Source organism: Solea solea, chromosome 20 (assembly GCF_958295425.1).
Source record: "Solea solea chromosome 20, fSolSol10.1, whole genome shotgun sequence".
NCBI lineage: Eukaryota > Metazoa > Chordata > Actinopteri > Pleuronectiformes > Soleidae > Solea > Solea solea.
The window spans coordinates 21,803,525-21,861,024 of NC_081153.1; the positions used below are offsets into that span (position 1 = coordinate 21,803,525).

The following is a 57,500-nucleotide window of genomic DNA, read 5'->3' on the forward strand; positions in this document are numbered from 1 at the left end:
GTGTTGTAAACAAAGTCAGCTACAGACTTTGCTCTCCTTCATCTTCCTCTTCCTCACATAAACTTCACACACTGGTACAGTGACATTAGATGAAGATGGAGCGAGAGATAAAGTGACTCTAATTATTATTATTGTTATTATTATAATAATAATAATAATAATAATAATAATAATAATAATAACAATAATAATAATAGATGTATTATTTATTTTTGTTATTTATTTATTTGTCTCATTTTCTACACTGTCTCATTTTCTCTGATCACATACATACCCTGGTATATACAGTATTATGTACAGTATCATATATTATTATATACAGTATTATATACAGATATGACATGATATAGTTTTACACTTTCAAAAACCAAGTATTATATTATATTTTATCATATCATATTATAATATACTGTATGTAGTGTCTGCTCTAGTGGTGTAACTACGCTACACAAGTCTGTATGTATGTAACAAACAATATAAGTGTTATTTTCCATGACACAACTTAACCGTACATCTGAAACACAAAGACACAAGACAAAGAAAAGAACACAAGTCATGCATGTCAGAAAAGGACATTGAAATAATAATATATATGATGATAGTTCACATAAATTCTAAATAAAAGTGCTCGTTTTGACGTGCAACCATAAATAGTTTCCAGTATAAATGTATTTATGATGCAAAAACCATACAGAAATAAATTGATTTGTGGCCCACAGGTTGCAAGTTTGAGACCTCTGCCCAAAACAAATGCTCTGTTTCAGTCAATAATAATAGTTAAAATTCTCAGTGTTCAATGTCAAGCAATTCTGGGTCACATAAAATGTAACAATATAGCTTTTATAAACCAATATATTGTCTGAATAAATTGTCATTATAAGCACCAGGGCTGTGTGTGGGTTTAACAAATGGTTTAGACACTACTGTATTATAATGAAGTTATTTTTTTTATTTAGTTATTGATTACAAATGAATATTCACAAAATGTGATGATTGGTGTAGTAGCACCACCTGCAGGACACCAGTGAGATGTGCACACTACACTGTATTATGGTGGAATTATTAGAAATAAATATTCACATTCACAAATGACATAAAAGCCTTTTCTCCAGCTCAGACGGCGGCTCTCTTTGATCAACATGACAACATCGTTTCTTTTAATGATGCCGGAAGTTGGAATCTGAACATCGTTCTAACTTTATAGTCACGTGACCAGCCCTCAGTCATATGACTTGAAGAAAGCTAGCGTGGAGTTAGCAACGGCGGCGCGAACGCTGCGCGAGGGCTTTACCGTCTTTATTTCTCTATTTTGGTGGATTTATTGCCGGGAGTGGTTTGTTTAGAAGTGTGTCGGAGTGAAGAAGAAGAAGAAGAAAAAGACGGAGGAGAAGAAGGAGAAGAAGGAGAAGACAACATGAAGACCGGAAGCTGCAGTTGTGGACTCTCCTGGTTTCTGTCCACTGTTTGGTTTGTCAGTGTTTGTGTGAGCAGAGCAGCAGAGGTACCAACTATTCTACATTTACTCTACATTTACTCTACATTTACACTTACAGGAGCTCTGGCTTTAATATTATACATTTATCCATTATAATAATAGATAATGAATAAAGAGCATGTTTGGAGGGTTAGGGTTCTAATGGTCACACATTTGCAAATTATTACGTGTATTTTAACACAAGTGAAATAAAAAAACAAAACTTAAACAGCTCTGTACTGTACATTCATACAACCAATCAGAAAATAGTGTTGTTGTTGCCTGGTAAAGTCTGAAAATAGGTTTTCACATTCCACGAAAGAGCATGAATGCTGTGAATGCATGAATGCTGTGAATGCATGAATGCTTTGAATGCATGAATGCTGTGAATGCACAGGTATCAGACGAGATGGAAGTGAAAGAGCAATGTCAGGAAATAATTATATCAATTTATTATAAAAGCTGCTTATTTTGGGCCAAATGTTTCTTTGATGCGTTTGTCTTTTTTCTTGTGAAAGGTGAAAATAATAATAATAATAATATTTATTTGGTGTATTGAAATGAGTTGTTTGGTTTGCAGATTGACCCTCTGGTGTATGATGAGCAGCTGCTGTGGGTAGGTGGAACCCAGGGGCAGGTCAACACCTACAGGATCCCTCTGCTCACCTTCACCCACAAGGGAAGCCTGCTGGCTTTCGCAGAGGCAAGGAAATTTTCTGCGGCGGACACGGGAGCAAAGTTCATCGCACTTCGGCGGTCCACGGACAAAGGCAGGTGGACCATCAGAACCAGTTAGATAGACGCACAAAACACACAGACATCACACGTTCACACTGCATCATTCTAATGACTGTGTGAATACAGGAGAGTTTACAGGTCTGTAGATAAATATTGTCACATGACCAAGTTTGAGGTTTTATAGAGCTTTCAGCACGTGTTGATCAGTGAGTAAACAAAGTGGAATTTGTGCAAGAGGTTTATATTTTGTATAGGTTCATATTAATATTTAAGATTATAAAAAGGTTGATCAGTGACTGTCACTGTTGGTGATATATTAAAAAAAGATATAAAACAAATGATTTATCAAAGATTGCATTTATGAACACAAACCTTTCTACTCCAGTGACCGCCTCCTTTGGGCTGCAAATATTATCACATGGTGGCAGCACTTGATGTGTGTTTGCAGAAGTGATGAAATTTACAAGGTTCTTGAATGCATCTCGTTAACTGTTCCACATTAGCTTAACACACTGTGAACCCTGCTTTACTTCCACTAGCTCTCATGTGCTGAGGTTTACAATATTTGAATATGTGACAAATAAAAACATTAAATATTTATATTTTTTCTAGAAATGACCATCTCACCGTTTTTCAGAGGATAAAAACACAAAGATCAACACACACTCATCAACATATATTAAACATAAAACAGGGATGAGGAAAGTTACATGGATCATGCTGATTCAAACACTGATGAAGGACAAACTCGGCAGGAATGAAAGAGAATAGATTTGTAAATATAACAAATAAAAATGAAATGGATAATATAAGTAAAGAATGGACAGGCAATAGTGATGCTGTAAGTATTAAGTGAGTGTTTGTGTACAAGAATATATTCAAAATAAATATTTAAGACTAAAAACAATTTAAAAACAACACAAAAGTCCAGAGAGGAAAATAAAGTCTTGTTGTTTGTCACGCCTCCAGGAGCCACCTGGTCCCCAACCTCATTTATTGTTGATGATGGAAAGAACCCGGACGGCCTGAATCTTGGCTCCGTGGTGGTGGACGAGGAGGAGGGCTTAGTGATTGTGATCTACAGCATCTGCTTCCACCTGTACCACTGCAGCCCGGCCAGCACCATGTTGGTGGAGAGCAGGGACGACGGCCTCAGCTGGAGTCTTCCTAGAAACCTTTCAGTCCAACTCGGAGCCAAGGCCTTCATGGCGGGGCCAGGTTTTGGCATTCAGGTGAGAGGATTATATACAGTATACATAATTATACATAAGTAGGGATACAAAATATCATCTTCACTATATCTGCGTCTGCCGATATTGGCTGTAAGAATGTATTATGGGATATGGGAAACACGCAAAGCTCCCCCAGTATGCTGAATAACCTGCTAACCTGTTAACAAAGCTAACATAATATGATGTTGTTAAACTGTTGTTGTAGAAATAATGTTTGATTGTACAAATTCAAGCTGTTGTTGAAATTATGAAATGATACTTGTCTCTCAGTCTGAGGCACATCACGCATCAGCATCATCTCCATTTCCTCCAATCACTAAACAAGGATGTTTGATTGTTTTGGCTGATTTAGATCTTTAAGCTTTGAGAGGCAGAAAAGCTGTGATTCAGGAGGCCAGCGTTTAACCTCTGGGTCTGGGTTAATGCTGCCTGTCAGCTGCTGCTGCCACCTTGTGATAGTAGATGCACCACATATTTGGAAGTTATTGGAGTAGAAAGATTTTTTTTATATAAATGTAATCACTGATGAAACATTTGTTTTGCATCTTTTCAATTTATGTTTAATAGTCACAGTAACTGATCGAGTGTTTATTATAAAACAAATAATGGAATGCCCATCCCTAAATATATCGGCATCTGTTATCAGCCAAAGCACTCCTGATATATCAGTAAAAACTCCATAATACTATGGCATGATAACTGTCTAAATATAATGCAGAGATCATCGTACGCATAGAGCATCTTTGTGTCTCTTTTTCTACAGAAGCGATACAGTCCAGCTAAAGGGCGGTTGGTTGTCTGTGGTCATGGAACGATCGAGGGGGACGGCGTTTTCTGCATCCTGAGTGACGACCATGGCCGCAACTGGTACAACGGTGCCGCCCTGAAGAGCATCCCCTACAACCAGAAGAAGAAACCGTTGGACTTCAACCCTGATGAACCCCAGGTACGGTTTCTCTTTGTAAAAATGCTTTGTATATGATGTGATGATAAAGATTACTAAAGACTTTACCTGCTCCATGGGTCCACATACATGTAAGTCCAGCTATGCATCTACAGCATTTAGTGGGACCACTGTCCTCGCCCCGGTTTATACAGTAGCACTAGTGGGGAATCGATTTAGTGACTGAGTGTGTCCACCTACACTACACTAGGTGGTGGTTAGATAGTTTTGTTTTAGCTTGCAGCTGGTTGTTAGTATGTTGAGCACCATTCTGTGTCTTTTCACTGTCCGTGAACTTTGAAATATTCAGTTCTTTAAGCTGACAGAGTATATAATTCAATTTGAGCATTTGTTAGCACATCATCAGACACAGATGAAGTTAGCTCCAGGTTTATAATAGCTTGTCTTCTTCTTCTTTCAGCCTCTCCCTTTAGGGGTCGCAACAGCTTATAATCTGTCCTCTCCTTTGTGTCCTCTTCTGTTACACCAACTGTCCTGTCCTGCATGTCCTCTTTCACCACATCCATGAACCTTCTCTGTGGTCTTCCTCTTTTCCTCCTGCAAAGCAGTTCCATCTTCAGCATCCGTCTTTATTACAGCTCATTTATTTGGTGCTAATCACTACAAACCTCTTCCTGCCCCTCTGCACCTCTGCAGCTGGTCGAGATGTTGGACGGCAGCATCATCGTCAATGCACGGAACCAGAACGACTACCACTGCAGGTGTCGTGTAGTGGTGCGTAGCCACGACGGAGGATTGACCCTGCCCATAGACGATCTGTTTTTTGACGATACTCTGGTGGATCCTGCAGTTGCAGCTGGAATTCTGCAGAAAGAAGGAGTGCTGTACTTCACCAACCCCTTTAACGCTACACACAGTAAGAACTGCGAGCCCTCTCGACCTCTTCCTCTCTCTCTTATCATGCTCAGACTTGAAAGAAGTTCATGTTTTAACTATAAAAATGGTTTGTTAGTAAAATTAAGTAAATGGTATTGAAAGCTTTTTTCACTGTTTTTCTTGAATCATAGAATTCTAGTTGGCTTATTATATTTTGTCAATACAATAAATGATAAATCAACTTATGGATCAGCTCTAATTTACACAAGGACCTCTTGTTTCGCTTCCCCCTGCAGGAGTCAACCTAACCTTAAAATGGTCCCTGACCAATGGCACCTCTTGGGAGAAGAAATCTGTCCAGATATGGGCGGGACCAAGCGGCTACTCCTCCATCACATCACTGGACAGCGGTTCTGTAGATGACAGGAAATACATATATGTCATCTATGAAAAGGGCCATAAAGACTATGACGAGACAATCTCGTTCGCCAAGATCCACCTCTATGGTGGCCGGTAGCACATAACACGAAAGGGAAGAGGAAAACGCTCTCTCAGGAAGAGGACAAGACTGTCCAACATTTAGTGTTTTGACTATTCATAATGCTGGTTTTTTTCCGTACCCTAAAATTCCGACACTTAATTTTCCACAGATTTCGGTGTTTTTTCTGAATTGTTTGCACAGCTGCATTATTTTTTAGGAGAAAATACACTGAAGGCAAAGCTTTCAAAACAAATAAGTGTTAAAGATTTTTCTACAGGCCAAATGCTCAACAATGGAGCAGTATCATCAGTTTTCCATGTAGCATGGGAGAAAATGACCATGTCCAAACTTCTCCATTGTTGACTGGGTGTGACATTATTCTGATTTAATGTTTTATACTAAAATGGTTTATTTGACATGTTTGTTTGTGAAACTGCACTTTCCATTTGAGCAACTGTAGAAAAACAGCTGGAATGATTAAAAATGAAACGTGCATGTGTGATTGAATGTGAGATCCGTAAGACGGCTTCTTTTGTGATCGCACAGGATATTTTCTGTTACTTCATCCTCGTGTTACTGGTGGTTTGGAGAGAGAAATCTCACCACACATTTTAATGAACAATGACGATAATAAAAAAACAAAAAAAACACCGCCTTTCTCATCAGAGATATGAGGAAATGTTTCTTGATGAAAAATATGTTTATGTATGTATGTATTACAATGGAAGGGAATTGTCTAATATAAACCAGTGGTGGTGATAAAAAAAATAACTGAATCTGCTGACGTTTGTATTAAAATGACATGATTTCACTAAAGCAGTGTCTTCATTCTTGTGTCTTGGAGTCCTGAAGCTTTAAGAGGATTTTACAGTCTGGGGGACCCCAAATACTTTTATGAGAATGTAACGTGCATTTAGTGGTCATTTGGGAACTTTTGGGAAGTCTGTCTGGGATTACATGAAGTGGTACTGAGACAAATCTAAATCCACAGGTGATGTTTGTGAGTACCCTTAGAAACTGTACGTTAGAACTATTGCTGTTTCAAATATTATCAATTATTGATTAAATTCAGGATTTTTCAAATCACTCTATGAAATTAATTGACCAATGAAAATAATAATTTATATTGAAAGCATCATCGCTTTAATTTCAGTAAACCATAACCTTCTGCTTCTAGAGGTGTGACACTGCCCTCCATAGTTCAAAGCTCTCACATCACATCCAAAGGTCTTTATTCACAGTTCAAAGTTGCCCTTCAACACAGTTCAAAGTCTCTCAACACAGTTAATAAAGTTCCTTCAACACAGCTCAAAGTTCCTGCGATGCAATTCAAAGTTCCTACAGTAGCCATAAGTCCCCCATCCCTCTTCCCAAATCTTTCTCATCTCCTCATTCTGTTAATCACAGTTCCAAGTTCCATGCAGCATCACTTGCCCGCCAAAATGCTGTGCATCCATCCTCTCCTTCTTCTCAGCAGGCTGTACACCAAACGGTGAAATGCTTACCTTGGTGAAATTCCCTTGACAGGAGAAAAGGTGTCTGACTGCAGTTCAAAGTTCTTCCCTTCTTCTCTTGTCCATTATCAGCACAGTCATACACGGTTCAAAGTTCCTCAACGCATTGCAGATCAAAGTCCTTCAACAAAAATGTGTCCCTTTATATTCTTACATATAGACCAGTTGCATGAAGCAATGCCAAAACTGCCTCCATAGCAAGGTGACACCTGCTCTTAAAATGTGACTGCAATGGGGAGCTTTGAACTGCAAACTACAGAACACAGAACTCAACATTCTCAACTTTGAAGAGAGCTTTGAGAGAGATCCAGAATCCAGAAGGATTAAGGAACAAGGATGAAGATAAAAGAATGAGGCGAATGAAGGAGAACTTCAAATTGTGACCAAGAACTTTGAACTGTGGAGGGCAGCATTACACCGCTCAGTGTACAGCCTGCAAGAAAGTATTATTAGAAGAAGAGGAATATTGAAAATTGACTTCAAGAAAAAGCACAGAATTCCCAGGTCAGCTAGTTTTTAAAATAACTGTTGCTGTTCTCTTTGGAATTGACCACATGAAAGTAAGCTATGTTTAATTGTCTCTGGATGTCCTCACTGGCACAGACCAGATCTGGGTGTTTTCCTATACTTTTCAGATAGCTCTCTGATCCACAATGCCCCAATGTCAGTCTAGTTAGGACAAACTTATCCCTTCTCTTTAACATTCTACAATTAGCAAGTCTGATGTCCTCAACCCATTGCATTGCCAACAAAATCACCAGAAAAAGCTCTCTGGCGACCAAACCAATCACTCTCACACCTACGGTCAATTTAGAGTGTCCAATTTACCTAATCCCCAAATATACATGTTTTTTCCCACACACGTGGAGAACAAACTCCATGCAGACTGGGAACCCAAGTCTTCTTGCAGCAAAGGCAAGAGTGCTAACCACTACACCAACGTGTGGCAGAATGGGATCATACCAAATTACAAGGTTCTGCTTCAGCCCAAGAGATTTTTCCATATATCCTTGAACTCCTAGCAATCTTCCAAGAGGCATTTTGCAGCAGATTTGCTGTCGAATAAGGCAGTAGAAGACTGATGGATGAAGGATTCTTACAATTACCTGGTAAATCATCCCTAGTCACTTCCAACAAAGATTCAAAGAATGTTATTCACCTTTTCACATTTACTGATTACTTCATCTACACATGTCATTTCATCATTCTGTAACCCAGTTATTTAATATTATTGTATTATGCATTTATTCATCAATCAAATCATCAAAAAAAATATCTTGCACATGGTTAAATTTTTTGGGATGTAGACAGATGGATAAAAACAATTAAACATTTTCCCCAATCATTGCATCTACAAGGAATCTTCATTTTTAAATGGCAGCAATTAACATTTTATTTTCATTATTGATTAATCAGTTTATTATGTTTAGGTTTCCGTTATTAGTTGTTTGGTCACATACAGACAAATATTTACATAATAGAAGTAGGGATGAGCCAACACGATAGTATCAGTATCGGTCTGATATTGGTCAAAATAAAATGACTGTATGACTGATATCGGCAGATACTCTTGTTTGAGATATCGGTATTGGACACGAACAAGTGGTATCAGGCCATCCCTAAATAGAAGGTGAAAAACCAGAGATTGTTTTTATAATATTCATATAATAATACTATTATACACAAAAATACTATGTTTTGGTTTTCTTTGGTGCAAAGAAACCTAAAAAAAAAAAATACAAATAAGAAGCTGAATATCAGAGTTTGTTTTGATTATATATGTATATAAAATAACACTGATTGAGTGATTTTTTAATTATTAAAATAATCGGTGATTCATTTTGGTATCAACCATCGAATAATTATTGCACCACTATTGAAATATGTTATTTATCATTAACCCAACGTCATTTTGTTCATGTTTATAATGTTATCTCCTTTAAAAAAAGAGAAATCTAAAGACTCTTTAGAAGAATCTTTGAACTCTTTCGTACAGTAGAGGTCCCCAGCGCTGCTCTCTCCAACTCCTCAGTAGCCGTTGACGGCTCGTTCGGCGTTAGACCGATTCAAGGATCACATTTTTCTTTTCCCCTTTTCATTTATTTTTTGTGAAAAAGGAAAAGAAGTGCAAGTAAGGCGAACACCCTCTTTGTCTAAACCACAGTCGTGTCCGTGTTGAAGTGAGTGTGTTTTACTGTAATGTCCATTTCTATGTGACCATGCAGGGGAGGGGGGGGAGAACGTTGCTTAGCTAGCTGGGTCATTTGCTAGAAAAGCTACGTTATAGCAACAGAGCTAAAGCTCAATCTGCGCTAGAACCTCGAGACAAGTCGGGACAAGACCAGGTCAGTGTCCAGGGATATGTTTACACACTCGTGTAAACGCCCAAGTGTCATTTAACATCTCGCCGAGTGTATAATCACTATTGTAGATGGACACGGAGTGGGCTGTTGGAGAGATGTTTAGTGGAGCACTCTTTATTTTCCCAGCTGTTGTTGCTATCCTACGTGAGGTGGCTACCCTAGCAGGCTAGGCTAGCCCGACTAATACTTCTCACATGCATTTGGTTGGATCGAATCTCATTGTGAACTATCCATGGATGTTATTTGGTGTTTTGCTACTAAGTTGCCGTGGTGTAAAGATATCACATCGTTTGGTTGTTGGTGATTTATTGCTATACGCACGTAGCTAGCGGTAGTGATAGAGCTTTAGCAAGGAAGCTAGGCCCGCAGCTTTACCGTCAGTCTGCGACACACAGACCGTGAATGACCTCGTATTTATTTGTGTAGTGTTTACATTGACCTTATACTACATTCGGCTCTTCTGTTTGACGCTTTAATAGAAGAGTTTGTTGTTTGATTCTTTGAATTGCTACACCACTGCCCTGTATTAACGTTACTATGCATCGGGCCTGCCTCCAGCGCCATTTTGTTTTGTTCTAATAAAATATTTTCCTGCGTTGTCCTGTGAGCAAAAAAAAATAAATCTAATGCACGATTTTGTTTTGATCTTTTTTATCGCAGTGTCATTATGCGTAATTGTTAACAAAGCGGCTCCCTGTAAACGGAGAGCTGTAACAGCAGCAAATGGCACTGCAAAGTATTGAAATTGAAAATGAAACATGAACGCAGTCCCCCTCCCAACGCCACCGCTGAGGCCCTGTGTTAGCCTGCGAGTCTGTTAGCCTCTCAGCACAGACGTTTGTTATTTAAAAACCTCAGCAGCAGCTTGTGCTTAGTCTGTGCTTCATGCCCTTGTTAGATTCGTTGCTTTCTTTCCACCTGGTTTTGCCACTGTATTATAATCCAGGTACAGGTAGTTATTGTTGATAGTGTTAGCTTTGGTGTTTAATAGGGCTGCACGACATTGGGAAAACACAAAATATCTTTAAATATTGCAATGACGATATCACTTGTGATGAATAAATACCATTATTATACACTATTATTGTTTGTCTGCTTTGGGTTCGCAGCTAACGTAGAACCAGACTAGACAGGGGACAATATGAACATTTTTGACACCATAATCCTAGAGTTATCACAATGCACAGTAATATTGTATTGTACATATGTTTTTAAACATGCAATACCTTCATTCAGTTCCATATGGGTACACTAATTGGGCCCAAATAACTGTGCTACAGAAGATAAATATTAATAATGTTACTAATTTTACCCCCCAAAAAACCCGCCAACATTACTGATGTTAACACAAATGCTGTAATGTTGGAAAAACATATTGTTAAGGAAACATTTCTGTGTACTTGTTGGCATTTTCTGAAAGCATATGGATACAGACGACAGCAATTAACTATAAAAATGTAACTATGTTAGTTCTTTGCCAAATAAAATGATATAATGACAGATCATATACATTTACTGCAGTTCAAGCTGCATCAGCAATGTGTATCTCTTTTGCAATATGAATGTCGCGTCTGTTGATATCACGGATGGTGGTGGCCAGGTTTCATTATACTGTGGAGCTGTAATTGGTAGACCTCTTTATGGTGTGTGTGTGTGTGTGTGTGTGTGTTGCTGCAGTCTATGGTTTGGCTGTGAAGCTGCTGGGCCCCTGTTAATCCCAATACAGCATGTAGTTGATCAACCATCCCATGACCTAATTTTCTAATCTCGTCTAGCTGTCGAGGCACTGCGCACTGCGCACTAGGTAGTCGTCCCTTCAAGCCGTTTCTTGTTGAGTTTCTGCAGGGACTTGTGTAGTTCAGGCATTGTGCGGTTGTTTTTATATTTGTCCCTTGGCAGTGATTTTAATTGTGGTCTCATATGTGATCTTGTCATTACTGCGTTTATTTGTTATTCCAATGTAGTGAAAATGAATGGAGTAGCTATCATTTGTTTTATGAAATAAACACACAATGATCAATTAATTTCAAGAAAATGTTGCATGAAATGTCTTTGTTTATTTCTAGTAATATTTCAAGCCAGTGATGAAAATGACTGGCTCACATCATTTACCCACTTCAACAATATGATTTCATTTTCATTTCTCTCCTCTCACTAATTGAGCCCAACGGGTGTTGGGTGGAGTTGGGGGCAGCAATTAAGTCTTCTAGATGCAGCCATTACCAAACTGAACTGAACAGATGTCAGTGCAGTGTGTTTTATTGATGTGAAGAGTTCAAGCTGAAGGCCTTGCTGTTTCCATGGAGCTAACACTGTCGCAAAGCATAGAAGAATATCATTTATAATGTGTTGCCATAGGAACCATGGGCCTGCTTTTCCCTATCTTTTGTACCATGTTTTTTTTTGTGTGTTTAGTCATGCACTGTATCGGGGCTCCTCACATTCAATGGTTTTTAATGTAGGTTTTACTGGCCTATTGCTAAATCTGCCCCAGCTGTAATTTGTGCAAAGGTTATGTGCTCTTTAAAAAGGATAAACAACTTCATCCCAGGTCAAAAAAACTCCCTCAATGACAACTTAAGCTTTTATTGCATTGGGCTGTACATTTTTGAATGCTAGTGTCAATTTTCATCAGTCAAAATACCAAGATTTACAAGTAGAGATGTCGAAAAAACCTTCCAAAAATATATTTCTTTGTGTAGTATGGACACTATTGAGCCAAGGTATGTCATACCCTCACTTCATCAGGTTATACCCAGGTTACCTGTGCAAGTTAATTTAGCTTGTGTTGAAGTTGCCTTTTTCCAGATATAAAAACTACCTCTTACTGAATCTTGCAAAACATTTGACTCTGATTTCATTATGACAGAACTTTTCTTAGCACAAAACAGCAGACCCTCAAATTAGCAGCTCTATGTACTGAATCAATTTTTAATCGATTTTTTTCAATTTAAAATGGCTTTGAATTGAAAATTATTTATAAATTGAATCCTAAATCCTGGAATCTAATTGTGAGATTCTAAAATATTCACACCTCCATATAAGTTACATCATTCAGCCAAAAGTTACAGGGATATTATTTTAGGTCCATCAGAATCGGTTTGAATTTAAACAACTTCAGGTTGTTTTGAATGTATGTCTTTAATTTGTGTCTGTCTCTTCCTCTCCAGTCTCAGGGCTCACCATACTCGATGAGCGGACAGCGCAATGTCAGAGCGCTCTGGGCAAACTGCAAAGGGGAAGGAAGGCAAAACCAAGTATGCGTCTCTCAACCTGTTTGATACATACAAAGGAAAGAGCCTTGAAACACAAAAGCCTGTTGGTAAGTAACTTGGTTAAGTCATGTCCAAGCTTCCATCGTGGTGACATGTATCCAGTGGAATGGATCAGGTTTTCTGACTGTTTGAATTCATGATATTAGTGTTATTTATGGGCTTGTGGCTCTGTTTAAATCTGCCTGATTGTTTTGTTTTGCCACCATGTAGCAGTAAGTTATCAGATGCATTTGAAGAAAACAGATCTCCTTTGTCAGTGCTGGATTTTCCCGTTGGTTTTGTGATTGTATTTTTCTGTCTGTGCTGGGTTGTGTCCTGCCGTGAGTACTGCAACTCAGATGCATTAGTCTACCGTCTCCGGGAGACGGTCTCCCTAATAGCCCTGTTGCTGACTTCGAAGTTTATGATGTACTGTATCGCTCAACTGCTCGCCAACCTGCTTTTGCTGATACTGATGATATTTTTCAGCAATCATTACTTTTCGGCACTAACACCTGTCTCTTTCTGAAAGAAAGCATTATTCATGTTGCCATATTTAAAGAAAAATGCACAGTCTGCACAGTGAATGGCTCTCAAGCCTTGACATATCTGCTGAGCCTCAGATCCATTCGACCCGACCCGAGACAGAGGCTTACTTGAGGACACCATTTTACTTTTGTATATGTTTTATTCAGAAGCTCCCCATGAGATCTAAGCAGCTGTCCTCCTTTCCTAACTACAATAATCCTTCTTCTACATAGTGAAGTCATGCAGTGTTGTGCTTCTTAACCTCAAAAAATAAATTAGGTTAGGTTCAGCTCAACTTTACTTTTCAGATTTGAAAGGCTTGTCTAGGGCTGGTGGTGTGGCTTAAAACTCATATTGCTGTTCATTTTGCAACATCCGGTAGTAACGGTGTATATATATTCTTGGGTGTGTACAAGAATACACAATTTTTGTATTTCCACTTGTCAGCTAGGCACCACATACCTTTGATCAAGAGATTTAATCATGGCCAGTAAGACACTTATTTTGTCTCAATTGTAAGGGCTTTTAAACAAGAATAAGGGGAATGTAAATGTACACACACACACACTAAATGGTGACATTGCTTCGCTGGTTAGATAATTTATACATTAATAGATTATTTTCAACTCCCCTGATATCCTGCAATCTACAAATGCCCTTACTGTTGTCTAATTGTGCCTTTCACTCAGGTTTAGATGATTGAATGAATTGACTGAATGACAACTTTTCTCTTCCCCATGTCAGTTCCCCCCCGCCATGGCCTGCAGTCTCTTGGTAAAGTTGCCTCCGCACGGCGTATGCCACCCCCTGCCAACCTGCCCAGTCTGAAGGCAGAGAACAAAGGCAACGACCCTAACGTCTCGCTCGTTCCCAAAGACGGCACAGGATGGGCAAGCAAACAGGAACAAGCAGACCCAAAGAGGTAACCAGACTTAAACCTCTAAGTGTTGGCAATTGTTTAAATGGTGGAAAATATCTTCACGGTAGAAAGTCTTGGTTGGTTTTATCTTTCCTTTTAGTACCGATGCGTCGCCAGCACCGCAGCCGGAATCGCAGCAGCCTGTGGCTTCACAGACACCTGCACCGACCCGCCCGAGAACCCCACCAGCTTCAGAGGTACCAAAAGTCACAATACCCTAAATGAAAGTCATAGTCTGATTTAATAATATTGCAGAATATGTGTAGCAGCAATAGGTAACATGATGTTTGTTTGTCTTAGGCTCTGGCCCCAGCTTCAACCCAGGCCGTAGGGGCAAGGTCCTGGGCACAGGCCAGTGTTACACATGGAACACAAGGGGATGGTGAGTCTTCCCTTTTGAATTTCTGACATTTATGTCATTAGATTATTATTATATTATTTGTTTTACTGTTTTATAGGTGGAAAGGGATCAAACCTACAGTCGCCATTCTCTCGCGAGGAATTTCCCACCCTGCAGGCGGCTGGCGACCAGGACAGAGCTGGCAAAGAACAGGGCACTGCAGATCAGTGGTATGGGCCCGGACCAAGCCTCCGCCCCCAGAGTATGTGATGTGTACTTCATTTCCAATAAATTACCATTATTGATCATCACTAGTTCAATTTGTAGTTGTCAGTAAACTAAAAGGTAGTTTTAGGAGTGCTTACCAAGTACTCATTTTGGTTAGTAGCATAGAGCAGCTCATCATGTAGTGAGGGATCGATGTTAATCTTTTCATGCATTTTTTCAAATGAATAATTTAAGTTGTCATTCCATGTACAAATTATGGTTGGTGTCAATGTGTCCTAGGGATTGGCGCGATCTTTGAATATATTTTATTATATCCACAAATAGTACTCAGCTAATCCCAGTGACCTTCAAATCGGATTTTTTACTTGAAATGTCAATCCCTACTTTGTGCATGCTAAAGCCAATAAAAATTTTGACCATTTTTATTGGGTATTTAATCTCCGGTCATATACCATTAAAGCTCATAAACCGTACTGACTGTTTTCACATAGACATTAATTTATGCTTTTATTACTTGCACACATGATTGCTGTAATGTTCTTCTTTCTGGTCTCCCCAAGAAGAATATCATCAGCTACAGCAACTTCATACTGCATATGTATGTGCTGACCAGGACCAGAAAGAGAGTGTACATTACACTGATCTTAAAATGATTGCACTCGCTTCCTTTTAGATTGTTTTACAATCAGGCAGCAGAGACATCTAACATTCTTAAAAGCAAATTTAAGACCTACCTATTTAACATGGCTTTTACCTCACCTTTATTTATTTCAACTCATGTATCTCGTTTTAGGACCAGACACAATTTCCACCCTTTAACCAACTGCACCTATTATTGAATCATGTTCTAATTCATCTTATCCTTCGCTGCTTATAGTACTACTTTTATTTATTTTGTTATTTATTCACTTACTTTCTAACCTTTATCTGTTAAAAGTTAGACTTTTTTACGAGTTAAAATGTTCTTCTTCTTTCAATGCCAGTTGACATGTGAAGCACTTTGAGCTGTATTGCCTTGTATGAAAAGTGCTATCTAAATGGAGTTTGTATTTTTCCCAGACGTTACAAGTTGGCGGGACGGTGGGGGCCGAGCTCTGGCACCCACCATGGCAGGGGAGGGCGCAGTGGAGGGTGGCAACGGTGGGGCTTTGGTGATGGATGGGGCAGCTGGGGTCCCCCTTCTGAACTCCCAGACCCACGGGCCACCTAGGAATCCTCCTGCTGGCAGCCCCGCCTTGCCTCTGCCCCAGCCCCCTGTGGGACCTGGGTTCCCTCAGTACCGGGGGATCATGCCTCCTTTCGTAAGTCTCCTCTTGTATTTCTCTCTGGTCTCACCTGAATGCAAAATAATTGATGTCTGACCTTAGTCTGTTCTTTTGTTTCTCACAAGATGTATCCTCCGTACCTGCCCTTCCCCGGCCCCTATGGCCCTCAGGGGCCCTACAGGTTCCCGCCACCTGGGGAAGGGCCTGCTTCCAGGTTTGTTCCTTTTTGTTTATGTTAAAATGATTATGCTACTTTTTTTGCAGAGGGGCAAACCTCACTCACTGAAATTGAGCTGGAAGATAATTGAATGGGCTTTGAGGATTTATAATAAGGCTTAATGTCTAAGTGGGCATGATGCCATGCTTCTTTTTTTGTTCCTCTGCATATCACTTACAACAGCTTTTTCCTTTCTGTCAGGTTCTCTCGTGGGCAAGGTAGTCCTGACAGCAGGCCTCAGGGTGGCCCACGTGACAATGGTGGAGAGGTGGTGAAGCGACCCTCCATCTTAAAGCAGGATGACCTGAAGGAGCTTGATGAGCTGGACCATGATAATGATGAGGGCTGGGCAGGTCAGAAAATGCTATTTTTTGGATATCCAAAAACATAGTTAATAATAAAGAATGACTGTCAATTTCTTATACTCAATTGAAACTGGTTCCAAATAATTTCGGAACTACTCTCTTTTAGTGCGATTAAATCAAGCCCTGGTGCATTTACCCCTTTTAGTATGGTTTGTTTACATTTTGACCCAAATAATCGTGATTATTTTTTCTATATTCAAGCAGCCCTAACATGTATAATGTGCGTAGAGGAGAAATTCTGCATTTGCTTTACACCAAAATTTAATTGCTGTAACAACAGAATTACTCTGGTTTAGTTGTAGTTTACATATTCTGCATTTAGATTTTCCATTTGGCCTTTTGACTTGAACACATTTTTCTTAATTTAAGTTGTAGTGAGGTTGCACTGGGTTTTATTTTGTTGTTGTTTAGCCACATTAAATGAAGACATCCAAGTATCCCATGCATGCAAAGTGGTAGTTACCACGATTAATCTTTGCAATCTGCGATTGTTGCCTTATAATTCCTGCTCATTCAAAGCAAAGCTGTACCAGTCACTACAACCAGCTGATAGGAGGAAGAGTGGAGGATCAGATTTACCGAATAGATATATGCCCAACAAATATGTTTCTGATTTTTTTTTTTCCAGGGGCTCATGAGGAGATTGATTACTCTGCTAAGTTGAAGTTCAGTGATGATGAAGGAGAAGAGGAGGCAGAAGAGGAAACCGCTGAGAATGACTCGTGGTATGTTGGATACAGTGTGGTTTAACAATTCTAAAAATACTCCATTTGACTTAAAAGTAGCAAAAATTCACTAGCTAGTACATTTTTAAGTGCTTTCCTCTCTTTAATCTAGTGAGCAGCCGAAGTCGCAGGATGCCCCTCCTGCAACCTCTCATTCTCGAGCCTCAGACAGCAGTGGAGATGCCTGCCGCACCCCTCCTGCTAATGCAGACAATGGCCCCCAACCTCCCTCTAGCAAGCCAGGATGGGCCGAGGAGGGAGGTAGTGGCTGGGGAGGCCAGGGAGCATCCACTAACTACCAGGTAGCTAAAAGCTGTTGCCCAGACAAACTACACTTGCGCTCTTTAGAGAAGGCATACAGTTGAAACCTCTCGGCACAGGACACTTGTGCAAACTGTTGAGCAAAGACTCAGCCTTGGCAGAATGTATTAGCATGTGTGTTTTGTGTGTCTAGATTATTGTGGTGAAGCATGCCTAACTGTGTCTGCCTGTATATAGGGGCGCAGGCCTGGATTGGGTTTTGTTGAGCAGCAAGGGAATAAATTGAAATTCAGTTTTATTTGTATAGCGCAGATTCATAACATACATTATCTTAAGGCACTATGTGGTAAGAACCTTATAATTATTATAGAGAAACTCAACAGGAACACTAATTTTTTAACAGGAAGAAATCTCTGACAGATCCAGAGTGCACGGCCATCTGCTTAGAACTATTGAGGTAGAGGAGAGGAGAGAAAGAAGAAGAATTAAAAGGAAGGAAGAAGATGGAGATAGAGACCAGGATACACATACAGCACTTCTGTCATCAGTTTTGATGTTGTTTCAGGCAAAAAGTGATGCAAAGGATGATTATAACTCCAAAGCACACATCAGCAGAAATCTGATTTGAGTCAAATTTAAAACTGTCACCAAATGTTTTTTTGAATTGGATTTAAAAACAAAAAGATTGCATATAATGCGTCTTGGTTTTTATCTCCAGACTTTCTTATCCAACCTGGATAAAGTCTGGAAATGCACAAATCTGACTTTTGTCTGGTAGTCTGAACAAGGCTATAGACAAACCATTTCTATCATTATATTATCCACCGCCTGGAGGTGTTAATAAATAAACAAACCGTCTTTAGGTTGGACCTTTTTTTTAAGATTTGTTACAACAGGTGTAAGTCATTCCGACTGCATTTTTTCCTCAATAAGAATGCAAAATATGTCATCTGGTCTATAGTCAAAACTACAGTGCAGCCTTTGTTTTCTAACTACGTAATCAGGACCGGCCCCACAACCAGGGTGCGCCTCTAGGCCCCGGGAAACCTAGCGCAACCCAGCAGCAGTCTGCAGCAGGAGGTCCCACCGTTCATCCCCAGCCAGGTGTCCTTGTGCATGGGGCCCAGGGTGATGATGAGGATGAATCTTGGCGTCAGCGCAGGAAGCAGTCCTCCTCTGAGATCTCTGTCGCTGTGGAGCGAGCACGTCGCCGCCGTGAAGAGGAAGAACGTAGGATGGAAGAGGAGCGGCGTGCAGCCTGTGCCGAGAAGCTAAAGAGGCTGGATGAGAAGCAGCTTCAACAGCAAGGCAGCAGCAGTACAGGAGTTGCTGTGTGCAGTAGTAAAACCCCCAGCCTTGATGGTAACTCCACTGCGGTGCCAGCAGGCAGCCCAAGCCCATCTATTTCAGCATCTACATCCTCTCCCAACATCAGCCAGCCCTCATCTCCTTGTGTAGACCCAGAGGAGCCTCCAGTGCTGGCTGTTCAGCCAGGGCCCAGTCCTGGGGTTGGCGACAGACAGCGAGCCAGCAGTAACAGCAGCTATGACTCCAACGCAGGTGAGTTTTTCATCCACATGTGATCGATGACTGAATCATTAAGATCAGACTTATTTTCTGCCTCTTTATCTTTTCTCTCCTGATACAGATATCCAACAGTGTCCCCAGCCAGCTGTGTCACAGCCACAGCAGCTCACACTGGATGTACCTTTACCTGTAGAGACTAAGGAAGAAACCATGGGTGGTTCACACATGCGTGCAGGCAGTGGAGCTGAAAGAGGAATTGACGCGGCCAAGATTGAGAATATCGGAGGAGCAGCAGTTCGTCAAGCTGGTGGTCCTTCTGGCCAGGGATACTCAAAATACCAGAAGTCTCTTCCGCCACGATTCCAGCGGCAGCAGCAGGTTAGATTGTTGTTGAATCCTAATTTGCTCTTTGTTTGAGATCAGCCCAACTCCTACCAGGAACTATGTACTGATCCATGCCATCCTTGTAATGTATTTGTACATTCTTACAATTTCTTTGATGTAATGTAAATTTCTCTGTAGGAGCAGCTTCTGAAGCAGCAGCAGCAGTGGCAGCAGCAACAGCAACAGCAACAGCAGCAGCAGCAGCAACAACAACAACAGCAGCAGCAGCAGCAGCAGCAGCAGCAGCAACAACAGCAGCAGCAGCAGCAGCAGCAGCACAGCCAGGCATCACAAAGTCAACTGTCCCCTCAGCCACAGCCTCCACAGGGACCTTCACCAGGTTCAACACCTCAGCCAGGACCTGGACCCAAGCAGGCGGGACCCATGTATCAACCCGGCAATATGGTTCGACCCCCACCCTTGCAAATGAATTTCGACCCCCGCTGGATGATGATGCCCTACATGGACCCACGCATGATGCAAGGCCGCCCTCCACCCATGGAATACTATTCAGCTGGCATGCACCCAACTGGTAAGTGGCATTATCACTGAGATCTGATCTGAAGATGTTTTTAAGATGAATGATGAATAACTAAATACTGGCACAATTAACACAGCTAAGATGAAGCAGTGGCTCATCGACCAGGGAGTGAGTGACTAAGTAGTCACACTGGTAACAACGGTTAAAAAAAAAAAAAAAAAGTTTTCCCATCATCAAATTTGGACGTGTGTGTATGTATGTATGTATATATATATATATATATATAAAAAACACTTCATGTTCTCAGGGCTCATGGGGCGTGAGCGTTCTGATTCAGGGGGATCAGGTTCGGACCCATTTGACAGGCAACAGCATCCAGGGCATCCTCACCGTGGGACCCCCCCTATTGATCCTAAAGTGGCCTGGGGGCCAGAGGTATTCCCTGGTGGAGGGGAGAGTCGTGGGCTAACCTCCCCACTAAGGCAGAAACAGGCATTGGAGGAGGAAGATGTGGCCAAAGGGCCTAGGTATGTTTTCATTGCCAGTGGTTTTTGTAGGGAGGGGGACAACTTATGAACTTCAATTTTTATATTTGATTATTGTTAAATTTAGTGATAATTTAATTTTTCTCTCCCTCAGGAGTGACACCCCTCCACACCGCATGCGGGAAGGTGGATTGGGACCCATTCAGCAGCCCAGCTCCAGCTCTGGGACAACCAACCAGACCCCTCCTCCTGTCAGCACTCAAGTGGGCGTTCAAGGAGGCGGCCACCATCCTCATCATTACATGGGGGGACGGGGCAACTACAGCAACTTCCCTGACCAGGGTGTTAGGGTGCCTTCCCATCAGCAGCAGCAGAGGGTGGGTGAAAGGGGAAACCAGCCTCATGGCTTCACCCACCAGGATGAAGGGCCTCCTCGAGGATCTCAACAGGGCCAGATATGGGGAACCCCTCACCCACACTATGATAGAAATGGTCGTGCAGACCATCCTCCTGTTGAGAACTCTCACCTTCATCACCCTCAGCAGCCTCACTTCCCTCTCCACCCACATAAACCAGAGAATAACCGTGAAAGGGTCGTTGAGAGCACTAACAAGAAGGCCGCCTCCTCGCCCCCTCTCCACCAACCATCCCTTTCATCTTCTTGCTCTTCATCCTCATCCTCTTCTTCTGCAAGGGAAGATGGGAGTGTCAAAGTTGCCCAGCATCATCATCATCCATCTCAGAGAGAGGGTGAGGCTGGTAGTGGGCACAGTGTTGGCGAAAGAAGTAACAGTGGTAATGCTGTCAGAACTGGCCATGTGAAACAGGAGAAACAAGGCCCAACATATGCTTCTCATTCCTCAGCAACCTCCTGTCCACCTCCTACTCAACATGGCAGCCATACTCCACATCAGCAGCAGCAGCATCCCCACCCTAGATCAAACCAAAGAGGGGGGCGGGAGCACAAGACGGAAACCCAGTGGGGCCCTCGTCCTGGCAGCAGCAATATGGGAGGGGGTTCCTCCCATGGCAGGAGGGCCAACAATGCTGGAGGTGGGAACAACTGCCGTGGAGGAGAGGATTCCTCCAACATTCCATCAGACCACAAATCCTCCACCCAGACCGGTGGCAGCAATGCCAACAAGAGGGCTGGCCCCATCAAGAAGCCAGTGCTGAAGGACATGAAGAGAGAGGGAGGTGAGATTGAAGGAGATAAAACAAACCCAGGCTTTGGGAAAGAGAAAGAACATGATGGGGGACAACTGGTCTCCATAAAGCAGGAATCCTCTTCCAACCCCCAGAACACAATGGCTCCATCTAAAGATGAGCCCGCCCAGACAGCTAAATCCAGGAATGGCGGAAAAGATCGATCCTCAGGAGGTGGTGGGGGAGGGTCAGGTAGAGGCCCAAAAGATGTGGACCCCAATTCCTCAGGTTTTTCTGGGTCGTCCTCAAGAAGGGACAGAGACCGTTCCTTTGAAAGAGGAGGCAGCTCCTCCCACCATCATGGAGTTTCTGCTAAAGGTGGCAGAGGCAGTCGTGGACGAGGGGGAGAGTTCTATGGGCGTGGACGTGGTTACCGTGGCACCTACACAGCCAGTGCTGGGCCTGCTGGTAGCAGTCGAGGCAGAATGGGTGGCAGAAGTGGCAGAGATTACCGTTCATCTGTTGGTGGTGGCCAAAATCAGGACTCCAAAGGTGAGGGGACTGGTGGCAGGCATGGTCAGGATCGGTCACAGCATAACCCAGCCAGGGCCAGGAACCGAAGTGAAACTCGTAGCGAGGGTTCAGAGTATGAGGAAATCCCCAAGAGGCGGAGGGAGAGGGGTTCAGAGACTGGCAGTGAAAGTGGTGCAAGTGACCTTGGTCACTCAGACAAGGAAGACCACCAGAAAACCAGTACCAAGAATGGACCTGATAATGCCAACACCACTGGCAGTGGAACCATGTCATCTGCCCCACCGAGAGGTTCTCAGGCCCGGGTGTTCACCCCTAGAGGTGTACCCTCAAGGAGGGGCAGAGGTGGAGGTAGTGGAGGAGGAAATGTCTCCAGAAGTAGTGGCAATTTTGGAGGAACTCCTGGGGGACACAGAGTTGGACATGGCCCAGGCTCTCATGGTGGTTCATCCAAGTCATCAGCTTCAACTAGGAAACAGCAAGGCCCACCACAAACCTCTGGTCACAAAGACCTGGGCCGAGGAGGAAATGGAGAAAAGGACAAGATTCCTAATGCAGGTCAAACTCAAATTCAGGGGACCAATCCCCCTCTGCCATCGTTGCCTGCTGCAAGTCCTGCCACTCTAGGTTCCACTGAAAACGGAGGGGTTGTGACTCAGCAAGCTCCAGCCAGCCCCTTGTCAAACTCTGGAGGGCAGAATACACTCCCTCTTCCTGCTAACCGTGGATTCCCCCCAAGTGGGTTTGAGCGACCTCCTAGACGTCGCCGTCACGGGCGTTCTCAGCATCAGCAGGACAAGCCACCCCGCTTCCGAAGACTGAAGGAGCGAGAGAATGCTGCACGAATCAATGGAGGAGTGGGGGTTATCGGTGGTGGAAGGACCTCCTCTCCTTCCTTGAATTCAGTTCAGGACAGTAATGGAGCCCCTGCTCCCATCACAGGCAATTCCCAAAATGCAAACCACAAAGCTGCTCTCCCTACCAACAACAGTGGTGGAGGGCATCTTGGTAATGTAAACAGTCACCACCATCACCACTACAACCAGGCAAATGCTGGTGCCACCCACCCCCAGCATCACCACAGCCATGGTGCGAAGTCCCCCGACTTCACCAACCAGAATTCAGACCAGGCCAATGAGGAGTGGGAGACCGCCTCTGAGAGCAGCGACTTCACAGAGTTCAGAGACAGGGAAGGAGGAGGTGGAGGAGGAGGAGGAGGTGTTGTTATTGGTAGTGGTGGAGGAGGAGGAGGAGGAGGGGGGAAGTCGTATCCATCTCACCATCACCACCACATGGGAAGAGGAGGAGGAGGAGGAGGAGGAGGAGGCGGCGGCGGTGGTGGAGGAGTTGTGGTCGAGCGGGAGATGACTGGAAAAGAGCCCTTGATGAATAAGAGAAGTTTCTCAAGTCAGCGTCCTGGCATGGAGCGACAGAATCGGAGGGTCAACACTGGAGGAGGAGGAGGAGGAGGAGGGGGAGGCCGAGGCCCACGCGGTCCACCTGGCGGTGGTTCAGGTGGGCCTGGCAACGGAGGCGGCAACCGTGGGGAGAAGCGTGGCAACTGTTCTCCGAAAAATAGGAAATGACAAAATAAATAACATTTCAGATGTACCCCACCCTCATTAAGACCCCACCATCTTACATTGTTATCCCTTTTGATCATTGTTTCATGACTCACTGTTAGCATCTCTTAACACTTTAGTGCATTGTACAGTACATGGAGATGGTATTCACTTTCACCTTAGCTGACCTCACCTCAGTCACCTCTCTCCTTTCGCATCAGTCAGCTGATTGACCGTCCGTTATTGTAAATTTCCCCATTGGCTCCATTTTGCTTTCCATTCACTTCTCGCCCAGCTTACCCTTTTTACCCTGCCCTTGACCCCAGTCGGATTTGGTAAGCATGACGTTCTAAAATGGAGGTGCATGTCGTTTTGACAGAAGACATTCACGCAGATCTTCACACACTCGAGCACAAATATGACATCTTTAAAAAAAAAAAAAAAAAAAAAAAAAAAAAACATGGAACACATACAGGTCCTGTTGGTGTGATAAAGAAAATCTGGGTTTAAATTGGCAAAAAATGTTTGGATTGGGCTAACTTTTATATTTATGGTCCTGTGTGTATTTATACCACACTTTGGGCTTGGGTCGTATTCAGTAGTACAGTTGTGCATTACTTCCCTTCAAACGGAAAGAGTGCAGATTCAACTTTTAACAAGAACAATGTATCATAAGAGGTTTTGTTTCTCTGTTTTTTCTTTGGCCTCATGTCAGTCGAGCTGCGACCTCTGGCAAATGGCAGAGGTGTGTGTTTGTGTGTTTTGTCTTCAGCGAAGCAGGTCATTAAAATACCTTTTTACTAAATTTCCAAATCCCTCTTTGGGGCAATTTTTTGGAGTCCTGCAACGTCTTGTCTGATTACTGTGATAAGACCCAGTGAAGTACTATTGCTCAGTGCTCACCTACACTCGTACTGATTTGTCTTTAATATAAATGTCTTTGCTGTACACAGATTGACAGTGTGATTTTTTTTTTCTCCCAGAGATGTTGACCTGCTCTTACATTTCATTATTTCTTATTGGGTGTTCTTTTGTTTTTTTTCTGGGCCTTGTCGTAGCATCCTCCTTGGCTGCAGAATCCCTGCATAGTGCAAAAATCCCAAGTTTCCCAAGGACAGTAGTTTTACACTCATGTGTTTTGTTTACCCCATGAAGACTATTAATAGTGTGATGGCTTTATTTTAACAACCATTATTTCCTCAGTAATTTACATTTTCTTCTCTCTCAAGGTGAAATACAATTTTAATCTTGTAGGGGGGGGAAACATGTTTAATGGAAATGTTGGTCATGATAGAATAAAGAAAAAACTTATGACTTTAATACAAATTTATGCTTCAGTAGATTATTGACATGTTCAAAGAAGCACTTCCTAGTGAAACAAAAGTCCATGTTTGCTGTTTTTTTGTTTGTCTTTTCTTTTTTTGTGTTAATGTTACTTGGGGCAAGTTACTTGTGATGCAACAAGACAGGTACTCTGTCTGGGCCCAGAGTACAAAGCTAAACTGAGTATTGTACTTTTACATCCCCCGCTGCTTGTGCCGCGACACACTCTCTGTGCTTTAGTGGAGACTCCTCACACCAAGCAGGACTACGACCAGGAGCTCCCTTGTTGGAGGAGACATTTTTCAAAGCGTGTGTGTGTGTGTGTGTTTTCTCGGGAAGGCTGTGTCAGTACACGGTGGCAAACCAGTAGCTCAGACGAATTGAAATCAGGACAATGCAGAAGCGGGTGACAGTGACTCCGTGCATCACCCTCTGCAGGTCACCGCAGTTTTTTTTTTTCAACAACGAATGCAGACCTGGTGTCGAGGAAGTGTTTATGTGGGTTACTCTTGTAAACTTAGTGTGTGTCACACGTAAATGGCAAAATGACCAGAGGCGACACCCAAGGTGAACAAACCATCACTCATCTCTATCACCTCTGTCACTGCTGTAAGTTGGGGTTTGTTTGTTTACTGACAACAGTTTCGAGATCGTCTCTGGGATGTTGTGTGTTGGGCATTCGATGACTTGTGTGCGTGCGTGCGCTTGTGTGTGTGTGTGTGTATTGGGTGGCATGTGTGCATTTTCCAGTGTCTGTATTTGCTCGGGAAGGGGCGGGGGACCAGAAGGGTTAGCACTTTCTGCCTTGTTTGCCCCCCCCGCCCCCCTCCCCTGCTTTGATTTAACTAATATAATTATGATAGTTCAACTGTTTTCTTAAATACATCCACATATATACATTCAGCTGTGTGTATATGCTCATCATCCCAATGAAGGACATGCAGTAGAGGAGTTAACCAGTCTTTTTGTAGAACTGAAGCACATTCTTCAGCAGGCAAATGAAGTTGGACATATTTTTATTTTTCACTATGACTTCTAAGCATGTACACACACACACACCCTTGGGTGCAGCTTGCCTTGCCTGTTACTGGTTTATACATTGATAGCTGTACACTTAACACTGGCTCAAAGAGTCCTTCATCCCTCCTTAACTCTTAATGTTGATGTGCGCATTATTGTTATGTACCCATGTTAAAAATAAAAACAATAGTGTATTCCAGAAAAAATGAAAAAAAAAACGAAAAAACAACTCAAAGATTGTACTTTGTTTCCAGCATTACCGAGGTACCTGGAGTGGTTCAAACTGTTTTTAGCATTTATGTTTTTATTAATGGAACTGTAATATACACACATGTATGTATATTGGTATGTATCTAAGTTTGTCTACCCCAACTTACATTCCCACAAACAAATGTTGCCATTTTTAGTTCATGGGAGCAATGTACAAGCAGAGAAGTGTCTTATAATAAAGTTATACAGAGAAGGCAAAGTTAAATAAACTACTTTTGATTTAATGGAAAAGGTTGAACCTGATGTCTCTTTCTTCTGTTGATGAAGTGGAATGGATAAAGAAATATCTGTGATCATTGCATGTTTTGACATGTCCCAGCATCAGGTTGATCTGATAGATGAAGGTGTGACTCTTTGTCACTGTGAAACTGTTGAACATTGAAATCACATACATATTTACATGTAATTCAGCTGCAATTATCTAATTACATGAGTGAAACATTTATCATTAAGGGTTTTCCATGCAAGGAATCAATATATTGTATAATTTTAACTACCACAAGGCTGCAACATCAAATGTGCACAATCAATGCCTCCTGCAGTTTGTCTTCCAAATAAATTCAGGGTTATTTTTGGCCATAAAGTGTTGTTTCCAACTTTTCCGTACAACTTCAGACATTGACCTCAAGCCATGTAACCCCATACACACAAACATGTGTGTCTACATAGGTAAGGAGAAAATATTTGATTTTGTCATTCTAAAAAATATGCATCTCTTGAAAAAACAAATACAGTAAAAATAAAACAAAATGAAATGGGGAGTTCATGTTGTCTCTTAATATCTTCACACATGTTCATTATATTACCTATTTGAGGGAGCGATTGGTTGATGTCTGTCACATTCCACCATAGTAAACATCTACATTTATAATTCATAATTTATAAAATATTGAATGAAATAGTGAAAAAAGAGTGTATGAAGTGGCATGAAATCTAAATACATAAAGTACAAGTACTACGATTTTAGTAGAAACATCAAACTACTGCATCATGAGAGTGTAATATAGAGGATGAACAGTAGGTGGCAGCAGCTCACACTCAGACCTGTCCTCTGCACCGGACAACACACCGGAAGCAGAGGAACAGCGGAATCTTCGGGGTGAACCTCGGCTGGTGTCCATTTTATTTACAACAGTGGAGTTGTTAGATTTTCACCATTCGGGTTTTACAAGAGGATTAAAGATTAAAGGTAGGTTTCCAAATCACTCATTCACAAGCGTGTGGGCATTTAGAGCCAGAGGCAACCGGAGCTGTAAGAGAAGAGCGTGTCTGTCTGTCCGGCGGCCTGGTGTCTGACGATGCGCCATATTGAATCCAATAAAGGCTATTAGCAGTGGTTAGCACAACAGGCTAACATTAGCTGCGGCAAATTAACATTTCATATTCGTACAGGTTTTCGTGTATAATAAACACTTCATTACACACTTAAGGTCATATTCGAGGCTTTAGTATTTTGACCCGCAAAGGAAACTTAACCGGGATAGCAGAGAGTTGAGGTTTGATAACGATAGCGAGCTCATTTACTCTGCCGTCTATTTATACAAAAATACTTACGATTTGATGGAGTTTAACCAATTGGTTTAGATGTATTTATTATTATGAGGCAGACAACAACACTTGGGGTGGTGCGGTGTACTTTGCCGGGTCAACAACCAAATAGGATATTTCAAATATACCATCCTACAGATATTTCTATATCTCATCTATTTTAAGATTGTGACTAACTTAAGAATGTTGTATCACACTGTACATCACGTTGCGTGAAATTTGAAAGAATGTGTCCTCTGCAGTTGCCTTATCCTCTGTCCAATCATTCTAGGACCTCGTGACTTATAACGAGCTCATTATGTGACATGTTTTGTTAAAGCCAATAATGAAGTTTGTTCTTCTGTGCCACCGTGTCCAAAAAGTGAAGCTCATGTAGATTTCAGACAGAATGTAATTTGACTCTTCTGTTACAGGTTTTCAGACATGAGCAGTTCAGAGGAAGTGTCATGGATCTCCTGGTTCTGTGGGCTGAGGGGGAATGAATTTTTCTGTGAGGTAATATTTTGCAGACAATATAGGATTCTAGATAAATGTCTTGACAACCATTGAGTTCATATTTTCAACCTACTTTTACAACCATAACACAATTCAAATATCTCATGAATGTGAAGACAATTTTTAAAGTGACGCTTGAAATCGTTGTCCCATAATCCATTACTGGATTAAGTGTTTTCAATGCTCACTTTGAAAAGAGCTGTATTTGTCATGACGTCAGCATATGACTGACGCGTTTGACCCACTTTCCTACACTTGAATTGGATCTGGAATGTCTTCACTGCTTGATCACACCAGAGGAATGATCTCGGCAATTAGAAACAAATAACCTCTTAAATGTGTTTTCTTACCTCCATTTGACAGGTGGATGAGGACTATATCCAGGACAAGTTCAACCTGACGGGGCTCAATGAGCAGGTTCCTCACTACCGCCAGGCTCTAGACATGATCTTGGACCTTGAGCCAGGTCTGTATCATGTTCATGACACCATATTCTCTTATTGAATATTAAGTCTTTATTGTTGTATACATATTACAAATTTCAGCAGTTAAAAATGTCATTGACTACAATGACTCAGTTGTCTGATCATAACGCCCCCACCCTGTCAGACACAAACTAATACTAGTCTCTTCTATGTTACAGGCTAAGCCTGCTGTGTGTGTGTGCTCTGTGTGTGTAGGTGTAGCAGGAAGTAATGTGTACGTAAACGTTACAAAGACATAACTGAGGCAGTTATCTATATGAATTAGTTATATGGTGATATGGTTTTCAGCCCTATCAACATGGTAGAAGTATTTCATCTTCTCAGATTTCTTCAGAACTTCAGTTGTCTTTGTATTGTTATTAAAAACAAGTATTCAAGAAGAACCCCTGTTCTATTGTTGTGGTTCGTCTGTTTTGAAATGGTTTCTCAGTACGGCTTTAATGTCTTCACTCCTGTTTTTTTCAATGCTCAGATGAGGAGCTTGAGGACAATCCTAATCAGAGTGACTTGATCGAGCAGGCAGCAGAGATGCTCTACGGCCTCATCCACGCTCGCTACATCCTCACTAACCGAGGCATCGCACAGATGGTAGGCACCAACTATGTCCGTCCATTATATTTTATCCATCCGTCCTGCTTATACCTCTTTTTTTTTTCTTGAGACTGTGAGATTTTAGACACTGTGTACATTACACAGTGTCGGGTAATATTGTGTTTCTTTTTTTAAAATGATTATTGTTAACAAATGAATTGCCTGATATATTTTATTACCTTCGCTAAGATGAACTTTTTAACTTATTCTAAACCCTTTTCGATGCATGTTGGCGGTAAGTTCTATCTTTTTGATAAGATTCAGAAATTAAATTGCTAAACTAAAAGAAACAAGGCAGTCAGAGATGGCAGACTTCACCCCATTCATGCAACAAGCCTCAGTCGGCCTCTGTTGGTCATGTTGGCAAGTGCAGACCATCACACGAAGCCACCAAAAACAATACTTCCCTCCCACTCCATGGGGTAATATTTTGCAGACAATATAGGATTCTAGATAAATGTCTTGACAACCATTGAGTTCATATTTTCAACCTACTTTACAAGGTAGGTTCTTCTCTGATTCTTTTTAAATGTGAATATTTTCTGGTTTCTTTGGTCTTTATACCTTGTGATCTTTTCCAAAAGATCTCTTGCTTTTTGTCATGCTGTGTATTTAAATGTTTAGTGTCAGCCAACAAGAGCTGTGGAGCTTTCTGGGAGTTTTTAATTAACAGTTATCTGCTTTTTCTTCTTGTTATTGACTGTTTGATTTCTTTCCTCATTGTAGTTGGAGAAGTATCAGCAGGGAGACTTTGGTTATTGTCCTCGTGTTTATTGTGAGAATCAGCCCATGCTTCCTATTGGTGAGTATTAAAGCTTAGTCGCTTGTATGGCAGTGAAAGTCATTTCTGTGTTTCCCACAGGACAATATATTTAGTCTGTGTGGTGAATACAGGCTAATTACAGTTGAAGCAACACAACCAAGCAGCACCTGCTGAGAAGTGTGCGGCAGGCTCTCATACACAGCTAAATGGAAACTATTTTCTCAAAGGAATCTCTCTTTTTCATGCATGTGATATTTTTAAGTTTAATTCATAATATAACAGAAGATTGACTTTACTTTTTGTTTGTATTTATTGTGTTTATTTCCTTTCTTTTTTTTTGATGTTTCTCAGAGTGAAGCTACGGCCCCCGGCTCCTATAATTTATTCACCTAATTGCTTCACGATTGAAGCGAACAGTAAGGGGGCATCGAAATTCGCCTCTGAATTGTTTGAGATTTCTTACCATTGAGTTGTGTTAACATTTAGTCGCGTTACCAATAGGGCTGCCAAGATTAGTCGACTATTAAATTCGTGTTGGACTATTAAATTCGTGTATCATACCATTTTCCTCTGGTACCCCAAGGGAAGGGTGCCAAAAATGGAAACACCAAAAATCCTATACCTAACCAAACCCAACTGTTATACACAGCTTTAAATATAATGCAGAGTAAAAATACCGGGATGGAAAAAGGAGGCATTTGCATTCCACCTGCAGAGCTAGTGCAATCTCCATTACAGGAATCTAAGCCTTTTGTTTGTGGTCATGCACAGGTCTGTCAGATATCCCAGGTGAGGCCATGGTGAAGCTGTACTGCCCTAAATGCATGGACGTCTACACACCCAAATCCTCCAGGCACCACCACACAGATGGAGCCTACTTTGGCACCGGTTTCCCTCACATGCTCTTCATGGTTCACCCCGAGTACAGGCCGAAGAGGCCCGCCAACCAGTTTGTCCCAAGGTTTGTTCTGCAGGAGTAAAAATCCTTTTTTTCATGTGCACTGATCACAGGACAACCGTTATACATTTATATAAAGTGGATCAGTCAGAACAAGTTTAATATAGAACCAAGTGCTGAGGGATGGAATGATACTAATGGTAATCAGTGAAGCATTCAAATCACTGCATCATGGCCTCAGTGCTAATCACGTTCACAATCAGAGTCATTTATTAATCCTTGCAGGGACGTTGGTTGCGTTATATTTGCTAAGATTATAATATTGTGTTTTTAGTTGTTTTAACTTCTTCCATTTTAGCAGCTGTTCTTCTTAGACTAACACACACTTTTAAGTAGTTATTCTAAGAAGGCAAACACATGTTTCTTTATTTTCTTCATGCACACTGTCAAGGGAGCCCATCTTACACTTATCACTACTTCCTTTAACCCTGGCCTTCAAAATAAGAGCCACTGACTTTTCTATGACTACTTACTGTATAACTAAAACAAAATATACACATTTTTATGTTATCTCTCATTTTAGTAGTGATTCCACAACTATGTAAAATATTCTCAGTTCCAGTTCATCTTGAAGATGCTGGAAAGGGTTAAAGGTCATGGCTAAGATCAGATCAGACTAATCTCAACAAACCATGTCTTCACTGTTATGTTGGAATAGAAATGTGAACTTCCTCAAACTGTTGACACACAAGTTTGAAGCAGAGCGTTGTCCAAAACGTCTCTGGATGCTACAGCATTCAGATTGTCCTTCGTTTGAGACGAAAGGCTCCTGAGCCCAAAGCCTGATAGAATTCAATACTTCTCATGTATGTGTATGTGTGTGTATATCATTCATCTGTCCAAAACCTCATTTACAACTAAACTGGAACTCCTGCACAGTGACATTTGTGAGGTAGACATCGTGTTACCTCAGGTTTATTTGAACCCAGACAAAAGCCACGCGCACACACGGGGAGCACATGCTTGATTGGAAGTTATAAAACCAAACTTTATTATTCTTTACCAACATAATGGTGTTTGTCATTGTCTTCTTTCTTAAGGCTGTACGGGTTTAAGATCCACCCCATGGCCTACCAGCTGCAGCTGCAAGCCGCCTCCAGCTTCAAGAGCCCCGTTAAGGCCATACGCTAGAGAGCGTCCAGACAGAAGGAGGAAGAGGAGGAAGATTTCAACAGAAGAAGAGGAGGGGCGTGGAAGACGGGAATGAGTTGTTGTTGGAAGAGCAGGGGTTGCCTGCGTTTTAAACCTCTTCACATGTCCCCTCTTCAACCTGAAGACTATTATTTTGGTTTAGACTAGGGCAAATGAAAACGCTGTCAAGATATTTTTTTTTTTTGAGCGCGAGTGAGACAAAAAAAAAAGCATAGCCGTGATCTTAATCACATGAACCACACACACACACCTGGGATTTCCACACATGTACCTTACCCAACTAAGCCGTGTGACAAAAGCAGGAGGGAAGCTGAACACAGTGTCGTAGGTTAAGAGTCCGTTTACACCTGTGTGTTTGAAGCCCTGAAGAAGTCCACAGTGCATGTAGACTCAGGCCCACACAGAGATAACGAGGCCTGCGTTGGTTCACAAAGCAGTCTGTTAACATTTGCCTTGAGGTGCAACACAAATTCTTGCATTCTTGAGGCAGGAGAACAAAGTTTCTGGTTTCATGCTGTCGGAGTAGATGTTTCATTATTCGCCGTCATTTCTTGAACGTTCCTCGGCTTTATCTTAAAACAGTTTGACATTTGTGGAATGTCAAATGTGTTGGATTGGAAGGTTGAAATCACGTGAAGCCGCTCGGCGCCGCTCGTCTTAGACGAAGTCTCCTACACGTTATTGGACGCTTTGCTGACGACTCGTGGTCATTTAGTCTCTTGTGTAGCGAAGTGAACGTAATATTTCTCATAATCCTGTCACAGCACATGTAGATAAAGGTTTCCCTCATTGTGCAAAATAAATAAACGTGACAAATAATCGTTGTAGAAGTGGAGGAGCAGCTTATTCAGCCTACTGTTTGTCATTAGTGATATTTGACATTTGTTAAAACAAATACTTAAACTACATAACTATTTGTATAACTACTTAAATGACAGCCATCATAAACGTGTATTTGTCTTAAAGCCTATATTGACCGATACCGACATTGTGCCAATGATATTGTGGATTCTTCAGCACACCCTTTAAAACACCTACTTAATTAACACTTAATTAGATTCCGTTGAAACAGCCGTGTGCTGCGTATGACTTCTGTTGGAGTCTTAACTGCAGCTGACAAATGAGCTTCTAATGTGTTCATTTCTATAGAAACGAGCAGTCACTGTTGTGTTGAGTGTTTGTTTTCCACTTTCTTTTCTAAAACTTACTTTGTTTCCAGTCCAACGCTGAAGATCGTACATGCATAATTAACCACAGCTGACTTGTGATTATGCAGTTGAAGTTGTTTTTACATTGTGCTGAAATAATGTTCTGGTTTCAGTCTCCACACTTTTCCCCGAATGTCAAACTGTGTGTAAAGATAAAGCAGGAGAGACTCAGAGATTTAAAAAGCTGAATCCTTCATCTCACTCCACCTCCGCACTGATCCGTCGTCCCGGTTCTGACACAGATCACCAGCTGCTAGTTTTTGTTTCTGATAACTCATGCTCACTCTCCCTTTTCGCTCCCTCTCCTCTCCTCTCCACTCTGTGTGACTTTGAGGAATCCATGATACAAGAGAAAATGTATTTATGTTTCCAGATTTTAACTAATGTTTTTTTGTGTGTGTGCGTGCGCGTGCGTGTGTCGTCTTCTCTCTGAGACTGTGGGTGAGCAGGATTCAGAATTCTCAATAAACTTCTATTTTCTTTTCATACTTCTTTTTGTCCAGTGTCTTAATTTAGACTGCAGTTCCACACTTCTGCCACATAGTGTCAGTAGAGAGTACCATATACATCTTTCCACACATACTTACATATTCTTAGTCATGTTTAAATCCTGAATACCTGTGTGTTTTTGGTGTAAGTGCGTGTGTCTGAGCTGAGCTGGAATTTGGTTTCCGTGGTAACCAAACTATTACGGTTGTCTGGCTTCAGGGTGTGGCTGCAGCGACATTTCACATGACTTTGACTAACAGCGATGGTGGGCAAACACACACACACACACACACTGAACTACTGATAAAATCATAAGATCTTGGTCATGCTTCAGCAATTCTTCTTAAATTAAATAATCCTGACAGAGCAGCGTTTGATATGAAGACAAAAAAAAGGGAAAAGGAAATGAAAACAAGTTCAAATAGAAATGTTATGCCCCAAAAACCCAACAAACACCTTGTGACACAAACAGCAGGACACACGATAGAATAACTTCCATTTGTATGACTCATAAAAACAGTTTTTCCCTCTGTCTGCGGGGAAAAAAATGACTGGCAGACCTGAGTTGACTTATGTGGCCAAGCCTTGTCAGTTTTTCCAGCAGAGAGAAGAAGAAGGGGAAAGAGGAGGATCCCTTATGACTCAGGATAAACCTCAAACCACAGCTCAGGACCTGCCCTTCTTCACCACCTCCCAATATTACAGCAACTCACAACTCCTGTGAACTGTAGGGAATGGAGCGTACAACACACGAGTGTAACCTGCCGTCGTCCTCTTAACGGTCAGCTCAAACTCCCAGGTGTGGTCAGAAACGGCCGTTCCAATGATGGCTTTTTTACTGTTGTCATGTGACATGTTGGGCCTGTGCTGTGCCACACCCAGAGGGAACGCTGCACTGTTTTCCTCACAGATGTTGTTGTTGGGATGAGTCTGTGCAACAGATATGAAGGAAATGTTGTAGCCACAGAGACTGAAACCACACGCTAAACATCCTCCAGGCCCGTGGTTCTCAAACTCTGGTGGTGTCCTCTGGTGGTACATGGAGGAAAATCAGAAATACTATTCTACTCTATATAATGTGTATATAATACTGATATAATCTGTATATAATAATTCTGTATATAATACTGTATATAATCTGTATATATTAATACTTTATATAATACTGTAATCTGTATATAATAATACTGAATATAATACTGTATAAGTGTGGTATGTAATCACAGTGGAGCTGAGGAAGTTTGACTGGAGTGTGTAGAGAATGAGACAAAACAAAGATGAATACATTAATGAAATAATAACAATTAGAGTCACTTCATCTCTCGCTGCATCTTCATCTAGGGTCACTATACCAGTGAAGTTTATGTGAGGAAGAGGAGGGTGATGATGAGAGAGCAAATGAGCTTAATGAGAATAAATCTGCCTCCTGTAAAAAGTCTGAAGCTGACTTTGTTTTGCTCTCGGATAGAACCTGGTACCTGGTGTTCTTCTTCTTCTCCATCAGTGATAGAACCTGGTACCTGGTGTTTTTCTTCTTCTTCTCCATCAGTGATAGAACCTGGTACCTGGTGTTCTTCTTCTTCTCCATCAGTGATAGAACCTGGTACCTGGTGTTCTTCTTCTTCTCCATCAGTGATAGAACCTGGTACCTGGTGTTCTTCTTCTTCTCCATCAGTGATAGAACCTGGTACCTGGTGTTTTTCTTCTTCTCCATCAGTGATAGAACCTGGTACCTGGTGTTCTTCTTCTTCTCCATCAGTGATAGAACCTGGTACCTGGTGTTCTTCTTCTTCTCCATCAGTGATAGAACCTGGTACCTGGTGTTCTTCTTCTTCTCCATCAGTGATAGAACCTGGTACCTGGTGTTTTTCTTCTTCTCCATCAGTGATAGAACCTGGTACCTGGTGTTCTTCTTCTTCTCCATCAGTGATAGGACCTGGTACCTGGTGTTTTTCTGGCCACTGATTGGTCAGAGAGTGTCGTCACTGAAGAGTCATGAGCATGACGTGTGACACAAGAATCAAAGCCACCTTTTTCTATGTCTGCTGTCCACAAAAATACACATCATCGAGCTCCAGCTTCATGCAGCCCTGCTATGATGACCACGCTCACGTGGAGCTATAGTTATTGAAAACAGTGAACAAGGCATTTTTCCCCTGAGAACTGCTGCTGCTGTTAGTGTTACTGTTGCTGTTACTGTTGTTACTGCTGCTGTTACTGTTGTTCAAATATCAGTTAGATACAAGACCCAATCAGGATTTGCGTGACATGTGACTCATTTAGTTTTAAAATAACTAAAAGTTACATGTTATACATCTTGACATACTTTTAGTGTTACTTAACACTGATAGACTGCTTTGCTGTGTCCAAAGATCACATTAGAACAATGTAATGCAACAGTGTCTGTATTTCTATTAAATAATAATAAATGGAAGGAATTAAATGTACTGATTTAATGTTACTTTAATGCTGTGTATTGTGGAATAAGTGGACATTAGAAGAAGAAGTGGCCTCAGTTAAGATACACTCCTATGTTTCGCTTCATTAACTCTGTGGCTGCAGGCAAAAAGAAAAGCTCCGAGGCGTAAGAGTATTTACACTGCAGTAAGGTCAGTGATGTTTTGTTAAAGGAGGTGGAACACAGTCTTATTTATTCAAACGCAGACAGAGAGCCAAGTCAAAGCCCCACGCCCTGTTCACACGGTAGTTTTCCGTAAACACGGCATCACTTCAGGATATCTTCATCTACATCCACATGAAACCCCTTTTTTTCGTTTCCGTGTTCTGAGTTAAGGAGAATCATATGGAGCTTCAGTAGACCATAATGTTTCCATAGACCTGAAGTTTCAGTAGACCTGAAGTCTCAGTAGACCTGAAGTTTCAGTAGACCTGAAGTCTCAGTAGACCTGAAGTCTCAGTAGACCTGAAGTCTCAGACCTCAATTTGAGACCTCAAGTTCAGTAGACCTTAAGTTTCGGAAGACCTGAAGTTTCCGTAGAACTCAAGTTTCAATAGACCTGAAGCTTTGGTAGACCTGAAGTTTCGTTAGACCTGAAGTTTCGATAGACCGGAAGTTTCGGTAGACCTGAGGTTTCAGTAGACCTCAAATTTTGGTAGACCTGAGGTTTTAGTAGACCTGAAGTTTCAGTAGACCTGAAGTTTCAGTAAACCTTAAGTTTTGGAAGACCTGAAATTTCGGTAGACCTGAAGTTTTGGTAGACTTGACGTTTTAGTAGACCTGAAGTTTCGGTAGACCTGAAGTTTCGGTAGACTTGACGTTTTAGTAGACCTGAAGTTTCGGTAGACCTGAAGTTTTGGTAGACTTGACGTTTTAGTAGACCTGAAGTTTCGGTAGACCTGAAGTTAAGGAAGAACTGTAGTGTGGATGTAATGTTGGGGTTTCTCTGAAGTCAGCTGCTGTCTCAACATTCTAGACCAGAGTTTGGCACAGAATTGTAGTCCGTAGACAATAACATGGTTCTCCTGGACTCTTCTGTTAGATGGACTGCATGACTTATCACAATGAGCCAGAGGATAAAAATAACTTTGGTGAGATGCTGATCTCTACCTCCATCAGGTTCAAATTACAAATTGTCAATTTGAGTTTTCATTTGCCTTAGCTGTACTTATTACTTTGCAGTTAGGGTACATTCACTGACATTACTTCATTATTTAGTAACAGTTAAGCCATGTTTTATTGTTGTGTTATTAATTCATATATCATTCAGAGCTGAACGTTTTTTTGTGACCCTTATTATAAAGTGTTCCCACACTTTATAGTAGTTTTAGCAGTAGCTTTATAAAGCCTTGAATAACATGAATAACTGTATTTTGACAGCAGATATCAGTAAACACGTCTTGTCTTCAGCAACTTCAGACACAAGACTGAAGAAAGTGTTAAAGATAAATAACAAAACCACTGTTTTTACACACGGTCAGTACTGTACTGTCTGTGACTGTTGTCTGTGACTCTGTTGTCTGTGACTGTTGTCTGTGACTGTTGTCTGTGACTCTGTTGTCTGTGACTGTGACTGTTGTCTGTGACTGTTGTCTGTGACTGTCTGTGACTGTTGTCTGTGACTGTCTGTGACTGTTGTCTGTGACTCTTGTCTGTGACTGTTGTCTGTGACTCTTGTCTGTGACTGTTGTCTGTGACTCTGTTGTCTGTGACTCTGTTGTCTGTGACTGTTGTCTGTGTCTGTGACTGTTGTCTGTGACTGTTGTCTGTGACTGTTGTCTGTGACTGTTGTCTGTGACTGTCTGTGACTGTTGTCTGTGACTGTCTGTGACTGTTGTCTGTGACTGTTGTCTGTGACTCTTGTCTGTGACTGTTGTCTGTGACTCTTGTCTGTGACTGTTGTCTGTGACTCTGTTGTCTGTGACTCTGTTGTCTGTGACTGTTGTCTGTGTCTGTGACTGTTGTCTGTGACTGTTGTCTGTGACTGTCTGTGACTGTTGTCTGTGACTGTTGTCTGTGACTCTTGTCTGTGACTGTTGTCTGTGACTCTTGTCTGTGACTGTTGTCTGTGACTCTGTTGTCTGTGACTCTGTTGTCTGTGACTGTTGTCTGTGTCTGTGACTGTTGTCTGTGACTGTTGTCTGTGACTGTTGTCTGTGACTCTTGTCTGTGACTGTTGTCTGTGACTCTTGTCTGTGACTGTTGTCTGTGACTCTGTTGTCTGTGACTCTGTTGTCTGTGACTGTTGTCTGTGTCTGTGACTGTTGTCTGTGACTGTTGTCTGTGACTGTTGTCTGTGTCTGTGACTGTTGTCTGTGACTGTTGTCTGTGTCTGTGACTGTTGTCTGTGACTGTTGTATGTGACTGTTGTCTGTGACTCTGTTGTCTGTGACTCTGTTGTCTGTGACTCTTGTCTGTGACTCTCTGTGTATGGTCACAGCCGTCGTGTCGAGGTTGCTCCTTGTTTCCGAGTTTGAAGTCGTTCCTCAAACTCAGAAATTCCAGAAATTCCAGATTGAGACTACAAACGGAACGCACCATCATGTTAACTATGGCTCTGACGTGTCCTTGAATCCCGTTTGTTTCCCACATGTTTTCTGACATATACAGTATCATGTTGAAAGAGGACAATTCCTGCTTTTGAACAACATTTACCTTATATTTCTACACAGTAGTACTGAAGTAATTCTCAGAGATGTTCAGTTTGTAGCCACGGGTATGTTACGGTTGGCCTGAGTTTGAATATTTCTGTTTCTTATTGCTGTTGCTCACACAGTCAGGATTATTTTGGCTGGTTTCTCCCACACGCCCTTCTCCCAAATGACTGCAGTTGAGAAACACAACAAATCTGTGGGCAAAACAATAGAGGCATTTCTCCGACAGCACCATAGATAGCCTCCCTCTCAGCAAAGTATTTCAAAACCATGACTCTGAAGATGCCATTTCATAACTGCACACTCCCTCCACCCTCCAGGAATCCAAAGCGTGCCTGTTTTTTTGTTTTGTTTTTAAGATTACATGCACAGATAATCAATAAACTGGTGTCATAGCGACAACAAACATACGCGGTAACCAAAAGCGTCTTTCTTTGTGATCGCTGTGGACAAACAAACAGTCACCCCCCCCCGGTCATACTGGTCAGTCACTCACTGAATAGACACTTGAAACCACATAAAGCCCTGAGACAATTTCTGGGCAAGTGGAAACTTGCTTGTGTGAATAATTAAACTCAAGCACAAACTCACCTATAGAAACAAAGTCATGGGAAGTTTGTTTCCTCATTGCATCTGGAGGCTCGGGACGAGCAGGAGGAGCGGCAGAGACGTCCTCAAAAGTGGCTTCACTCCTCTGTTAAATGACATGTAATGTAATGTAATGTAATGTAATACAACTGTGGTCACTCTTCTCTGAACTCTGGTTTCCTCCCACGATCCAAAAACATGCACCTACTTAAACTGAATGTGAGAGTGAATGGTTGTGATGGACCGTGATGGACTGGTAACGTGTCCAGAGTGAACCCTAACCCTGTCACCAGCAGTAGTCAAACTTCCACTCACTCTTTGAAGCACTTTGTTGTAAATGTTGATGTTGTTCTACGGTGCGTGCTGAAGCTCAGAGTCTGAACAACACAAACAAACATTAACTGTGTAAATAATCCCGAGGCTCCAGTTTGCATAAAAAACACGTTTGTAAACGTAAATGAATCATAGACAAACGCTGTTGCTGTGTCGGCGACCGTGGCTTCAGAATAGCTTGAAGGAAAACTCCATCGTACGTTGAGATGACGCTCACACACACACACACACACACACACACACGCTTGTGTTTCAGGCGGATCAATTATCATTCAGAGCACTAGAAGTTTGCACGAGAGGAACATCTGTGTCGTTTTATGTTGAACCTCAGTCACAACAATCACTTTGCTCTGATTGGTTTTTCTTCTAAACTGATTAATCCAGGGCCACACGGTGGAGCAGTGGTTAGGGGTTAGAGTTATGGACTGGTGAACTGTCCAGAGGGTGTGACCCCAACACAACAGACATTACTTGTTTACATACATACGAATATACATGCTCCACTATATAAAATGCATTATTTATATATTAAATAAACAGTTAATCTTTCACTCATTCACATGCTGACAAGAGCCATGTGGGGTGATGTGTCTTGCCCAAAGACACATAGGCACGTAGACTAGTGGTGCCGGGAATTGAACCCACAACCTTTGAGTTGAAAGACGACTGAGCTTGTGTTGTGGACGTTTTTCCTCTAAAGATATTTCTTTGTTTTTGTGTGTGGTGATGAGGGAACACATGAACGCTGAGTGAACACATGAACGCTGAGTGAACACATGAGTGAACACATGAAAGTTGAGTGAACACATGAACACTGAGTGAACACATGAACGCTGAGTGAACACATGAGTGAACACATGAAAGTTGAGTGAACACATGAACACTGAGTGAACACATGAACGCTGAGTGAACACATGAACATTGAGTGAACACATGAACACTGAGTGAACACATGAACGCTGAGTGAACACATGAGTGAACACATGAACGCTGAGTGAACACATGAACGCTGAGTGAACACATGAGTGAACACATGAAAGTTGAGTGAACACATGAACACTGAGTGAACACATGAACGCTGAGTGAACACATGAGTGAACACATGAACGTTGAGTGAACACATGAACGCTGAGTGAACACATGAACACTGAGTGAACACATGAACGCTGAGTGAACACATGAGTGAACACATGAACGCTGAGTGAACACATGAATGTTGAGTGAACACATGAACACTGAGTGAACACATGAGTGAACACATGAACGCTGAGTGAACACATGAACGTTGAGTGAACACATGAACGCTGAGTGAACACATGAACGCTGAGTGAACACATGAGTGAACACATGAACGCTCCCTGCATTCATGGAGTAAAGGACGAGAAGAAGCTCAAAGCGTTGATGAGAATAAGCGTCAGTTTATAGTGACGACACAACACAACAACATCACATCAACATCAAGTCACCTTCAATCCCCACAAAAACGCCACGATTCTCAGTTCACCCCCTCATATTCTCTGAATTCTCTCACGTGAACTCCCTGATGAACACATTAACTCCAATGCAGCTCAGGTGGAAGAAAAAAACCCTGGGCGGATGCTCGAGAGAACACGTGCTGTGATTGGTCAGCAGTGACGTTCACTGGGAGGTGGAGGCTATAAAAGCGAGGATGGCGGCACAGAGACGCTGTTTAGTCAGAGTTCTAACGGTTCGTCACAGACAGACAGACAGGCAGACAGACAGACAGGCGCAGGTCGCGAGTTTTAAGTTCTTCTTTATTTGTCCAACATGAACAGAATCATCCTTCAGCTGTTTGCAGTCGCAGTCTGCTTTGCAGTCGGTAAGTGTTTACTTGAATTATTATTGATTATTGATTATTTCTCATGTAAAGTAATCATTGTGAAGTTGATTTGTAAAACTTTGAAAGTCCAACAACTTATTTTTGAATTGTGATACAAAACTTTTCTTAAAGGTGAAAACGTTTTTGAACATTAGGCTTTCACAGTTTCCATAACCTCAGGTTTCTTTCCTGTCTTTAATATTCATATTTATTTTCTTACGAACCCGTCAAACACGTTTATAACCTGCACTGTTAACTTAGTCAGTGAACCTAACGGAACATTTATAAAGTGTGTGTGTGTGTGTGTGTGTGTCATCACCTGCTGCTCTTCATTAGGAGTTAATCATGATTTTAATAAGGAGCTGAATAACGATACAAAAGATCATTAATGATTTGAAATCACAGTAAATAAAGAAATAAACCAAAGCTCTAAACATGAGCAAAAAGTAAATGTTCAGAAGTTCAACATCAACTGAAATGAACAAATAAAGTATATAAGTATTGAACTGGGGTTAATGTTGGTTAAAGATAATAAATAAACCACAAATGAGTTTATAAAAATAAAGAGATGAAACATTATCAGTAAACTGTTCAGACAAGATTAATGTGAATTTAAACTATTTTAAGGAAGACCAATGTTGGCTAATATGTGAAATATCATATATAATAATTAATACTAATATAACCTCTGCCAATTCATCATTGTTCTGTAATGATTTCAAATCTTTCCTCACAGACACTGAGTGTGTGTGTGTGTGTGTGTGTGGATTATTACAGTTTAGGGTGAGGCAGCTTGTTTGTGGCACACAGATCCTTTTTGCTTTGAGGCCGTTTTTTTAGGTTTTTTTTCCCTCTCTGTGTGAGAAGTGTGAATCATGTCCTGACCTGCCACCGCTGCATGAGACATTCCTCACCCTGTCACCGAGCAGCCTGTGCACAACTATCACATTTCATTTCTCCTGAGCATCAGCAACCTCGAGACACAATGAGGCAAAGTATTGTATTCCTCTTTCTTTTGCCTTCAGTCGCCTCGCAGCTCTCACACCATCACCACACCATCACCACACCATCACCACACCCTGTACCAGGATCTCTTCTCCCTGCTGGCTGCTTTTGTAGCTGGAAACTCAGGCCTCCAGTGCTTTACAGGGAGTTGTTTGTGTCATTCACACGTGGAGAAAATGACACAGTGAGGTTTAAAAACACTCCTCTGTGCTGCCCTGCAGCTGCTGTTTGGACGACAACTCTTTGATTTTATACTTATTTCACGATTCATGAGAGTGAGACATATAATCCTCCATTTGTCACGTCTCAACAAGTCAACAATATTATTAGAAGAATCAGACTGTTTAAAGTGGACGTTAATAATCACCACAGCTAAAAACATACAGTTGAAATTTTATTCCAGCACTGTTTGCCAAGTGTTTGAGTAAATATACGTCCCTCTGCTGCCACCTGTTGGGTGGTTGTGTGTAATGCAGAAAGCTGCGATCCAATAGCTTCCTATTTCTGGGAATGAATGCAAATAACCAGAGAAGAGCTGAAACGATGAATCGATTATTAATCGATTACTAAATTAATCTACAACTATTTTGATAATCGGTTTGAAGCTTTTTTTTTCATGATTAAAACAAGATTTCTGATAGTTTAAGCTTCTTAAATGTGAATATTTTCTTCATTTGTTTGTTCTGGAGAACAAAGAAATCATCAAAAGTGAATCATTTTGGTTTGAGAACCTTATCATTTCCAGGTTTGACGAACACCAAACGATTAATCGAGAAAACAATCGACAGATTAATGGATTATGAAAATAATCGTTAGTTGCAGCTCTAACCCAGAGTCAAAGATTCCTGAACTATAAAACCTGCCTTTCACTGTGGATAGTGTGTGAATGTGCGTGTGTGTGCGTGTGTGTACAGACATTTTTCCAGGTGCATTCACCTTTTTAAACTCAGGAAACCAGGATGTTGTCACTGCGATCAGGAACCAAAGCATATTTGCACACAAGGCCGGCCCACTGCCGTGTGTTTACCGTTGCTCTTCCTGGGCTTTGAGCTCTGATGACTGTAATCACACTTTTGGAGCCAGAGCTTGGAAGGCGATACCCATGATCCTTTTCATAAACATGTTTCCCCATGGTGTCACATGTCCACTCTGTGTGCTCACTGAGCAAAAACAAACATTACTGCCTGTTCTCCAACTATAGCAGGGCTACTTTTACCATGTTATCATTTTATAAACACTTGGCTTTCTTGTCATTCTGTCTCAGGTTCCTCAAATTGAAAGGCTGTTGTTCTGTGATGTGTAATTTGACAGAATGAGCAGTAGAGGGCAGTGTAAGGCTGACTCTGACAGGAGTAGGAATTTGTCAGCCACACCTGAATATTCCGACATTTTCCTTGCACTCAACTTCTATTTATTTCAGCTGAATTGGTGATTATTGTCTGGTTTGTGGCAGAGGAAGAACTACTCCTGTATATAAAGTATATATTTGTGTGCATCCAAACTCCTTATAGAAAACAAAGACAATCATTTGTTTAATTATTATTAAATTTTTTACAAGGATACATGTAACATCAAAACATTACCAATGAACTACAAATGTTAATCATTTCATTTTATTAGCAGACAAACACACGTATGAATTGGGAGTCAACAATTGGATATTAAAATATGAAAAGTGTTTTGTTTCTTAAAGATATAATTAAATGTCTTAAGTGTACGTCAGTGTAAATGTGTTTCTAGTTCATGTTTGTTGATCAGTTTAGTGTAAAGTATTGAAATGATACATGTTGCATGTGTATTTACTGCCTCTCTGGTCAAACACCAGTAACTACATTCAAATGTTGTCCTCGGCTTTCTTAGTTCACTCTTTCATCACCCTCTCGTCCAATCATGGTGAGGCTCCTTGTCCCAGACTCCTCCCCCTTTTGTAAATGCCTTCGCTGTAGCTTTGTTGTCTTTGTCTCTCCACCGCTTGAAACGCAGGGTGAGGGATTGAGAGGCTCGTCTCCCCCCTCCCCCCTCCCCTCTCCCTCACTCAGCTCTCACGCCCACTTCTTGGGATTTTACAAAATCAGGCATCATGGGCGGAGTTTACCTCAGAAGAGAGGGGTTTAGTTAGAGCTGACAAAATACCAGCACGTTATAACTTAGGATTCACTGTAGGATTGTTGCCTAAGTGTACCTAATAAACTGAGTGTGTTTTTCAGTCAGTATGTTAACATGCACACTTTCACAGAGCTAACGCCATAGTCCGACACAGACACGCAACTTTCCACTTACCTTTATGTCACAGAATAGAAGTTGAGATGGACGGTGACGTGCTTCTATGTTTCATGCATGTTTCATACCTGCTGCACATGTTAATGCTGATAGATGGAGCGCCGCTCTCGTGGTACTCTCGTGGTGCTGTACTGTGTAGTGCTGTACTGTGTAGTGCTGTGTAGTACTGTACTGTACTGTGTAGCATTTACTGGACCTGACTGTAGACGGCTTTGTGCTTTAAGGAGGAGAAAAGACAAAATGAGTGTCGACATTTCATCGTTTTGACCATTTAAACATTGACATTAGTCCAAACGTGTGATTTCACACACAGATGACATTTGTATAATCCCACAGTGCTGCTGTAATTGAACATCATTAGTTTGTACTGCTCCCATGTGACTGTGTCTGTGTGCACACAGCATCACACTGTGGTCATATTGGACACATTAGAAGATAAAAGTCTATTTCTTTGTTATTTGAATTCTGTCTGTTTTCAGGTTGTTTTGTTTCTCTGTAGTTGATTCTTCTTGTTTCTGGTAAATATGTGTGATTTGGGTTGATTGAGTGGTTATTAATGAACTGTGTGTGTGTGTGTGTGTGTGTGTGTGATGTGTTACGGCCTGTGGCAACACAATGACACAATAGCATGAGAATCAAGTTGGTCTGGATTTCAGATTCCTGTCAGCAGGTAAACGGGTGATATGCTGGATGTTTGAGGCGATACAAGGCGTGGCAGCACGCAGCGCCATGCCAATGCCATAATCCGTGATTCCATCATCTGTGTGTGTTGTTGGATATTACTGGATGTCTGCTACTCTGTGCTTATTTCCCTGTCTTTACTCTGCACAGTTGTAAGCGTGATCACGTCGGTCGACTCGGGTGTAACCGAAACCTGTTTTTGAAAAGGTGTGGTTGTCGTTCCACCGCTGGAGAACAATGGAGCAGCCAAGAATTGCCTTATTAGGATATTATTAAAAATCTGGTCCTCTTATGTACGGCGGCTTCATTATGGAAAAAATAATAATCACAATTATTTCAAAAGTTTACTCGTATTAGCAAAATTTTACATTTCCTTTAAAATAACAATTTAATATCTTAACTCACGCTGTGAGTTTAACCCGGGGAATCCACTGAATGTGTGGGACAGGAAGTCAAACAGTGTTGCAACATTAAGTGTTATTTTCAGAATAAAAGCCCCAGCTTTTTTTCGATTATTTCTGTTTTTGTAATTGTCTGGGGCAAGTTTTGATGAATTCTACGTCATTTGTTGTAGGAAAAGTTCTGTGTAATTTAAAAAATCACTGTGCTTTCAGTTTGAACTCCCTATGATGTGAAGAAGACTTCTGTTCCACATTGGATCCTGCACACCTAAAATGGAGAGACCATGATGAATGGCCACGACTCAGCTCAGCAAACCTCTTAATCGCATAGTGATTATTTTAAACCCACATAACCAGAATAATTAGGCAAATATGACATCTTGCACCACTGAAGTAGCAGAGAAATTGTAGTGATTTATTTGAGAAGTCAAAAGAAACTGCGAGGTAATCAAAGTGCTTCATATCTGAATAGAAAATAAAAGCGCAATAAAATAATGGGAAGTGAAAAAAATACAATAAAATAAGAATCAGACTGAATGCAGATCAACAACAAAGGGACAATCACTGTTAAGATCTTAATGCAACTTTAAAATCCACCGGCATTAAAGACTGAAGTGTCTGTTTTCATTGACGTGGATTGAAGAACAAAACACATGGAAAATAAGACTTTACTCAAACTACAAGAGAACGAGACGCACTGCGTTTTACTCTCATTTGGATGGAGGACATTTTGTAAAAGTCTGGCCGTCAGAATGTCCACTCCTTTATTTTTATGGGTCAGTGTTTGCTCGGCTCATTTATGAGCTGCTTTTTGCAGATTATATCCGTTGGCTTCATAGGAACCTGGAGAGAAAGAAGACCAGAGGTCGCGACCTCTAAACACGACCTCTGACTGTGTTCTGTGATCATTTAGGATAGTTCAGTGATTCAGTCGTGTGTTTACTGACGTCGGTGTACTTTTTACAAACATTCCAGTCTGGGGACTTTTCACGCTGAAACTGGAGCGACAGGTTTTAGTGGAACAGTAGTTTCAACAGAGACACACACACACACACACACACACACACACACGCACACGCACGCACGCACACACACACACACACACACACAGTGTGCAGTCTGTCAACCTCACAATGGCCACTCCGTATTTCAGGCTTTGCTTCACTGTGACAGCAGACAACACCTTATGTGTGAGGATTATGAAGTCGTCACATTTATATTATCATTATTTTTGCCAATTTAGGTCCAGTAATTATGTTAATTTACATCTTATGTAAGAAAATGAATGTATTAGTCTTTGATGTCTTTACACCTGACTTTAAAATCTGCCTAACTGCAGAGATGATTCTATTAATGGACTAGGAAATTGTCGACCATTTTGATAACCGATGCATTGATTTTTAGTGTTTTTTTTTATTATTTACAATTAAAGCCGGCTTTTTGAATATTTGCTGGTTTCCATTTGACAAAAATCATTAGAACTGATTTATTTTGGATTGATTTTGACGTTTTATGGGCTAAACAATTACCCGATTAATTGCTTATGAAAATAACTATTAGTTGATGTCACTACATGCAGTTCTAAGTGCTCATGTTGCATGCAGTGCATGTTACTGTAGGTCTCAAACCTCAAAATGATGTCTTTGTTTAAATATGTAGCAAAGAAACCAGAAACAAACCACTGCAATCATAAAATTAGTTTATTTATTGATTTATTCTTTCAGTAATCCGTTGATAATTGCAGACCTAGAGCGGATGTTAAAGACCTCCTTCTTTCAAGGTGAGGTCATTTCATGGCTGTGAGGGGAAATCCTGAGTGACGCCTCTGTTCAGACCTAGTTATCTGTAAGATGAGCTCTGGCTTTAAAGCAAACCACACCAGGTTTTACCCACTTAACGATCATGTGCCCGTCTGTCGTCATTGGCTGCAAAAGGCAAAAAGTTTCAATTATAATTCACAAAAAAGATGTTATTGTGAAACAGTCGTTTTAAATGAAAGGATAAAGTTTGACAGTTTCAGGCAAAGTTGCAGTGAGAGCTTACTCTTACAAACACATTTATTATCAAACACACAAGATGTTACTCGTATGAATTATAACCTGTTTTCTGAATCTCCTTCTTTTTCTTCTTTCTTGACATTAGGCCAGTCTCTGCGCTGCTACAAATGCAAACTTGGCTTGTGGTCACTGTGCTTAACCAGTGAAACCACGTGTGAAGCAGGAGAACACTGCTACAGTGGGATTGGGACAGCAGGTAAGAAGCTCCACGGCTAAAACCTCAACATTTCTATGTGAAGAGTTTACAATCGGCACATGTCGTTCAATCACTTGGTCAAAAATGAACAGATTAAAAATGATCCTTTTTTTTCAATAAATGCTTAAATCATTTATCTTCATCAGTTGGGGAAATCTTTGAACTACAAGCTACAATTCAATGTTAATAACAAAATTGACTTTTATTTACCTTTCACTCTTGAAGATGTTTACTGATTCAAGATTTCCCCACATGTGCGTTAATTATCAGGTGTTTGAGACACGAGATCACCACAGATAATCGCTCAAACCTAAATACCTCTCGTTCCTCAGTCTTGACTGTTTACATAGCAATGTACATAAAGGATTTCACCGAGTAAATGTACGTAAGCATTAGGAACAAAAAGCCAAACCATTTTTGTTCCAGTCGAGACGGCCGTTACGTTTCTGTCTCATGATACTTGGAGTCAGTTGGGAGAATTGTTCGTGTTAAAACTGTTTGTCAGGAATGAGAAGGTGAGGCTCAGCTTCAGTGTGTCACTACATTCACATCAAACAACTTGCAGAGTCCAGGAAATTCAAGCCCAAATCTTTTCTGTAAATATTGACAGCTGAATAATAAGTGTTGACTGATTAAAAAAAACAGTTATTGGTAACAAATCTTACAAAAAGACGAGTCAAGTTTGGTCAAAGCTTCATGATTCATTGTCTTTCCCGTCTTTGACTTCAGTCGGTCATGCTCATCCTTGACCGTCAGACAACACAAAGGTGTGTTTGTTTACCTTTTATGCATTGGATTATTGGCACATCAGGTGACACAAGAATGACATCAGCTCGTTTGTCCAGTTCATTTCAACTGTTGGTTTTGAGGTTTAAAAAAATGCAATTACAACATAAACTGGCTGTGTGTTCAAATTGAAGCTGTTACTCAGACAGTTGTGGACGCTCGCTGAGTCCTGCAGTTAAACATATCAAACTCTGTCATAGTCTCACAACAAGTGTTGCCTGTGTAGCTCCCTTATTTATTTATTTATGTTTGTTTGTTTGTTTGTTTAGCTGCTGTAAAAACCACAGAGCACGCTTCCCTAAGTGACCATGAGAATGTGTGTTGGATGAAACCTCCACACTCACTAACCCAGTTAATATTCCATTTATTTCTTCTCTTATAAAAACCCTGGTGAATAAATGAGCAATGAACAGTTTAAGTTTCCCAGTGACATCAAATTACATTAAGATTTATAGAAGTACAAAATTTCACTCAAAGAATTCATATCTTTAAAGGAGACATAACATAATAGATTTCCTTGCTGTGCATAACAACCCTGTTTCTTATTACTGCCAATGGAGGGACTTCAAGTACTGCTGTGTTTATTGTTCTGTAATTATGGTTAAGACCAGGAAACTGAAACCGGAGTAACAAGGTTTCGTGCCATCAGAACATTCCCCTGAGGCTGAAGCTCCAACCTCATTTGAAACGCGGTGAACAATCGACACTGACGTCAATTGTGTTTGTCATTCCTCAGTCGGCTTCGTGGACGTAAAGAAGAAGGGCTGCCTAAAAGTGGCCGAATGCAACAAGACGGAACAGGTCACCGTCACGGACAACAACCCCAACGCCACCTTCTACTCCATGACCAAGACGTGCTGCTCCACCGATCTGTGCAACGCCGCGCCCGGCCTGCCGGGGGCCTCCGGGGTCAGCCTGGCCTTCGCCACCCTCACTGCTCTGCTTGTGGCCAACGTCCTCGTTTGACATGGGATATAACAATGGATCATGGATAAGAAAATGTGTACACACACACACACACACACACACACACACACACAGCACTACCAGGTTTGAATCAAATGCCCCCCTGACCCATGACCTCTGGTTTCTGTAACTTCAGGGCTTCCCCACATGACCTTTTGTGTTTACTTTTAGCTTTGATATAATATTGTTCTCACACTAAATTCAAGTGCCTTGTTTGTATGAATCTCTGCCTGAATAAAAAGCTTAATGTCCAGGTATCTCACACTTTGTGCCAATAGACATTTTAATCAAATGTGATTAGTCGCATTTTGTGACGGGAATATTTACTACAGCTGGAAGACTATTAGCTTAGCTTAGCATAGAGACTGGAGGGGGGCGGCTCTATTTGGAAAAGTACTGGCAGGATTAAATTGAAGTAATTGACGTGTTCAAAGCTAATTAGCTGTTCTGTTTTCAGGCTATGCTGGGCTAAGCTACATTTCTAGCTGTTTGATGTTTCACATATGCACGGATCAACCATTTTGATTTTCTTACTCGGAAAGTAGAGGATTCTGTCAGTTGTCGTGTCAATTATTCTTCTAGAAGTAAAAACAACAAAAACATGTTGAAGTGATTAGCATTAGCTAGCCAGTGATAGCAGGCGCAGATTAGCAGATCCAGGCTAGCTGTCCTAAGCTGTTTGCTAAGGTTTGTTTTTGATTAAGTCCATTTCTAAATTGTCAAACTATTCTTTTGTAATATTCAAGTGTCAAAACATGATTTCAAAGCTTCAATAAACCTTTGATTTCTAGTTATTTCATTTATTTGCCTCCGTTTACTGTGTCGCTGACATTCAAACACCCACTATCTGTAAAAATCTTTTTATTTTCTCTGCTATAATTGTATTTTTAACCGGTCATATTTTAAATACTGGTTTAGAATCTTCACTGCACATTACTCATACGCTGTGGGATGGATGCTTTTGTTAGTGTTATGTATATATATATATATATGGGGAAAATAGGATGAATCCATGATGTTGTGTTTGAAGAAAATGAAATGTAATCAACATCACGCCATTTTGAAATGAGTCCAGGCTGGTTGTGTATAGGCTTTGATTTCAGCATGAATCAGAAATGATTACATATGACTCACTCATTTCCTGGGAGTTTTTCCAGCTTTCATATAAAGCCATATATGTTTTTGCAATATTGATTATTTTAGGCAATAAAGAACTTAAACCATGCCAGGGTGAAGAGTGTGTTTTTTTTTTTCTCCTTTTCTGATGCGATTTGGTTTCAGAGGAGCGGCGTCCTACTGGACCAACTTGTTCTACAGGTCAAAGATGCTGCTGCTGCTCTCATTGTAGAGACTCCTCTGTCTGCTTTCAGGTTTTTCAGGACGTTTTGACACAGTAGCAGTGAAATCTAAAAAAGTACAGTTTTTTTTGGAGCAGGTTTTGAAATATTTGAAACATTTGAATTCTTTTTAGCTTTGGTCATATTGAGAATTCCATGATGTAAACGTTAGTGAATGTAAATGTGAACCAACCAGTTCACCTGTTTTCAGCAGTTCATTTTCCAACGTCATTCCTGTTTGATCAGTGGATTAAATACAGAACACGCTTCAAATTAAAATGCCACCATTTTAAACATGTCTCCAACTTGACTTGAATTAAAGGTGCATCTTTAAGTTTAAAAAACAACAACCCAGTATGTCAGGAGTGCTATGTCAGCGTAGTAAATGATATCCCTCTAGTTCCTCTTTAGTTTGGGGGATCCAAATAAATCAAAACGATTTTCACTCAAGAGCACATAAACTTTAATAAATTCATGGCTATTGAATCCTATCAACAACAAGAACATATGTCAGTGTGTTTCAGCCATAAAGGTACAGATACATAAATATTTATTTGCTTCACTAAATTGAAGTTAAGCATAAGCAACTTTAATTTGTTCAAGTACAAATTGTGAATATTTGACTCCTTTTTAAATCTATTGAGAAAAAACTAAAGCAAAAAAAAAAAATACTTGAGCACATTTTTTCATGGACATCTCGTTCAGTGTTCATCTTCCGTGTGCATCAATCATTCATTCCATTCCCTTTGTGTCAGTGACAAAGGCCCTGAAAACCCCAACTTCTCCCCTCCCCTCACCTGTGACATGCTATAAAGCTCAGGTCTCACCAAACAGGCTCATCACTTGACTCCACACAGCTTCTGCTAACTGAAGAGGATTTTTTTCTTGCCTGCACAAAGGAACACACAACAAGATGGCCAAGATCGTATTTGGAATCATTGCAGTCATTGCGTCTTTCATGCTGGGTGAGATGAAATAAACTATCTTTAATTTATTACATGGAAGAAATCATAGAAATTATGTGGAAACGATTATAAGATAAAAGAACAAATGATCTGATATTGATGGACCAGATTAAGATTATTGATAACAGATAGATATTAGGCTTCTGACAAACTTCATACTAAGACACCTGATGGAATTGCTCTTAAAATGCAGGAACAATTCAGCCAATGAAAATACTTTTTTTTACATTTTTAGACTTTATTGTCTATTAATGTTTCGTCACTAGTTGTGTGGAAACCATTGGTGTTCATCAAAAAAAGGAATTAGACAAGAACATTTTGAAACCAGTCATAGATTTTAGTAAAAATTTACATATTTACTGCAAAATCAGCCGCCGTGGCAAGTACGGACAAATATTCAATCAACCACTGGGGACAATTTCCCCAAAATAGATCAGCTAAAATTATTATACAGACCCTTTTAAGACCGTCAGCTGTAAATGAGATTGTATTCATTTTATTTGATGAACTTTAATTGACAGAAGTCTCAGATCAAACCCAGACAAACTTCCTGTGAAACACATTACTGCTTTTAGTTACAAAATAAATCCAACGCCAATTGACTGTTTTGAAATCCATTGAGCAGAAAGCTTTGCAGTCTGACTCATTATCTAATCTGGGTGTGGTTTCACATTTGTGTGAACCATAGTGCAGGGTGTGGTGGACCTGAAATGGCCCTAAAACTTTGAGTCACTTTCCAGATTGGTCAGGAAAAGGACTTCATCCGAGGTTCCATCTCAGCCAATATTAAAAAACTGCTGCCATGAATTCAAAGAGTACGATTGGAAAAATGTGGTTAAACATGGGAATGACCAAATTTAATGAAATCCCTTAAGAGCAGTTTGTGTTTGACCGTTTATTTAAATTCTTTAGTTTTAGCTCTACAGTGTAGTTTGAGTTACTTGACCTGTTTTTACTCAGTGTTTCATGATTTTAACGTCTGTGTTTTGTCCTTTTTTTTTCAGTGGAGTCTTTGAAATGCAACAAATGTAAATTTGGTGTGGTGGGATTGTGCCTCATCAGCAGTGAGGAGACCTGCTCAGGCAATAGCAGCGTTTGCTATACCGGAGTAGCAAGTAAGTTCCATCCAAATTCTCATAAAGCTCACACCCTCAGGAATTCAAGCATTACAAAGCAGAACAGGCATATGTTCCAGGAGACACACCCCCTGTCAAACCAGTACATCCATGTGACCACATGCACATACTTTCAGCGTGGTAGTCGTTTCCGTGACACATTCCTTCTAGTTTAAAAAGAAGATGACAACATAGAAGTGCTAATTTGTAGTTTCAACATCAGGCGAAAAAGTATTGTATTCCCAGTTTGGGGTGTTTTCACAAATTGAGGCTATCAAAGGAAGTGGGCGATACCATTTGTCATAAAACATGATCCTGCAGCACAAGTATACCAACATAGCAGCATATAGGTGAAGTCGGTGTACATCCTGCTAATCTAACACTACGTTTCTCCTCAGCATTCCCATCCCTGACATCCTTCAGTGGCTTTAACACTCAGGGCTGCAGGGTCAACTCCACTGGCTGCAACACCACCACCACCTCCTCTCTGCTGGGTGTCAACTTCCAGACCAAAATTAACTGCTGCAGTGTGGACAAATGCAACCCCGTCACCAGTGGTGCCCCGTCCATGAAAATCACCTTCACCACTGCCATGGGTGCAGCTCTGCTCATCTCCGTGTTGGGAAGCATGCTTTAAAATGTCTTCTAATGCAGCTTTACCAAAACATGACTTAAAGTACTGTCCAAAAATAAACTCTTTGGTCATTCTGAGTTTACAAGCATGGTTCCTTCCTTATATGCTCCTTATCTATTGTAACACACTTTATTTTTCACTACTCGTTTTTTTTCTTTTTTTTCTCATACTTCAGGTTTAGAACAGGTACAAATATATATATATATATGTATATACATATATATGTACACTGTCTTCTCCAACAAGGAGTTTGATCAATGATATATTTCAGAGAAATATTGAGTTCATAAATCTTTCATACTCCTTGATTTGCTGTTTTGTTTTTATTATTATTATTGATAGATTTATTTATCCTTTAAATACATTGCCTCTTCCTTGAATAAACCCAATGATGGTTAATTAAATAAAAATGTTGGAAAAATCATCTCTTGCCTTTGCTGCTTGTTCTTATCCCAGCTGACGTAGGGCGAATTGAATTCAATTGAATTTTATTTGTATATTCATTATCTGTAAACAGAAACCTTTACAACATTATAGAGAGAAGAGAAACTCCAGCAGAACCTGACTCACACATGTGCAGCATCTGCCTCGACCGGTGGAGGTGGAAGGAAAAATGGGGGGCAGAGGAGAGGTGGGGGAGGACAAGGACAAAGGACAAGAGGGAGGTGAGGTCTGTCTCTACTGCCCTGTGAGCATCAATCATGTGCTTGTAACCACAAGTAACTCATCACCACATTGGAATGGAGAGAATGTGAAACACCAGCCAAACTATTTCAAGAACTTGAAATATTAAGCAAGATAAAGAGTTGACAACGATTGAATGCTTGAACACTTTAGTCACCATAAAGTTCACTTATAAAAATCCACAATCAGGTGCAACAGGTGTTGACCTTTTGATCTAATCTGTGAGAATGAATCAGATGTCACCTGATGATCACCTGATTATCATCTCAAATCAATCACTTCATTGTGTAGGTGGAGAACAGTGCGTTAAATGCTACACGATTCTCATATTGCAGTATGTTCAATACGATGCGAGGCTTGGTCTTTGTAAACCTGCTGAAAATCTGAAATAACACAACAGTGATATAAGTTTATCTAAAGACCAAGACAAGAGTGACAAGAGTGACAAGAGTGAGCCCAATTTAATCATCTGTCTTGCACGGCCTTCTGTGTGTGATGAACGTTCATTAAAGTGTGTCCAACAGCACAGAAATCACAGTGGGGCTGTATTTAGTATCTGTGAAGGTTCACAGTCGTCTTCTGTGGTTAACTGTAGGTGACTCAAGCTATTTCAGTGTCCTACAGCTAATCACAAAAGGCCATATTTAGTGTTTCTGTAGGTGTCTTTGGTGCATAATGTCTGTTGGGTCAGAGTCAGAGTTTCACTTGTCATTCCTTTTAAAAGCCAGACGTGAGTGGATCTGGTGGAAGTGGAGAACAATTCTCTGCCAAGGAGATGGATCACAAGGTGGAGGCAGCAGAGCAGATCAAAAATAAATAAATATGTATATATATACATATATATATACACATATTGTTAGAGCCATTTCTTGGTTTATGTGTGTATTTGTTTATTTTACATGTAATACCTGGAAGCCACAGTAGGTGGCGCTGTGGGGTGCAGGAAGTTGATAACTAGGATAGCAGGTGTGTGTGTGTGCTGTTTACTGAGGAAGCACATGTGACAAACATGTTAGAGAATTTACGTTCAAGTTACAGAGTTCATGTTCGTGTCTGCATACAAAGTCACGTGTCTCATTCATTCATTCATTCATTCATTCACTCATTCATTGGACCCGGAAGCCGACGCGTCAAGTACCGGTACCGCAGCCCCTCAGTGGCTTAGGTTCGTTTTGTTGTTTTTATTTTGTTTAAAACAAGTCACGATATGAAGTCAAAAACTTCGTTAGTCGCGGAAAGGACACCGCATGGAGGCGGAGCCAACGCCGGGTTTCCGAGCTCTGCCGAACCGCATGGATGACGTCAACAATCGCCGCGTTTCCTGGAGCGACGCCGATCATCAGCTAATTCATCCCGCGAGGAAGTGCCACCACCTGACCGTCTGACCGCGCCCACCGCTTGCACGAAGGTATGAGCAGTAACGCTGCAGCTTCATGGCCATAATACATAATACTAATAATATGATAGTAATGATCATAATAATAACAATAACAATAACAATAATGATAACAATAACAATAATAATAAAGATAATAAAATAGAAGTGCGCACACTACTTTGCGAGTTTAATCCTACGGAGCCCCTAAAGGGCAATGGGGGGGGGAGAGATGTACTTTTACAGGCTGTTGCTGGCAAAAACCATGTGAAATATATAGATATTTATTAAAAAAAACATATATATAATAATAATGACACATGCAGTACCACCAGTGGCCACTGGAAAAAAGGAGGAATGCACAGTGCATGTTGGGGGCGTGGCCTCAGTAAGTGCCTGTGATTGATATTACATCAGATCTGATTGTTTGAGCCATGATTGTACGTTACATTGTTACCTCACCATATCTGAGTTCACAACGTTTCATAGTTATTAGTTATCACACTGAGTAACAGCAGCTCTGTGTGAATTATGACTCTGAGTCATGTGCAGTAATCATGTGTGTTATAGTTTATCAGGATGTTCCAACAAGTCTGTTAAAACCCTGCAGTTCATTCAAAATGCTGCAGCGCGAGTTCTGACAGGAACTGGAAAGAGAGACCATAGAACTCCAGCGTTAGGGGTCCAGGGTGCAGTGTTCAAGGTTCAAGGTTCAAGGTTCCAGGTTTCTTTATTGGTACCCAAGGGTAACATTATTGTGCAGACAGGAAATACAGCCAACAATAAAATATGAAATTAAAAAACAAGCAAAACATTACAACATGCACAAGACAGCAAACCAAGGAATCCCCTCAGTTTGCTCGTAGTCGGTTGTCACACATGTTTTTTTTAGATGGTCAGGAGTGGTGACCTCTGTGTGTGTTTTATCGCCGTGGTTTCTGACTGAATGTGAGATTGTTGTGATTCAGAAAACTTTATTATTCTGTGAGAGTTTTCCACAGGTGGACGGGCAGAGGGAAGAGGACCGGGCTTGAGTCGCCACA

At 41.0% G+C, this 57,500-nt stretch overlaps 4 protein-coding genes and 1 long non-coding RNA gene across 7 annotated transcripts; 4 read left to right on the forward strand and 1 right to left on the reverse strand.

Moving 5' to 3' along the window:
* The first annotated feature begins 1,217 nt into the window (after positions 1-1,217).
* Positions 1,218-6,521, forward strand: neu1 (neuraminidase 1). The gene is made up of 6 exons (XM_058620087.1): positions 1,218-1,501; positions 2,055-2,244; positions 3,182-3,444; positions 4,208-4,390; positions 5,045-5,264; positions 5,521-6,521. The coding sequence occupies exons 1-6, from the start codon at positions 1,415-1,417 to the stop codon at positions 5,739-5,741; spliced, it is 1,164 nt and encodes a 387-aa protein (XP_058476070.1). The 5' UTR covers positions 1,218-1,414; the 3' UTR covers positions 5,742-6,521.
* Positions 4,206-5,149, reverse strand: LOC131447961 (uncharacterized). The gene is made up of 2 exons (XR_009234108.1): positions 5,017-5,149; positions 4,206-4,945 (listed from the first exon to the last, which is right to left on the reverse strand). It is a non-coding gene; the product is annotated as an uncharacterized LOC131447961 (long non-coding RNA).
* A 2,692-nt stretch (positions 6,522-9,213) lies between the features above and the next one.
* Positions 9,214-26,644, forward strand: prrc2a (proline-rich coiled-coil 2A). Of its 3 annotated transcripts, none has more exons than XM_058618615.1 (16): positions 9,214-9,350; positions 12,753-12,904; positions 14,109-14,286; positions 14,384-14,480; positions 14,584-14,665; positions 14,742-14,885; positions 15,911-16,152; positions 16,242-16,330; positions 16,535-16,686; positions 17,327-17,423; positions 17,536-17,725; positions 18,689-19,244; positions 19,333-19,589; positions 19,734-20,127; positions 20,384-20,603; positions 20,716-26,644. In XM_058618615.1, exons 2-16 carry the CDS (start codon positions 12,790-12,792, stop codon positions 23,822-23,824), a joined length of 5,922 nt encoding a protein of 1,973 aa, XP_058474598.1. In that variant the 5' UTR covers positions 9,214-9,350; positions 12,753-12,789; the 3' UTR covers positions 23,825-26,644. The 3 variants fall into 3 exon arrangements, with proteins under 3 accessions (XP_058474598.1, XP_058474597.1, XP_058474596.1); XM_058618614.1 differs by having other exon boundaries at positions 9,250-9,399; XM_058618613.1 differs by lacking the exon at positions 9,214-9,350 and adding an exon at positions 9,436-9,564.
* An 823-nt stretch (positions 26,645-27,467) lies between these two features.
* Positions 27,468-33,235, forward strand: csnk2b (casein kinase 2, beta polypeptide). The gene is made up of 7 exons (XM_058619884.1): positions 27,468-27,602; positions 28,375-28,456; positions 28,820-28,922; positions 29,414-29,529; positions 30,259-30,334; positions 31,067-31,256; positions 32,294-33,235. Exons 2-7 carry the CDS (start codon positions 28,385-28,387, stop codon positions 32,382-32,384), a joined length of 648 nt encoding a protein of 215 aa, XP_058475867.1. The 5' UTR covers positions 27,468-27,602; positions 28,375-28,384; the 3' UTR covers positions 32,385-33,235.
* An 8,580-nt stretch (positions 33,236-41,815) lies between these two features.
* Positions 41,816-51,572, forward strand: LOC131447737 (sperm acrosome membrane-associated protein 4-like). The gene is made up of 3 exons (XM_058619738.1): positions 41,816-41,975; positions 48,485-48,595; positions 50,118-51,572. The coding sequence occupies exons 1-3, from the start codon at positions 41,924-41,926 to the stop codon at positions 50,345-50,347; spliced, it is 393 nt and encodes a 130-aa protein (XP_058475721.1). The 5' UTR covers positions 41,816-41,923; the 3' UTR covers positions 50,348-51,572.
* Positions 51,573-57,500: the final 5,928 nt, after the last annotated feature.

What these genes read in the sequence shown, in the direction of transcription:
- neu1 (XM_058620087.1), top strand. Translation starts at nt 1,415, where the DNA reads ATGAAGACCGGAAGCTGCAGTTGTGGACTCTCCTGGTTTCTGTCCACT. An exon ending in TCGGCGGTCCACGGACAAAG is followed by an intron (nt 2,245 to 3,181) that starts GCAGGTGGACCA and finishes TCACGCCTCCAG; the next exon opens with GAGCCACCTGGTCCCCAACC. An exon ending in TCAACCCTGATGAACCCCAG is followed by an intron (nt 4,391 to 5,044) that starts GTACGGTTTCTC and finishes GCACCTCTGCAG; the next exon opens with CTGGTCGAGATGTTGGACGG.
- prrc2a (XM_058618615.1), top strand. Translation starts at nt 12,790, where the DNA reads ATGTCAGAGCGCTCTGGGCAAACTGCAAAGGGGAAGGAAGGCAAAACC. An exon ending in TAATGATGAGGGCTGGGCAG is followed by an intron (nt 16,687 to 17,326) that starts GTCAGAAAATGC and finishes TTTTTTTTCCAG; the next exon opens with GGGCTCATGAGGAGATTGAT. An exon ending in AGCTGGCATGCACCCAACTG is followed by an intron (nt 20,128 to 20,383) that starts GTAAGTGGCATT and finishes TCATGTTCTCAG; the next exon opens with GGCTCATGGGGCGTGAGCGT.
- csnk2b (XM_058619884.1), top strand. Translation starts at nt 28,385, where the DNA reads ATGAGCAGTTCAGAGGAAGTGTCATGGATCTCCTGGTTCTGTGGGCTG. An exon ending in GGAATGAATTTTTCTGTGAG is followed by an intron (nt 28,457 to 28,819) that starts GTAATATTTTGC and finishes TCCATTTGACAG; the next exon opens with GTGGATGAGGACTATATCCA. An exon ending in GCCAACCAGTTTGTCCCAAG is followed by an intron (nt 31,257 to 32,293) that starts GTTTGTTCTGCA and finishes TTCTTTCTTAAG; the next exon opens with GCTGTACGGGTTTAAGATCC.
- LOC131447737 (XM_058619738.1), top strand. Translation starts at nt 41,924, where the DNA reads ATGAACAGAATCATCCTTCAGCTGTTTGCAGTCGCAGTCTGCTTTGCA. An exon ending in CGCAGTCTGCTTTGCAGTCG is followed by an intron (nt 41,976 to 48,484) that starts GTAAGTGTTTAC and finishes TCTTGACATTAG; the next exon opens with GCCAGTCTCTGCGCTGCTAC. An exon ending in CAGTGGGATTGGGACAGCAG is followed by an intron (nt 48,596 to 50,117) that starts GTAAGAAGCTCC and finishes GTCATTCCTCAG; the next exon opens with TCGGCTTCGTGGACGTAAAG.